Raw genomic sequence first — 72089 nt, 5'->3', positions numbered from 1 at the left:
TGGTTTTGACCTAGAAAAAATCACAATAATACTTTTGGGATGGAACGCCGCCGCCTCGAGGCGGAACTTGGGCAGGAGCACTTTTGCCCTCCGGCGGAGCGATTCTGCCGGGGAACTTCCCTCCGGGAAGGGGAAATCATCGTCATCATCATCACCAACAACTCTCCCATTTGGGGGGAGGGCAATCTCCATCAACATCTTCACCAGCACCATCTCATCTCAAACCCTAGTTCATCTCGTATATTCAATCTTGTTACCAGAACTATACATTGTTGCTAGGGGTGACTAGTAGTGTTGATTACATCTTGTAGTTGATTACTATATGGTTTATTTGGTGGAACATTATATTTTCAGATCCATTATGCATATTAATACCCCTCTGATCTTAAGCATTATTATTATTTGTAAGTAGTTACCTTTGTTCTTGAGGTCATGGGATAAACCATGTTACAAGTAATCGTGTGAATTTGATATTTGTTCGATATTTTGATAGTATGTATGTTGTGATTCCCTTAGTGGTGTCATGTGAATGTCGACTATATGACACTTCACCATATTTGGGCCTAAGGGAATGCATCGTGGAGTAGTAAATAGATGGTGGGTTGCGAGAGTGACAGTAACTTAAACCCCAGTTTATGCACTATTCCGTAAGGGACTGATTGGATCCTAGAATTTAATGTTATGGTTAGGATTTATCCTTAATACTTTTCTCGTAGTTGCGGATGCTTGCGGGAGGGTTAATCATAAGTAGGAGGTTTGTTCAAGTAAGAATAGCACCTAAGCACCAGTCCACCCACATATCAAATTATCAAAGTAGCGAACACAAATCAAACCAACATGATGAAAGTGACTAGATGAAATTCCCGTGTACCCTCAAGAACGCTTTGCTCATTATAAGAAACCGTTTTGGCATGACCTTTGCCTCAAAAGGATTGGGCTACTTTGCTGCATACTTGTTACTATTATCGTTACTTGCTTGTTACAAACTATCTTGCTATCAAACTACTCGCTACTTACAATTTCAGCACTTGCAGACACTACCTTACTGAAAACTACTTGTCATTTCCTTCTGCTTCTCGTTGGGTTCGACACTCTTACTTATCGAAAAGAGCTACAATTGATCCCGTATACCTGTGGGTCATCAAGAACCTCTAATATTACCATGAAGTCCGAGTTGAAGGGTATGTAAGTAAGCCACTTGCGTAGATTATATCAGGGACATGTAATGGGCTTCGACACGCCAAACTATCCCCCTTGGACATTTACTCATTGCAAAAAATTCTGAACAAACTATGAAGATGCTTGTAATGAGTACTTGTCTTTTTTATGACTAATGCGAGTTCCAGATCTTATATGCATTTCCACCGTACCATATCCATATTGCTAGCCTCTTAGGTATCGAGCATTGCACAGTCTCATATCGAGACGCGGTGTATCCTTCGCTGATACATCCAAACCCCATGGGAGGACTTCCTCTTGTTCTCCTACACATGAAGCATCCATCTTCCTCAAAACAGGAAGCATACCTCCTATTATGTCATTTTCATAATCATTCTGAGATATTTTACATTGTTATTATTTTTGCATGATCATATAGTGCTGGCACGATATTATTGTGGCAAAGCCACCATTCATGATTGAGTACATCATTTGCTTAGTTGAGTTGTAAGTAAATTTAAAGTGTATTCTTCATCATTACAGAGTGTTGCCCCTACCCGTGAGGATATATGAAAAAGAGCACAAAAGTGCAAAAGAGAAAAAATAGAAAGGGAGCAACACTACCTTTCCCTATTAGTATACACATGTTCTTCAAAGTACCACCTGGTTTTAGTAGATATTATAGAGTACTTCAAATTAAATAGAACCGTTGCAGTTCATATAGAGAGTTTTCATGTGCGTAATGCTTTGCATAGAAGTTGGGAATTTTGACATTATAGAACTTGACTTGTATATTCCAATAATGAGCTTCCTCAAATTCTCTAGGTCTTCGTGAGAAATCAATTTGGATGCACACCCCGCTAGTCCATTAGGAGAGCTATACACTTATAGCTTTAGTGCATCTGTTGCATTGCAATCCCCACCTTGCATTAACATTTATTATAAGGCTTCTCCATTACCTAATGATCAGCCGCATTGATATGAACGACCTATTCCCGTTTTGACTTCTCACAAATGTTTGACATAATATATTTTCCCATTAAGTGCAAAGATCAAGGCTTGCACTCAAGTATTGCATGAGTTCTAATTAGTTGAAACATGAAGATTATGTGATCAATGTTCTTGGTTGATCTCTTGTTGGTTATGATAAGATTTCAACTATACAATGAAGACCGAGCTATACAATGTTTTCAATATATACATGACATTTTTCTTAACCTTTGGCTTCGAGAACATTGGTTGAAAGCGTTGATTCATGAAAAGCAATGGTACATTTATATGCATATTATAATGTTAATGGCTTGCTATCAACTATAGACCATTGCATTGCAGCGTTATTCTTGTGAGTTACACTTATATTACATAAGACTGACTATGTTCATAAAAGGTAGCATTCGTCACAAATTATTTGGTTATCATCTACCTACTCAAGGACGAGAAGAGACAAAACTTGGGATACAAATACGTCCTAGTTGCATCTGTAATTTTTTATTGTTTCATGCAAAAAAATTGGCCTAGTTTTGGCACAAGTTTTTATTATTTTTCTAGACTAACTTATTAATTTAGTGCCTAGTGCCAGTTGTTGTTTTTGGACTTTGAAGAAAATCAATTTTATGAAGCTTAAAAATCAAGAAAATTTACAGAAAAAAGTTTCGAGATGAGAAGCTTCCGGAGGCACCTATCCCACCTAGGAGGGAGCTGTGTAGGTCCTATGGATCTAGGGGGTGGCCACATGGTGGACCCACACGGGAACATCCCACCGCCTTTCCACCCCCTCTCGGCACCCACACCTTTATGTTTTCCGAAAAGTATAGAGGCATTTTTTTCACCATCGCGCCTTCGTGTTCCGCCATGATTCAATTTGGAGGCCTTTTCTAGTACTCAATCGGAGAAGGAAATCATCATAGTGGCTATCTACATTAACCTTGTTGCCGCCATGATCGCCCGTGAGTAATTTTCTTTGAACTATGGTTCCATGGCACTAGCTAGATGGAAACCTCTCCCTTGTTCTTCAATACAATGATCACATGAGCTACCCTACATGATTGTGATCCATCTGATGTAATCTCTATGGTGTGTTTGTTGTGGTGGGATGAATTGTCACTTTATGATCTGATTTAGACATGATTTATGCTTGGATCCATATGTGTTTTTGCTACATAATTTGTAGACATATATGTTCTTTGATCTATTAGGATTTCATTAGCCATGTTTAGATGAATAATCTCTGAGAGAGAGTGGTATATGTTAGTTGGCTTTAGTCTTGCAAGTAATCTACCTAGTGATAGAAAATGAAAACAACTTTTATTATGTTGTTGCCACTAAGGATAGAAAGGTAGTTTTGTAGTTGTCCTTTAAATGTAGAATGAAGACAATATACTATCTACACATGGCATTATACTTAATGCAATACGCTTTTTTACTTAATACTTCGATATGCATTCTAGATAGCAGTCTTGGGGTAGAGTGTTAGGTATAGATGTTGGTGGATTAATTGTCTATACATGTCCTTAAGCGATGCCCATATGCAATTGTTCCATGTATGATACTCATAAAAACTTCAATTTAATAGTTACAAAACTATAATTTGTTCACCATGCCATTGCCATGTTATCTTCTTTGGAGAAATCTCACTACTGAAACTATGGATCCCATTCCGTTCATCCCTATTTTTTCACCTTTGATCAACATTCTTTTAATTCCGTTTACAATCTCAACTTTTTTTGTCGCAATCAATACTTCCAAACACGAGTTGCATTAATCCTTGTAACTAGTAGAGCTACTAGGACCAACAATCTTACTAGTTTCATTGGGGGCCAAGGCAATTTCTGTATTTGTGTGTGTAGGTACTGATCATTAGTCGTTTTGCAAGACTCCTATTGCTTTGATAAACCTTAAAGTCATCCACTTGAGAAAAATTTCTACTTGATACAAACCTCTACACTGGGGGGGCATCTTCCTAGATTGGAGGAAGTAGACTACGATGGCCGCATCATCCGCTTGCTCGGCGGCACGCTGCACCTCCCATGGTTGGAGGGGCAAGGTTAGACCACCGACATGGGGAGGCTCCACCTCTCCCTCTTCCTCTTTTGACAGCAAAGACGAAGAGGAGGAGGTGCTCCAGTCAAAGATCTCTTCTATGTCCTCCTCCTCATCCTCGTCCGAGCTTCGGTAATCATCCCACAAGATGACATCCGGGAGGTGCTGGAATGACTATGCAAACCGGTGGGTCGGGAGTAGCCTCACCATGGAGAATTTCGGACTGATTTCTCGCTATTCGGAAAAAATGGGTGAAGTTGGGAAGAACTATGGTTTGTGGGATTGCCATGGGAATTTATGGTGACGAGGAGGTGAATTGGCAACACACTGGATGGTAAGCCAATTTATGAGGGAGAGGAGCTGAAGCGGTGAGAAATGAATTTAGGATGTTTTTTAAGTTCGGAGTGGTACACAGTAAACAATAATCATTGGCTAGCCAAAAAATTGTCACTGATGAACGTATACTAGTGACGAGTCATTGTTAGTGATAGCCCCATGATAAGTTACAGTCAGATATGACCCAACTCTGCTGGAAGAAGAAATTATCACTAACTAACCAGTTTTAGGCCGGTCAGTGATGACTTGCTAGCATAGCTCTGGGAAGGTCATCATCATTAGTGACCCTTGGTCATAGGTTAGTCAGTGGTGAGTGGCCAATACTATTTGCGCCTATAATAGTGTTACACGTGGAAGAGGAGCCACCAAATAACACTTCAAAAAACGACGGAAACCCTCTAGACACCGAGCCAACTTTCAAAACTTGAAGCAAAACCGTGATCCAAAAGCCCACGTAAGAAAGCACCCTATGCGATAAACAAAACCACAATGAGAGCACTCTGAGACTCGTGACAAGATCCAATGATCGAGAATTGGGACATGCTTGTATACGTCAAGCCGGTCGAAAGCTGCGCCAGTCGTGCGCGAAGTGTGATCCTGTGCGCTCCAACGGCTCGCGTCGCGCTCATGTAAGTTGACAGTCACCTGGGCCTGCCACCACCCCTTGCCCTTTTATTTTCCTTTTTTCTCTCGCGATGGCACTTTTGTCTCTTTCCTCTGGTTCTCTTTCTTCTTCTCGTTCCTTCTTCTCTGTCCTGCGTAGGAGCACGGCGAGGCGCACCACCGTTGTCACACACTTCTGTCTCCATTGGCATGGGAGGTCACATCACTACAAATTTGAGCGCTCACCGCTCCTGCGAGAGGAGGCGGGTGTTGTTTGTGGGGGTGGGTAAGCGAGCTACAACCAACGGCAAAAAGAGCTGCGACCGGCGTCCATTTTGCTGGAATCAGCTTCTGGCGGATCTGGAACCTCGGGAGGACTAAGCCGCAACCACAGGTGCCCCGAGCTACATCTGTTGCCATAAAAAGCTACATCCAGTAGATAAAGAAGCTTCAACTAAACATTGGCAAACTGGAAAAGTTGGAACCGTTGAAAGAAAAGCTTCAACGTAGATGGAAAAAGGTTCAACCAAATATTCGAGAAATATTCGGTCACCACTACATAATCGGGGGGGGGGGGGGGGGGGATGTTTCGCAGCCAACATCCTTTTTTGTTGGAACTTGCTTTTTTTTCTATGATCAACTTACTAAAGTTTTTGCTAGTTTAGAGATTTTTTGCTCGAATAGGCATTAAATTTGGTTGGAACCAACTTTTTTTGCTTCAACCGGTTAATGGAGGTTTTGTCTGCTCAAACACGACCATGGGTGATGGAATCGTTGTTAGTGACATGATGGGATGTTGCAACCAGCAGTGGGGATTGCTGGAACCGGGGTCCACGTTTGCTGGAATCGGCTTTCTTCCTCGATGATTATCATGGAGGTGCATCGGGTTCTAGATCAGGGAGGGTGATGGCAAACGGCCGACAAATGTTGACAAGGAGCTAAGCGACAAGCGAGCGACGACGGCGGAGCTGCAATCATCGATGGGGCGGGAACTACATCTGGTGGCGCAGGAACTGCAGCCCTTTTTTTAAGATACAGTGACCTGAGCTTTTGCGGTTGTTGGGGGCGAGACCGGGATGCTGCCGAAGGTCCTTCATCGGTCGGCAAGGTTACCGCTCACGCCTCGCGAGCAGGAGCTGCACGTCACCCGCTGATGGAGGCGGAGCTTGACTTGGCGTCATTTTTAGAAGAAAGATTTTCTGGCTGGGGGCAGATCGAACGGTTTCTTTTACGCCAATGAGGCGATGCAGGTTCGACAGGCCCAAAGTTTAGGCCGACGCTTTGGCGCCTAGTAATAGCCTCCAGAATTTGACTGAGCACGAAATAAAAGTCAGTCCACTGATTTAACGAAAATTAACAATAACCATATGTGGGCTATGGGCCAAAAAAGAGTTAAACTCTTTAAGTTGTGGGTAGGCCACGGTTGGTTATGTTTTTTGATAATAATTTCGTCAGTTCAAATGTTACATCATGATCTCTTGCCAAAAAAAACAAATGTTACATCATGATATTAAAAATAGATTTTAATTTTAAAATACCAATATTGGTACCGTGCATGTGCACACATGTTTAGAATTGCTTTCCTCGAAAAACTCCGGCAAAAGAAATTGCATGTGCCGCAGAATCTGACAGTCTATAGTTGGGGACAAACCCTACGACCTACTAGCAGGCACCGTGGCATGATGATGTTGCTCACATCTCGCTGGCGCATTCTACTCCCTCCGTTTTTAAATATATCTTTATGAAAATTCTAATACGGGTTACATACCAAGCAAAATGAGTAAATTTACGCTCTAAAATATATCTATATACATTTATACGTAGTTTTTATTAAAATCTCTAAAAAATATATATTTAAAACGGAGGGAGAAACAACAAGTCAAAAGGAGACCTCCTATTCACGTCAAGAAAAAGAGACCTTCTATTGGACACTCTCGAGAGCTCCTGTGACGCGGGAGCTCCTACATGCCGCATGTCGCGTCCGATTCGTGCGCACCGCACAAGGATAGCCTCCGAGTGGCTGTCCCGTAGTCAAGAGGAAAGAGTGAAAAATTCACCCATACGGACTCATGAGTTTCCATGTCTAACAAGGAAATGCGGGTAATCATAACTATCAGCCACTACAGATCTTTAAATTTTAAAATGTGATTCTTTTCTGTTTGTTTAGAAAGAGTGAAAAATTCACCCATACGGACTCATGAGTTTCCATGTCTAACAAGGAAATGCGGGTAATCATAACTATCAGCCACTACAGATCTTTAAATTTTAAAATGTGATTCTTTTCTGTTTGTTTATTTGCTGTTTTTTTTATTTTTCTTTCCTGTTTCTTTTTAAAAATCAGAAATTTAAAAATGTTCGACTATTAAAAAAATGTTAGCACTATGGAAAAATGTTCAAAATTCAAAACTTTGTTTGGGAATTAAAAAATTGCTCGTGTTTTTCATTTTAATCCAATTTACAAAAAATATGTGCATTTAAAAAAATCAGCTTCAAAAACTTGTTCAGTTCTGAGATAAAGAGAAAACTTTAAAAGGGAAACATTTTTTTATGTTCTGATCAATTTTTAAGAAACAATTTTTTAAACATAATATTTAGAAAAAAACACGAACAGTTTTCTAAAACATAAAAATTCAAAAATGAAAATGCAAACAATTTCTGAATTTTTCGACAATTTTTTGTAAACATGATATTTTTAAAAATTTATGAATAATTTTTGGAAACGCAAAAAATGATAAATACATTAAAATTGAAATGAAATAGAGGAAGAAAAAAGAAACAAAAAGAAGAAAAGGAAAAAACAAAGACAAATATATACACAAAAAAGTAATCAAGAAATAATGATGGAAGCCCAAAAGAACCGAAAAAAATAGTAAAAAGAGAAAAATGTTTGCTGGACAGTTTGTCGAAATCATTACTTGAGGTGTACGCGTTGCAAGGATCACTCCAACTCCCCAGATTGTGACAAGTGGCGCACATGTAGCACGCCACTTGTCGCAACCTTGAAATTTTCCTTTTTTTAATACATCCGTTTATTCGAAATGCTTTATCTCTCAAACCGTGGGTCCAAATCTCAAACTGCGTTCACCATTGGATTTCTCTCGACGAGATGTTCAAAACTAAATCCCATGTTGATAGGTTTTGACGGACTTTTTTTCATGAAAAAAATTGGACGAAAAAACTAAACCGAAAGCACTTGTATTTTTCCTTTTCCGAAAAAGGCACGCTCGTGCCTCTCACGAAATCACAATCGTACCTCTTGCGGAAGCAAAACCGTGACTCGCGGAAGGAAAAAAGAAAAGAGAAAATATGTTTTTTTTTTGTTTCCGAGGAGGCATGGCCGTGACTCTCGCGAAAGCACACCCTGCCTCTCGCTCTCGCGGAAGCAAATCCGTAACTCTCGCGAAAGGAAAAAAATCAGAAAACATGTTTTTTTTCGTTTCCGAAAGGCATGGCTGTGACTCTCGCGAAAGCACAACCGTGCCTCTTGCGGAAGCAAAACCGCGACTCTTGCAAAAGGAAAAAATAAATAAATAACACGTTTTTTTCGTTTCCGAGAGACACGTTCATGACTCTCGCGAAAGCACGACCATGCCTCTCGCGAAAGCAAAATCGTGACTCTCGCGAAAGGAAAAAAAATAGAAAAAGCATTTTTTTTGTTTCCGAGAGGCACGGCCGTGACTCTCGCGAAAGCACAACCGTGCCTCCCGCGGAAGCAAAACCGCGACTCTCGTGAAAGAAAAAAAATAGAAACGCGTTTTTTCATTTCCGAGAGGCACGGCCGTGACTCTCACGAAAGCAAAACCGTGTCTCTCGCGAAAGGAATAGAAAAAGAAAATGCGTTTTTCGCACAAAATAATCGAATTTTTTTTTGTCGAAAAGCTAAGAAAGACCGGTGAAAAACCAGGACGTAAAAAAACCCAGAAAAAACCCGTTTAAATAGCCGAAAACACGTGCGGAAAAATAAAAATAAAATAAAATTCGGAGGAAGCGCCCAAAGGGCGGCACGTGGCGAATGACTGAGAGCGCGCCAAATGGCGCTGATCGTTGCGAGGCTTCCGAAGGAGCGCTCGTTAACTAGTGGCTCTCACAGTTTGTTGTAGAGGGGACCTCGTATACGGCGCATAAGGCGCTGGGAACGGAGCGAGCGCGCAACCCCCGCTTCTTCTTCGCGCCAATATGGGCCAGCCCGTGTGCGGGTCGAGACGCTGCCTGTTTTTGTCTTTTCCTTTTGTTTTTTCAATAATTCGGGATATCAAAAAGTTTTAAAATTCAGAAAAAGTTGCTAATTTTGAATAAAACAAGAAAAAAAATCATGATTTAAAAAAATTATTAATAATTTCAAAAACTTATTTGGGAATTCAAAAAATGTTCGTGAATTTTTAAAAAACCATAAATTTGCAATAAATGTTCATGATTTCAGAAAAGTATTCATGAATTAAATAATTGTCCATGATTCAAAAAATGTTCATGATTTAAAAAATGTTCTCAAATTCAAAAACATGTTCATGATTTAAAAGACTGTTAAAAATTTGTAAAACTGTTCAATATTTTGAAAAAATGTTCATGAATTTTAAAAATGTTTAAAATTTCAAAAAACTGTTCATGAATGCTCACAATTCCAGAAAACATGTTCGTGATTTTAGAAAAAGTTCATGATATAGAAAAAATGTTCACGGTTTTGAAAAAATGTTCAAAATTTCGAAAATTTGTTCGTTAGTTTAAAAAAAATGTTCACAGTTTCGATAAAATCTTCATGATTAAATAGATATGTTTGTGAATTTGTAAAAGCAAAACCTCAATTCAAAAAAATCACATATTGAAAAATGTTCATCATTAAAAAAATCACGAATTTAAAAGATTTTCGCAAATTTAAGAACAAGAATAAAAATGTTAACAAAAAAAGAAGGAAAAAGAAAAACTTAAAGAAAACAGAAAAAGGATTAAAAAGAAAAAGAGAAATTCGAGACAAGGAAAAAAGAAGAAGAAATAAAACAAAAACAGAAAACCCAGTCCAGGGAAGGTTCTAGAACCTTCTGAAAACCGGTTGTGGTGAAACCCGAATGTGCCGGCCCATAGAAACAGCGGCGGGGGGCGAGGTGGGGGGGAGGGGAGGTACGCGCTATGTCGCATGGCAGCAACCTATGTGCTATATAGGAAGCGCCGTTGTAGAGAGCATCAAAAAGGATTTCTCCTTTGGCGCTTAGCCGTTCGGGTGCTCAAAGGTGAAGGCAAGCGGGCTGACCGAGCAAACGTAAGGTTGCGCTCGCTCACATCTCACGGGCGCATCGCTCACTCGCTCGCATTCGTTGGTTGGTTGGTTGGTTGACCAGTTGATCGTTGACTTATTAGAAAGTTTATAAAATTTGAAAAAAAAATTATATCAATAAAGATTTCACAAAACTATTGAAAAAATTACGAATTTAAGAAAAGTTCACAGAAAAGGTTCACGAAATTTTTAAAAAGTTAACGAATTTGAGAAATCTTCACAGATTTAAAAAATAAAATGGAAAAGGTTCATGAAAATTGAAAAAAATCCATGAATTTTGGGGGATAAAGTTTGCATATTTCAAAAAATTGAGAAAATTGAAAACAAATCATGACGTTTGATGAAAGTCCTCAAATTTGAAAAGAAGTCTACGAGCTACAAGTTCACACATTCTAAAAAGTTCATGAATTTAAAAAAAGTTCACGAATTTTTTAAAAAGGTGATAATAATTGAAATTAAAAAAAGAAAAAACCAAACAGAACACGGGCCAAAAAACACACTGAAACAAAAACAGACAAAACCGGTCGGAAAAACGCTAGAGAAAACACACTACAGCTATAGTCCTAAAATGGGTCGGTCTGCTCGGACGGAGGGGTGTGCCCCGATTAGCACGACATGCTGCGGGTCGGCCCAGCAAACGCAAAACTCGTTTGGTTCTTGCTCGAATCTCATACAACTTGGGTCGCTTGTTCCGCTTGCGCTCTGGCTCACCCATCGCTCGCTGCTTGGATCTCTTCACCAGTTGATGGGCTCACTCGTTGGGCGTTGATTTTTGAAGAAAAGTTCATATAGTTTTTAAATAAATTCGAAAAGAGTTTACAAAATAGAAAGAAACTGAGAAGAGGTTCACGAATTTAAAAGGTTCATAAAAATTTGAAAAGGGCTCGTAAATTTGAAAAACGAAATGTGATTCCTAAAATAGGTCACGAATTTGAGATATAGTTCGCAAAATTTAAAATATAAAGTTCAAAAAAATTGAAAATGTTCACATATTTGTAAATTAACGAATTTGAAAGAACAACATAGAGTTAGAAGAAAAACCGTGAATTTAAGAAAAGCTCACGAATTTACGAAAACATTCATGAATTTAGAAAATGTTCATTAATTTGGAAAAAGTTCATGGATTTTATTTTTCTGTGAATTAAGAAAAAGGAACAAGAAAGAAGAGAAGAAAAAATGTAAAAGAAAAAAGAAAAAACCCAATTGTTTCTAATAAAACCCGGTGGAAATCCAGAAAACTAAAAAAACACCCTAAAAGCTTCCCAAACCAGGCCGTGTATGGAGAATGCCGGTTAGGCCGGATGTTTGGGCCAGATTCCTGAAGTCAGGTTGGGTGGCTTTTTATGGTCGACAGTGATCGGACAGACCACGCAAATGTTTGTGACGAATATGAGGCTCTGATTTAACCCCTGAAGAAAATAAGGCTCTGATGTTAGATGCTATAATACAGTAGTACTCACTCTATAAAGAAATACTAGCAAAAGGGCCCCTGCGTTGCAACGGAAGAAAAAGAATACCACACACTTTTAATTTACAAAAAAGGTCTATAATCTGAGTATTTGTACTTACGGTCCAAACAAAGATGGTCTTTGTCTACAAAAGCGCAAGTTCAAGATTTCACATGTCTTTTATTTAAACACGACTTGCATGTAGATTTAATACGTACAAAGAAACGGGCAAGTGATCTTCAATTTCGTCTTCAATCCTGATTTTACTGAGATGTTCATCGACAATCCGGATAAGTACAGATATGAAAAAAGACGGATAATGCACTGTTGATTAAGATTGCATCCTAGGTAGTATTTTTTTAAATGGTTAACAAGTAAAATAACATCATATTCAGATTATATATATTTTTCTAATCAAATTCCATATATAACATGTTAAATTTGGAGTTATGGTTTAGAAGATATGAGTATTAAGAAAAATATTTGATATGCAATGCGGGTTTAATGTCAAAAACATCAGGGGGTTTTCTATAAAATATCATGATGGACTAAGAGTACATATTTCCTTTATTAGTAGGTATAGATAAGAGCGTAGGGCTTCGCCTAAGCACTACGATGATATGACCGGAGGCGTAAACTGTGGAGGGGGGCACCGCACATGGCTAACAATTGTTGGTGTGTGTTCTAGGCGCCCCCTCCCCACGTATATATAGGTGGGAGGGGGAGGGGAGCTGCCAAGGGGCGCCCCAAGTAGGAGGAATCCTACTTGGGCCCCTAGTCTAATTCGGCCCCCCTTTCCTTATTACCGGAAGGGGGAAAAGGGAAGAGAGGGGGGAGGAAGGAAAGGGGGGGCGAACCCCCTCCTCCTTCTCCTATTCGGCCTCCTTCCTTTGGGGGGGGGGGTGCGCCACCCCTTGTGGGCTGGTGTGCTCCCCTCCTGTGGCCCATAAGGCCCATTAATTCCCCGGGGGGTTCTGGTAACCCTCTCGTTACTCTGATGCCCCCTCCAAGTAGGACGAAACCTACTTGGGTGCCTCTCAATTCGGCCTCCCCCTCCATATTCATCCGGAGGGGGAAGGAAGGAGGAGGGAGGATGGAAGGAAGGGGGGGCGAATTGCTCCGCTTCCTTTCTCTCTTCCTCTCTTTACTTCCCCCTTATTTCAGCCTACATGGGGTGCACCAGCCCCCCTAGGGGCTGGTGTGTCCCCTTCTTGGCTCATTAGTCCCATGTAGTTGTTGGGGGATGCCCGGAACCCCTTCCGGTGACCTGATATGTATCTGGTACCCCCAGAACACTTCCGGTGTCCAAATACCATGGTCATATATATCAATCTTTACCTCTCGATCATTTCGAGACTCCTTGTCATGTCCGTGATCTCATCCGGGACTCCGAACAACATTCAGTTCACCAAATCACATAACTCATATAATACAAAATCGTCATCGATTGTTAAGCGTGCGGACCCTACGGGTTCGAGAACTATGTAGACATGATCGAGAAAGCTCTCCGGTCAATAACCAACAGCAGAACCTAGATGCTCATATTGGTTCCCACATATTCTACGAGGATCTTTATCGGTCGTACCGTAATGACAACATACGTTATTCCCTTTGTCATCGGTATGTTACTTGCCCGAGATTCGATCGTCAGTATCTTCAAACCTAGTTCAATCTCGTTACTGGCAAGTCTCTTTACTCGTTTCGTAATACATCATCCCGTAACTAACTTATTAGTGACATTGCTTGCAAGGTTTATCATGATGTGTATTACCGAGAGGGCCCAAAGATACCTCTCCGATACTCGGAGTGACAAAGCCTAATCTCGATCTATGCCAACCCAACAAACACCTTCGGAGATACCTGTAGAGCATCTTTATAATCACCCAGTTACGCTGTGACGTTTTATAGCACACAAGGTATTCCATCGGTATCCGGGAGTTGCATAGTCTCATAGTCGAAGGAATATGTATTTTTTATGAAGAAAGCAATAGCAATAAAACTAAACGATCAATATGCTAGCTAACAGATGGGTCTTGTCCATCACATCATTCTCCTAATGATGTGATCTCGTTCATCAAATGACAACACATGTCTATGGTTAGGAAACTTAACCATCTTTGATTAACGAGCTAGTCTAGTAGAGACTTACTAGGGACACAGTGTTTTGTCTATGTATCCGCACATGTATCAAGTTTCCAGTTAATACAATTCTAGCATGAATAATATGTTGGGGAACGTTGCAGAAAACAAAAAATTTCCTACTCGTTTCACCAAGATCCATCTAGGAGTTCATCTAGCAACGAGTCATCGGATGCATCTACATACCTTTGTAGATCGCGTGCGGAAGCGTTCAAAGAACGGTGATGATGTAGTCGAACACGACGTGATCCAAATCACCGATGACCAAGCGCCGAACGGACGGCACCTCCGCGTTCAACACACGTACGGGACGGGAGACGTCTCCTCCTTCTTGATCCAGCAAAGGGGAAGGAGAGGTTGATGAAGATTCAGCAGCACGACGGCGTGGTGGTGGATGCAGGGCGTCACAGTAGCAGGGCTTCGCCTATACTACGAGAGAGAGACGTAACGGGGAGAGAGGGAGGCGCCAGGGGCTGGGGTATGAAGTCCCTCCTCTCCCCCACTATATATAGGGGTGCTAGGGGGGCGGCGGCCCTAGTAGATGGAATCTACTAGGGGGGCGGCGGCCTAGGGTGGGGGGCTTGCCCCCCAAGCAAGGGGGCGCCCCCTCTAGGGTTTCCCCTCAACCCTAGCCGCATGGGCCCTAGGGGAGTGGCGCCCCAGCCCACTTTGGGCTGGGTTCCCTCCCATGTCAGCCCATGGGGCCCCCCGGGATAGGTGGCCCCACCCGGTGGACCCCCGGGACCCTTCCGGTGGTCCCGGTACAATACCGGTGACCCCGAAACTTGTCCCGATGGCCGAAACAGCACTTCCTATATATAATTCTTTACCTCCGGACCATTCCGGAACTCCTCGTGACGTCCGGGATCTCATCCGGGACTCCGAACAATATTCGGGTTACTGCATATTCATATCTTCACAACCCTAGCGTCACCGAACCTTAAGTGTGTAGACCCTACGGGTTCGGGAGACAAGCAGACATGACCGAGACGACTCTCCGGTCAATAACCAACAGCGGGATCTGGATACCCATGTTGGCTCCCACATGCTCCACGATGATCTCATCGGATGAACCACGATGTCGAGGATTCAATCAACCCCGTATGCAATTCCCTTTGTCAATCGATATGTTACTTGCCCGAGATTCGATCGTCGGTATCCCAATACCTCGTTCAATCTCGTTACCGGCAAGTCACTTTACTCGTACCGTAATGCATGATCCCGTGACCAGACACTTGGTCACTTTGAGCTCATTATGATGATGCATTACCGAGTGGGCCCAGTGATACCTCTCCGTCACACGGAGTGACAAATCCCAGTCTTGAATCCATGTCAACCCAACAGACACTTTTCGGAGATACCCGTAGTCTACCTTTATAGTCACCCAGTTACGTTGTGACGTTTGGTATACCCAAAGCACTCCTACGGTATCCGGGAGTTACACGATCTCATGGTCTAAGGAAAGTATACTTGACATTGGAAAACTCTAGCAAACGAACTATACGGTCTTGTGCTATGTTTAGGATTGGGTCTTGTCCATCACATCATTCTCCTAATGATGTGATCTCGTTATCAATGACATCCAATGTCCATAGTCAGGAAACCATGACTATCTGTTGATCAACGAGCTAGTCAACTAGAGGCTTACTAGGGACATGTTGGTGTCTGTTATTCACACATGTATTACGATTTCCGGATAACACAATTACAGCATGAATAAAGACAATTATCATGAATAAGGAAATATAATAATAATGCTTTTATTATTGCCTCTAGGGCATATTTCCAACAGTCTCCCACTTGCACTAGAGTCAATAATCTAGTTACATTGTGATGAATCGAACACCCATGGAATTCTGGTGTTGATCATGTTTTGCTCTAGGGAGAGGTTTAGTCAACGGATCCGCTACATTCAGGTCCGTGTGTACTTTACAAATCTCTATGTCTCCATCTTGAACATTTTCACGAATGGAGTTGAAGCGACGCTTGATGTGCCTTGTCTTCTTGTGAAACCTAGGCTCCTTGGCAAGAGCAATAGCTCCAGTGTTGTCACAGAAGAGCTTGATCGGCCCCGACGCATTGGGTATGACTCCTAGGTCGGTGATGAACTCCTTCACCCAAATTGCTTCATGTGCTGCCTCCGAGGCTGCCATGTACTCCGCTTCACATGTAGATCCCGCCACGACGCTTTTCTTGCAACTGCACCAGCTTACTGCCCCACCATTCAAAATATACACGTATCCGGTTTGTGACTTAGAGTCATCCAGATCTGTGTCGAAGCTAGCGTCGACGTAACCCTTTACGACGAGCTCTTCGTCACCTCCATAAACGAGAAACATTTCCTTAGTCCTTTTCAGGTACTTCAGGATATTCTTGACCGCTGTCCAGTGTTCCTTGCCGGGATTACTTTGGTACCTTCCTACCAAACTTACGGCAAGGTTTACATCAGGTCTGGTACACAGCATGGCATACATAATAGAACCTATGGCTGACGCATAGGGGATGACGCTCATCTCTTCTATATCTTCTGCCGTGGTCGGACATTGAGCTGAGCTCAATTTCATACCTTGTAACACAGGCAAGAACCCCTTCTTAGATTGATCCATATTGAACTTCTTCAATATCTTATCAAGGTATGTGCTTTGTGAAAGACCTATGAGGCGTCTCGATCTATCTCTATAGATTTTGATGCCTAATATATAAGCAGCTTCTCCAAGGTCCTTCATTGAAAAACTCTTATTCAAGTAGGCCTTGATGCTGTCCAAGAGTTCTATATCATTACCCATCAATAGTATGTCATCTACATATAATATGATAAATGCTACAGAGCTCCCACTCACTTTCTTGTAAACGCAGGCTTCTTCATAAGTTTGCGTAAACCCAAACGCTTTGATCATCTCATCAAAGCGAATGTTCCAACTCCAAGATGCTTGCACCAGCCCATAAATCGAGCGTTGGAGCTTGCACACCTTGTCAGCATTCTTAGGATCGACAAAACCTTCCGGCTGCATCATATACAATTCTTCCTTAAGGAAACCATTAAGGAATGCCGTTTTGACGTCCATTTGCCATATCTCATAATCGTAGAATGCGGCAATTGCTAACATGATTCGGACGGACTTTAGCTTCGCTACCGGTGAGAAAGTCTCATCGTAGTCAACCCCTTGAACTTGTCGATAACCCTTAGCGACAAGTCGAGCTTTATAGATGGTCACATTACCATCCGCGTCAGTCTTCCTCTTAAAGATCCATTTATTTTCTATGGCTCGCCGTTCAACGGGCAAGTCAGTCAAAGTCCATACTTCGTTTTCATACATGGATCCTATCTCGGATTTCATGGCTTCTAGCCATTTGTCGGAATCCGGGCCTGCCATCGCTTCTTCATAGTTCGAAGGTTCACCGTTGTCTAACAACATGATTTCCAAGACAGGGTTGCCGTACCACTCTGGTGCGGAACGTGTCCTTGTGGACCTTCGAATTTCAGTAGGAGCTTGATCAGAAGTATCTTGATCATTATCATTAACTTCCTCTCTAGTCGGTGCAGGCACCTCAGGAACATTTTCTTGAGTTGTGCCATTTTCCGGTTCAAGAGGTAATACTTCATCAAGCTCTACTTTCCTCCCACTTACTTCTTTCGAGAGAAACTCTTTCTCTAGAAAGGACCCATTCTTGGCAACAAAGATCTTGCCTTCGGATCTGAGGTAGAAGGCGTACCCAATAGTTTCTTTTGGGTATCCTATGAAGACGCATTTTTCCGACTTGGGTTCGAGCTTTTCAGGTTGAAGTTTCTTGACATAAGCATCGCATCCCCAAACTTTTAGAAACGACAGCTTAGGTTTCTTCCCAAACCATAATTCATACGGTGTCGTCTCAACGGATTTCGACGGAGCCCTATTTAAAGTGAATGCGGCAGTCTCTAAAGCATAGCCCCAAAAAGATAGCGGTAAATCGGTAAGAGACATCATAGATCGCACCATATCTAATAGAGTGCGATTACGACGTTCGGACACACCATTACGCTGAGGTGTTCCAGGCGGCGTGAGTTGTGAAACTATTCCACATTTTCTTAAGTGTGTGCCAAATTCGTGACTCAAGTATTCTCCTCCACGATCTGATCGTAGAAACTTGATTTTCCTGTCACGTTGATTCTCAACCTCACTCTGAAATTCCTTGAACTTTTCAAAGGTTTCAGACTTGTGTTTCATTAAGTAGATATACCCATATCTACTCAAATCATCAGTGAGGGTGAGAACATAACGATAGCCACCGCGAGCCTCAACACTCATTGGACCGCACACATCAGTATGTATGATTTCCAATAAGTTGGTTGCTCGCTCCATTGTTCCTGAGAATGGAGTCTTGGTCATTTTACCCATGAGGCATGGTTCACACGTGTCAAATGATTCATAATCAAGAGACTCTAAAAGTCCATCTGCATGGAGCTTCTTCATGCGTTTGACACCTATGTGACCAAGGCGGCAGTGCCACAAATATGTGGGACTATCATTATCAACCTTACATCTTTTGGTACTTACACTATGAATATGTGTAGCATTACGCTCGAGATTCATTAAGAATAAACCATTCACCATAGGAGCATGACCATAAAACATATCTCTCATATAAATAGAACAACCATTATTCTCGGATTTAAATGAGTAGCCATCTCGAATTAAACGAGATCCCGATACAATGTTCATGCTCAAAGCTGGCACTAAATAACAATTATTAAGGTTTAAAACTAATCCCGAAGGTAGATATAGAGGTAGCGTGCCGACGGCGATCACATTGACCTTGGAACCATTCCCGACTCGCATCGTCACCTCGTCCTTTGCCAGTTTCCGCTTATTCCGTAGCCCCTGCTTTGAGTTACAAATGTGAGCAACTGCACCGGTATCAAATACCCAGGAGCTACTACGGACACTAGTAAGGTACACATCAATTACATGTATATCACATATACCTTTTGTTTTGCCGGCCTTCTTGTCTGCTAAGTATTTAGGGCAGTTCCGCTTCCAGTGACCGCTTCCCTTGCAATAAAAGCACTCAGTCTCGGGCTTGGGTCCATTCTTTGGCTTCTTCCCGGCAGCTTGCTTGCCGGGCGCGGCAACCTCCTTGCCGTCCTTCTTGAAGTTCTTTTTACCCTTGCCTTTCTTGAACTTAGTGGTTTTATTGACCATCAACACTTGATGTTCCTTCTTTACTTCTACCTCCGCTGATTTCAGCATTGAGAACAACTCAGGAATGGTCTTTTGCATCCCCTGCATGTTGAAGTTCATCACAAAGCTCTTGTAGCTTGGTGGAAGCGACTGGAAGATTCTGTCAATGACCGCATCATCCGGGAGATTAACTCCCAGCTGAGACAAGCGGTTATGTAACCCAGACATAGTGAGTATGTGCTCACTAACAGAACTATTTTCCTCCATCTTACAGCTGAAGAACTTATCGGAGACTTCATATCTCTCGATCCGGGCATGAGCTTGAAAAAACATTTTCAGCTCTTCGAACATCTCATATGCTCCATGTCTCTCAAAACGCTTTTGGAGCCCCGGCTCTAAGCTGTAAAGCATGCCGCACTGAACGAGGGAGTAGTCGTCAACACGTGTCTGCCAAGCGTTCATAACGTCTTGGTTCTGTGGGACGGGAGCTTCACCTAGCGGTGCTTGTAGGACATACTCTTTCTTGGCAGCTATGAGGATGATCCTCAGGTTCCGGACCCAGTCCGTATAGTTGCTGCCATCATCTTTCAGCTTGGTTTTCTCTAGGAACGCGTTGAAGTTGAGGACTACGTTGGCCATTTGATCTACAAGACATATTGTAAAATATTTTAGACTAAGTTCATGATAATTAAGTTCATCTAATCAAATTATTGAATGAACTCCCACTTAGATAGACATCCCTGTTTCAGTCATCTAAGCATAACATGATCCGAGTTAACTAGGCCGTGTCCGATCATCACGTGAGACGGACCAGTCAACATCGGTGAACATCTTCATGTTGATCGTATCTTCTATACGACTCATGCTCGACCTTTCGGTCTTTTGTGTTCCGAGGCCATGTCTGTACATGCTAGGCTCGTCAAGTCAACCTAAGTGTTTGCACGTGTAAATCTGTCTTACACCCGTTGTATGTGAACGTCTGAATAAAACACCCGATAATCACGTGATGTTTTGAAACAGCGAACTGTCGCAACGGTGCACAGTTAGGGGGAACACTTCTTGAAATTATTATGAGGGATCATCTTATTTACTACCGTCGTTCTAAGTAAACAAGATGCAAAACATGATAAACATCACATGCAATCAAATAATAAACGTGACATGATATGGCCAATATCACATAGCTCCTTTGATCTCCATCTTGGGGCTCCATGATCATCTTGTCACCGGCTTGACACCATGATCTCCATCATCGTGTCTCCATGAAGTTGCTCGCCAACTATTACTTCTACTACTATGGCTAACGCGTTTAGCAATAAAGTAAAGTAATTTACATGGAGTTTCTCAATGACTCGCAGGTCATACAAAAGAATAAAGACAACTCCTATGGCTCCTGCCGGTTGTCATACTCATCGACATGCAAGTCGTGATTCCTATTACAATAGCATGAACATCTCATACATCACATATAGATCATTCATCATTCATCACAACTTTGGCCAAATCATATCACAAACCACTTGCTGCAAAAACAAGTTAGACGTCCTCTAATTGTTGTTGCAAGTTTTACGTGGCTGAATAAGGGTTCTAGCAAGAACGTCTTCTTACCTACATTAAAGCCACAACGTGATTTGTCAACTTCTATTTACCCTTCATAAGGACCCTGTTCATCGAATCCGCTCCAACTAAAGTGGGAGAGACAGACACTCGCCAGCCACCTTATGCAACTAGTGCATGTTAGTCGGTGGAACCGGTCTCACGTAAGCGTACGTGTAAGGTTGGTCCGGGCCGCTTCATCCCACAATACTGCTGAAGCAAGATAAGACTAGTAGCGGCAAGAAAATTGACAAATCTACGCCCACAACAAATTGTGTTCTACTCGCGCAAGAAGAACTACGCATAGACCTAGCTCATGATGCCACTGTTGGGGAACGTTGCAGAAAACAAAAATTTTCCTACTCGTTTCACCAAGATCCATCTAGGAGTTCATCTAGCAACGAGTCATCGGATGCATCTACATACCTTTGTAGATCGCGTGCGGAAGCGTTCAAAGAACGGTGATGATGTAGTCGAACACGACGTGATCCAAATCACCGATGACCAAGCGCCGAACGGACGGCACCTCCGCGTTCAACACACGTACGGGACGGGAGACGTCTCCTCCTTCTTGATCCAGCAAAGGGGAAGGAGAGGTTGATGAAGATTCAGCAGCACGACGGCGTGGTGGTGGATGCAGGGCGTCACAGTAGCAGGGCTTCGCCTATACTACGAGAGAGAGACGTAACGGGGAGAGAGGGAGGCGCCAGGGGCTGGGGTATGAAGTCCCTCCTCTCCCCCACTATATATAGGGGTGCTAGGGGGGCGCCGGCCCTAGTAGATGGAATCTACTAGGGGGGCGGCGGCCTAGGGTGGGGGGCTTGCCCCCCAAGCAAGGGGGCGCCCCCTCTAGGGTTTCCCCTCAACCCTGGCCGCATGGGCCCTAGGGGAGTGGCGCCCCAGCCCACTTTGGGCTGGGTTCCCTCCCATGTCAGCCCATGGGGCCCCCCGGGATAGGTGGCCCCACCCGGTGGACCCCCGGGACCCTTCCGGTGGTCCCGGTACAATACCGGTGACCCCGAAACTTGTCCCGATGGCCGAAACAGCACTTCCTATATATAATTATTTACCTCCGGACCATTCCGAAACTCCTCGTGACGTCCGGGATCTCATACGGGACTCCGAACAACATTCGGGTTAGTGCATATTCATATCTTCACAACCCTAGCGTCACCGAACCTTAAGTGTGTAGACCCTACGGGTTCGGGAGACAAGCAGACATGACCGAGACGACTCTCCGGTCAATAACCAACAGCGGGATCTGGATACCCATGTTGGCTCCCACATGCTCCACGATGATCTCATCGGATGAACCACGATGTCGAGGATTCAATCAACCCCGTATGCAATTCCCTTTGTCAATCGATATGTTACTTGCCCGAGATTCGATCGTCGGTATCCCAATACCTCATTCAATCTCGTTACCGGAAAGTCACTTTACTCGTACCATAATGCATGATCCCGTGACCAGACACTTGGTCACTTTGAGCTCATTATGATGATGCATTACTGATTGGGCCCAGTGATACCTCTCTGTCATATGGAGTGACAAATCCCAGTCTTGATCCATGTCAACCCAACAGACACTTTTCGGAGATACCCGTAGTCTACCTTTATAGTCACCCAGTTACGTTGTGACGTTTGGTATACCCAAAGCACTCCTAAGGTATCCGGGAGTTACACGATCTCATGGTCTAAGGAAAGGATACTTGACATTGGAAAACTCTAGCAAACGAACTATACGATCTTGTGCTATGTTTAGGATTGGGTCTTGTCCATCACATCATTCTCCTAATGATGTGATCTCGTTATCAATGACATCCAATGTCCATAGTCAGGAAACCATGACTATCTGTTGATCAACGAGCTAGTCAACTAGAGGCTTACTAGGGACATGTTGGTGTCTGTTATTCACACATGTATTACGATTTCCGGATAACACAATTACAGCATGAATAAAGACAATTATCATGAATAAGGAAATATAATAATAATGCTTTTATTATTACCTCTAGGGCATATTTCCAACATAATAAACATTTATCATGATATAAGGAAATATAAAATAACTGTAGGATCCAGAAGAGGTGTCTAGAGGGGGGTGATTAGACCCTCACCAAGGAAAAGTAGCAGTTTTTAATTTCTTTAAGTTAAGGTGGAGTTTTAGCACAAGTTTAAACATTCACAATACATTTCAAGCAAACATGGCAAGATTATATGAGCAGCGGAAAGTAAATCATGCAACTTGCAAGAAATTAAAGGGATGGGATTGGAGTGTGCAAATGCAATTAGAGACACAGAGATTTTTGGCGTGGTTCCGATAGGTGGTGCTATCGTACATCCACGTTGATGGAGACTACAATCCATGAAGGGTAACGGTTGCGCGAGTCCACGGAGGGCTCCACCCACGAAGGGTCCACGAAGAAGCAACCTTGTCTATCCCACCATGGCCATCGCCCACGAAGGACTTGCCTCACTAGGGTAGATCTTTACGAAGTAGGCGATCTCCTTGCCTTACAAACTCCTTGGTTCAACTCCACAATCTTGACGGAGGCTCCCAAGTGACACCTAACCAATCTAGGAGACACCACTCTTCAAAAGGTAATAGATGGTGTGTTGATGATGAACTCCTTGCTCTCGTGCTTCAAATGATAGTCTCCCCAACACTCAACTCTCTCACACAGATTTGGATTTGGTGGAAAGATGATTTGAGTGGAAAGCAACTTGGGGAAGGCTAGAGATCAAGATTCTTGTGGTTGGAATGGAATATCTTGGTCTCAACACTTGAGTAGGTGGTTCTCTCTCAGAAAATGAATGCTGGAGGTGTAGGCACGTTCTGATGGCTTTCTCCATGAGTGGAGGAAGGGTGGAGGGGTATATATAGCCTCCACACAAAATCTAGCCATTACACACAATTCACCAAACTCGGTGGGACCGAATCGAGAAACTCGATCAGACCGATTTAGTTCAAAATGTGAACGTTAAGATTTTCGGTGGGACCGATATGATTAACTCAGTGGCACCGATGTGCTAGGGTTAGGGTAAACCTCAACTCGGTTTGACCAATTACACAAACTCGGTGGGACCGATTTTGGTAATAAGCAAAATAGAGAGTTGGTCAAGCAAACTCAGTGGGACCGATTTCATTTCTTGGTGTGACCGAAATAATTGCAATAGACAACAGAGAGTTTGCAAGCCCATCTCGGTGAGACCGAGATCCCATCAGTGAGATCGAACTGATTAGGGTTTCTGACAGTGGCTATGTCAAGTGAACTCGGTGGCGTAGGATAGTTCAAATCGATGGGGCCGAGTTTGACTTTAGGTTTAGGACATATGTGGATATGAGAAAGTGGTTGAGGGCTTTGGAGCATATCACTAAGCACTTTGAGCAAGCAAGCCATTAAGCAACACCTCATCCCCTTTTAATAGTATTGGCTTTTCCTATGGACTCAATGTGATCTTGGATCACTAAAGTGAAAATGTAGAGTCTTGAGCTTTTGAGCTTTTGCCAATCTTTGTCCTTAGCTTCTTGAAGGGGTTCCACATCCTCTTGTCCATGCCACGCCTTTTTTGAACTTTCTGAAATATACTAGATGAAAGTATTAGTCCAACAAGAGATATGTTGACATTAATTACCAAAATCACCCGGGGAGCACTTGTGCTTTCAATCTCCCCCTTTTTGGTAATTGATGACAACATACATCAAAGCTTTAGATAAAGATATGAAGAATAACAAGCAAAGCTTTGGAAAGACATGTAACATGCATAAGCTCCCCCTACATGTATGTAAACATGTGAATATGTAATATAAGAGCATGTGAATACATAATCATGACAAGGTAAGCAATGAGTTACATGTATCTTGGCTATATGCATCAGAGCAAATGATATGAATATAGGAATTGGACCTTCATGTTCATGAGTCCTTCTTGCAAACAATATGTACATCAGCAAGAGATCTTCATGCACATGAGTGTGATGCATATGCCTACCTTGTGGTCTTGAGCTAGCTATGGAAGAGATGAACCTGAGTAAACAAGGTTAGATAACACAGAAACATCCACTAAACAGAGCAAAAACAGCAAACCACAAGAGTACCAAAGATTGGGATGACATGTAGTGAGTGAGTACTAGGTACTCTATTTGATGTAGACATGTCCCCAAAGAGTAAATATATGCAATGAATTCGACGATTTCCGTCGAATTTCTCCCCTTGAATCTGATATGGATAATGGGAGAAGATAGGGAAAGGAAAATCAGAGCACGACAGAAAAAACAGAACAACATAGTCGTAACACATACTAACATCTCTTTCCCTTCTTAAAGACATGTGACTTCTCTCCTCTTGAATACCAAGCATCTGGGGTCTCTCTCCCTTTGATGTGATTAAGTACTCTCCCCCTTTGATGTGATTAAGCTTTGATGTGATCTCTCTCCCCCTTTGACATAAATTTCCAAGAAGGGTCTTCTGGAATGTGAGTCCAAAGGGTTTGGTCCTTGAGTCACAAAACATAGCAGCATATAGAATGTGATGCAGGTACAGGACAAGAATCATTGAGTGGAGCTGGAAAAAATATGCAGGATGCAAATGGCCAAATGTTTTTCTCAGCATTGAAATTGGTAACACCGAGTTGTTCTCTTCGGTGGAACCGAGGTAGTTCGGTTAGACCAAAAAAGAAAAACCGGTGAGCCCAAGTTCAATACAGAGAGAAAACGGGTGTCATCTCAGCTCACTAGGCAAATAAGATCTCACAAAGATTTGCAAGGAATTAACTGAAGGATTTGCAATGAATTGGATGTGGAGAATGCAGAAAAAACAGAGAAAAAGAAAGAAATCTAGATGAAGTTTTCTTTGATTAAAGGGAGAAGGGAAACAACCATGTAAGAGACAAATACAGAAACTCAGAAAAACACTAGAGAACTTCATCTAGAATTGGTCGGCGACAAAGTCACCTATGTTAGAGTATGTTGGCTGAGGAGTCAAGTGAGAACACTTGATCGTAGGTCATACTCATCGTTTAAGCTCAAAATGGGGTTGCCATTTTTCATTTAAGCATTTTGATGTATTCACATCTTGTGAAGCTGCTTTGACCCGTGACTTGGGGTAAAGCTTCTCTAAGATGGAATTACATACCTTAGGTGGTGGTGTTGGTCTTGATCATGTAGTTGAACTTGTGTAGGATGCTCAAGGTTGATGTAGCTCATCAAGAGTTGGGAGCACCGCTTGTAGTTTTGAGTTCATCTACCTACATGGGTTAGTTTTGCAAGGAAGAGCACTTGTGTATCCAAAGTGACAATCGTGAATTTTGATATCAAATGAAATTTGATATAAAGAAATTGTCAAAGGATATGTCGAAAGGTTTCATGCTTCCTTGTCTTGAACCACCATATTGTAGAGACTTGGTGATGTAGAGATTGCTCAAGCTGTGAGTGAGTGGGAATCTCATAGAATTAGATTCATCCAAGTACCTACAAGGGTTAGATAGCATGCAAGGGTGCAAGTATATATACAACACATATGATCATCATCATAAGAGAAATATCAAGGATTAGTCAAAGGCTCATGGCTTGCATGTATCCAAATGGAGTTTCTACTCCAAGTTTGAAGCATCAATGATGTTCAATTCTCCTCTCAGACGGTAAAATACTTTCTCATCAAGCGATTTGGTGAATATATTCGCCAATTGCTTATCGGTACGGACATGCTTAAGATCAATATCCCCTTTAGTAACATGATCTCGAATGAAATTATGACGAACTTCAATATGCTTAGTTCGAGAATGTTGCACGGGATTGTGAGCAATCTTAATAGCACTTTCATTGTCACAAAGCAATGGAACATGTTTCACATAGATCCCATAATCTTTAAGAGTTTGGGTCATCCAAAGTAATTGAGCACAACATGAACCGACGGCAATGTATTCTGCTTCGGCGGTGGATAATGATATCAAGTTTTGCTTCTTGGAGGACCAAGACACAAGAGATCTACCAAGAAATTGACACGTACCCGAAGTGGACTTTCTATCAACCTTGTCTCCGGCATAGTCCAAATCGGAGTAGACAACAAGATCAAAAGAAGACCTCTTAGGATACCAAATGCCAATATTTGGTGTATGAATTAAGTATCTCACTATCCTTTTCACAGCCTTAAGATGACATTATTTGGGGGCCGCTTGATATCGTGCACACATGCACACACTTAGCATAATATCAGGACGGGAGGCACATAGATATAACAATGAACCAATCATAGAGCGATAAACCTTTTGGTTAACCAATTTTCCATCCTTGGTCAAGTCAAGATGTCCACTAGTAGGCATGGATGTATTCATACCTTTGCATTCTTGCATGTTGAACTTCTTGAATAAGTCCTTGGTATACTTTGTTTGGGAAACAAAGGTACCCTCCTTAGTTTGCTTGATTTGCAAACCAAGAAAGAAGTTGAGTTCACTCATCATAGACATCTCAAACTTCTCCGACATTAGCTTTTCAAACTTTTCACTAAAATGAGGGTTAGTTGAACCAAATATGATATCATCAACATAAATTTGGCACACAAATAATTCACCATTAACCCTTTTAGTAAAAATAGTAGAACCTATCTTTCCAATCTCAAATCCTTTTTCAATAAGGAACTTGGTCAAGCATTTATACCAGGCTCTAGGAGCTTGTTTAAGACCATAAAGAGCTTTGTGAACTTTGTAAAAACGATCGGGTTTCTTAGGATTAACAAGCCGGGAGGTTGTTTGACATAAACTTCCTCCTCAATTTCACCATTTAGAAAAGCACTTTTAATGCCCATTTGGTACAAGGTAATATCATGGTGATTAGCATACACAAGTAAGATGCAGATAGACTCAACTCTAGCAACAGTGCCATATGTCTCACCATAGTCCATACCTTCGACTTGAGTCTAGCCTTGGGCGATGAGACATGCTTTGTTGCGAATGACTTGTCCATATTCGTCTTGCTTGTTGCGAAACACCCATTTGGTACCGATAATTTTGTGGTTGTTGTCGGGCTTCTCGACCAATGTCCACACTTGGTTCCTCTTTGTAACACCCTGGATGTAACTTGCCATAATTGTAACTCCGACTCTGCCATTTTACGCTGTAAGTTATGAGATCCACTTCGTGGTTGGGTTTTTGTCTTCGTTTTGCATTTTGTTCATGTCATGCATTTCATATCATGTCATCATGTGCATCTCATTTGCATACGTGTTCGTCTCATGCATCCGAGCATTTTCCCCGTTGTCCGTTTTGCAATCCGACACTCCTACGTGCACCGGCGTACCCCTTTTGTATTTTTTCGTGAGCGGGTGTTAAACATTCTCGGAATGGACCGAGACTTTCCAAGTGGCCTTGGTACACCACCGGTAGACCGCCTGTCAAATTTTGTGTCATTTGGAGTCCGTTTGATGCCCTAACGGTTAACCGGGTAACCGCAAAGGCCTCTTGTGTGCTGCAGCCCAACACCCCTCCAAAACGGCTCAATAACCCATCTAAACCACTCCCATGTCCTCCGTCGTCGGATCACGATCGTGTGGGCGAAAACTACACTCCATTTGGACACTTCTACCTCACCCTACTTATAAATATGTGCACTCCTCCGAAAATTTGGGTCCCAAACCCTAGCTCTCCCTCTCCTCGCGCCGCCGGACACGTGCGGCGAAGCTGGACACGTCCGCCGCCATCCCCTCGTCCAACCGCGCGCCGCCACGTGGGGAACCCCGCGCCCACATCACCGTCGGTCGCCCGGGGCCCAGATCCGGCCCGCCCTGGGCCGAACAGGGCCACGCCTGGCCGCGTCCCCGCGTGAGAGCGCCACCGCCCCGCACCGCTCCGTGCACCGGCCGCCGCCCAGCTCCTCTCCTCGCCGGACTTCGCCCCGCCGCCATTCAAGCTCGCCGCCGACCACCACCGCGCCGCGCGCAGCTCCGCCGCCGACCTCCGCCGCCCGCGCACCGTGCCAGATCCGGGGGCCCCCGTCCCGGATCCGGTGCTCCGGTGATCCCCCCCAGCTCCGGCGCCGCCACCCTCTTCTTCCTCTCCGGCGAGCGTCTCTGACCGCCTCGATTCACGTGCATTCGAAGAACCCTAGATCTAAGATTTCGGGAGGTCGTTTTTTTCCTCTAAGTCTTTTCCCCCTCATGTTTTATGCCCCTATTCATTGCATCATAACTTCGTGACCATACCTCTGTTTCATGCGCATGATATAGCAAAATGTTCATTGGGAGATGCTCTTCATTTCGTTCCATTGTGGAATTCTTGTTTGAGTTCATCTTGATGCCCTAATCATTGATGCAAGAGTGCTATAAAATGTTTACTCCTGTTACTTAGCAGATTATGATGTTTTGTCATTTTTGTCACATTTGATGTGTGCTTCATATGGGCATGAGCTCTACATGTGTTTTGAGCTATGTCATGCCATATTTACAAAGGTGCTTTCCATGTAATTTTGTGATCAATGTGGTGACTAGCACAAGCATGCAAAGTAGCCTTCGTGATATTGCTGTATTCAGAGACTTAGGATTTTGCTAAGTCTTCTGCCTGCTGTTATTTTTATGCAATGTAAACATGATGCTACAGTGAGATCCATGCTTGTTTTGAGTATCTTTCAGTAAGGGTGTTTGGAACATATGGTTATGCTCTATCCATCCATGCCCCTGTTTGCAATTATGGCGTGCCCTAGCATGTCTTAATCTTGCTCTACTTTTGCTATAAAATATTCCTGGCAGATTGTTTACATGTTAATCAATTTTGCCATGGTTGTTGCTATTGATCCTTGCATGATATGAACTTGTTCTTGCCATGGTTAGCTTCATGAACATGGCATCTTGCATTTGGTATGCTTATGTTGTCATTCAATGCTTTGTGGTGAGTGGCATGAGCTCGCAAAGTTGCAATCGTAAATCTGTTTATGCCATGCTCTATTTTCTGCTAAGTTTGAAACTGTTAATAAAACTTGCTATGTTTACATGGGTGCCATCATATCTTCTATGCCTTTTTGTCTCATGACCAGTAAGGGACTTTTGTTCTATGCATTTACTAGAATCATGCCATGCATTTGTTTGCTATGATATGTTCTGGTAGCATGTTGTTTGCTTGCTCTAAACATGGCTTCCTGATATTATTTCTGGCATGTTAGTAATTTCTCTAAGACTGAGGAGCTGATATCTTTTGCACTTTTGACATGCTTATTTGAACCTGCTCTTGTGTGATTTAGCCATAGATCAGTGTTCATGTTTTGTCAAGAATCTTGAGTACACCACTGACATATGCTTTGTTGCTATGTTGGAGTGCAGTAGCTTAGTTTCTCATTGCATTCTATATGGCATCATGCTATTAATCGCAAAATTGTGCCTTTCTTGTTTTGCATGCCATTTGCAAACCGTGCATCCGTTTCTGGCGATCCTTATTTTGGTTTCGACCGAAATCATCCCATCTTTCCAGCGGCACACTTGGTTTGCCAAGTTGATGCCTTATTCATTCTTTCCCTTCTGAAGCACGCATATGCATTGCATATCATGTCTTGCGTATCATGCCATGTTTTGCATCATGTTGCTTGTGCATTGCACCATGGTTGATTGTTGTTCCTTTGCTTGTGTACTTGCTTTGGGTAGAGCCGGGAGACGAGTACGTGATTGAGGAACCTATTGAGTGTGCTAACGAGGATCAAGCTTTTGACAACTCTGAGAACTTTGCAGGCAAGATGACCATACCCTCGAAATCACGTCTATCTTTGCTTGTTAGTTGTTCGCTCTATTGCTATGACGCTCTACCTACCACTTTCTATATCATGCCTCCCATATTGCCATGTCAAGCCTCTAACCCACCTTTCCTAGCAAACCGTTGTTTGGCTATGTTACCGCTTTGCTCAGCCCCTCTTATAGCGTTGCTAGTTGCAGGTGAAGTTGAAGTTTGTTCCATGTTGGAACATGGATTTTGTTGGGATATCATTATTATCTCTTATTTACTTTAATGCATCTATATACTTGGTAAAGGGTGGAAGGCTCGACCTTATGCCTGGTGAGGGAGTCCTGGATTAGGGGGTGTCCGGATAACCGGACTATACCTTCGGCCCGACTCCTGGACTATGAAGATACAAGATTGAAGACTTCGTCCCGTGTCCGGAAGGGACTTTCCTTGGCGTGGAAGGAAAGCTTGGCGATACGGATATCTAGATCTCCTACCATTGTAACCGACTCTGTGTAACCCTAGCCCTCTCCAGTGTCTATATAAACCGGAGGGTTTTAGTCCGTAGGAACAACAATCATACCATAGGCTAGCTTCTAGGGTTTAGCCTCCTTGATCTCATGGTAGATCTACTCTTGTACTACCCATATCATCAATATTAATCAAGCAGGACGTAGGGTTTTACCTCCATCAAGAGGGACCGAACCTGGGTAAAACATCGTGTCCCCTGCCTCCTGTTACCATCCGCCTAGACGCACAGTTCGGGACCCCCTACCCGAGATCTGCCGGTTTTGACACCGACATTGGTGCTTTCATTGAGAGTTCCTCTGTGTCGTCACTTTTAGGCCCGATGGCTCCTCCGATCATCAACGATGATGCGATCCAGGGTGAGTCTTTTCTCCCCGGACAGATCTTCGTATTTGGCGGCTTTGCACTGCGGGCCAATTCGCTTGGCCATCTGGAGCAGATCGAAGGCTACGCCCCTGGCCGTCAGGTCAGATTTGGAAGTTTAAACTACACAGCGGACGACCGCGGAGACTTGATCTTCGACGGATCTGAGCCGCAGCCGAGCGTGCCACACTGTCCCGGTGGGCATGATCTAGCTCTGCCGCCGAACAGTCCCCTGGAGGCCGCACCTGTGTCCGCTCCGACCCTTGGCTCAGAGCCGACCACACCAATCGAGGATGGGTGGTTAGACACCGCCTCGGGGGATGCAATCTCTACGGGGATCAAGCCGAACACCAGCCTTGTCCTCTGCGAAGCCCGTGACTCCAAGATGCCGGACTCCTCTCCGGACTCCGAGCCCTCCGCGCCCCTACCGATCGAATCCGATTGGGCGCCGATCATGGAGTTCACCACCGCAGACATCTTTCAGCACTCGCCCTTCGGCGACATTCTGAATTCACTCAGGTCTCTCTCTTTGTCAGGAGAGTCCTGGTCGGACTATGACCGACAGGATTGGGATGTGGACGACGAAGAAATTCGATGCCCACCCACCACCCACTTCGTAGCCACTGTCGATAATTTAAACGACGTGCTCGACTTCGAATCCGAAGACATCGACAGTATGGACGATGATGTAGGAGATGAACATGAACCAACGCCTAAAAGGAACTGGACAGCCACCTCATCTCATGATGTATACATGGTGGACACACCCAAAGGAAGCGACGACGAGGAACACAGGGATGCAACAAGGGATCGTTCACTCGAAAAGCAATCAAAGCAGCGACGTAAGCGCCGCTCCAAGCCCCGCCTCGACAAAGACAGCAGCCATACAGACCCAGCCATAGAGCAGGACGAGCCGGCGGATGATGAACATGCCTTCGAGCAACCGTCCGAACAGGGCAACTTGGATAAACAAACCGAACACCCCATCCCCGGCGAAAACAACAGTCCGTACGACCTTGCGCCGGATAGGCTCATGGAGCAGAAGAACCTCCACAAAAGGCTCGTCGCCACTGCGCGTAGCCTGAAAAAGCAGAAGCGGAAGCTCAAAACTGCGGAAGATGCACTCAGAATCAGATGGAGCAAAGTACGCAACACCGCAGACAAATATGGCGGCAGTCGCCGCACAAAAAGCTATCCAAAGTGAAAGCTACTGCCTGAATTTGATGAGGAGGCCTTAAGCCCCCGCAGTCAAAAAATAGGAAAGCCACCCGGTCGGATAGACGACCGCATGGCCAGCATGGAGCGGCAAGCGGTGCCGCACACAAGCCGGCACGCGATCCACCAAAGGATCTGCATCAAAAAGATGGCCCAGCCAGATCTATCTACGGGCCAAGAAAGCAAGCTCTAGTAAGCAATGCAACACAACAAATATCCGAACATCACGGCACACCCAAATACAGGGGTGCCGCACACCCCCTATGTTTCACCGATGAGGTGCTGGACCATGAATTTCCAGCGGGATTCAAGCCCGTAAACATAGAGGCGTACGACGGAACAACAGACCCTGGGGTCTGGATTGAGGATTATATCCTCCACATACACATGGCCAGAGGAGATGACCTCCACGCCATAAAATACTTACCCCTCAAGCTTAAAGGGCCATCCCGGCATTGGCTCAAAAGCCTTCCCGAAAACACCATTGGAAGTTGGGAAGAGCTTGAGGATTCTTTCCGGGCAAATTTTCAAGGGACCTATGTCCGCCCTCCGGATGCAGATGATCTTAGTCACATAACTCAACAGCCCGGAGAGTCAGCCCAAAATTCTGGAACAGATTTCTTACTAAAAAGAATCAGATAGTTGACTGTCCAGACGCCGAAGCCCTACCAGCTTTTAAGCATAACGTTGGAGACGAATGGCTCGCCAGACACCTCGGCCAAGAAAAGCCAAGAACAATGGCCGCATTAACAAGCCTCATGACCCGCTTTTGCGCAGGAGAGGACAGCTGGTTGGCAAGATGTAGCACCAGCGACCCAAGTACATCCGAAGTTAGGGATGGAAACGAAAAACCCCGACGCAGCAAGGACCAGCGCCGAAATAAGGGAAACAGCCCAAAGAGCACGGCGGTCAACACCAGATTCAAAAGCTCGCGACAAAATCAGAGAAAGCCGCCCCTCAAGGATAACAAGGATGAGCTATCCAACTTAAACAAAATCTTGGACAAGATATGTCAAATACACAGTACTCCCGGGAAGCCTGCGGACCATACCCACAGAGATTGTTGGGTTTTCAAGCAATCCGGCAAACTCAAGCCGAACACAAGGGGCTCGACACACCAAGTGAGGACGACGACGAACCCCACAAGCAAAGCACCAGGAAACAAAAGGATTTCCCACAAGAAGTCAAAACAGTAAACTTACTTCACGTGACGAATAGAATGGTGCCAACAGAGATACGCGCCATACGGCCTATCCCAAAGGAGTCTCGCCAATGGTTGTTAAAACCGATCACCTTCGACCATCAGGATTACTCTAGAAGTATCCGGAACGCAGGCTGGACTGCCTTGGTATTAGATCCAATAACCGGCGGACTCCACTTTACAAATGTCCTGATGGACGGCGGCAGTGGTCTAAACCTGTTATACTAGGACACAATCCGCAACATGGGGATAGACCCAACAAAAATTCACCATAGCAAAACCTCCTTTCAAGGGGTAACGCCAGGCCCGGATGCCCGTTGCATGGGTTCTCTCCGGCTAGAAGTTATGTTCGGCTCCCCCGATAACTTCCATCACGAACAGCTAACTTTCCACATCGCCCCATTCTCAAGTAGCTATCAAGCACTGCTGGGACATGAAGCTTTCGCCCACTTTAACGCAATACCGCATTATGCATCTCTTACGCTTAAGATGCCCGGTCCACGAGGCATCATCTCATTAAAGGGAAAACATTGAGTGTTCCTCCCGCGCGGAAGACAGTGCGGCTGCCTTGACAGCCCCACAATAAAGCGGCTTCACCAGCCAAAGCACCTAAACAGGTCGTCAAGACCACGGACACGACTAGACGAGTCCGGCATAAACATACAATTGATAAAGGCTTAATAGCCGTATACCCCTGTACTAGGGGCTCCGCACATATAAAACAAGAGACAATAAAGCTCAATTTTACCCATTTCGATTTATACTTTGTTTATTTAGTATAACTCATGTTCGGCACGATCTTTCTTCAAATAAGTTCCTCTCTTTTACAGATGAACACCGTGCTACGCCCGTCCAGGATACGGCACAACAGAGACACAGGCGCAGACGTGCAGCAGGGACCCGTTCCAAGGATTCTTTTCAGATTAAGACCTTGCGTAAACCTTTTTTACTGTCTCTTGTTGATACACATCCCCTGGTTTCTTGGTATAACCAAGGAGGAGGCTGGCGTTTTGGCATGTGGCCACGTTAGAGTTTTGTGCGTACCTGAACACTAGGGGCTTATTACTAAGGGCGTTATCCCGCCCGCCCTCATAAAGACCGAATACCTTAGGGAGTGTTCGGCGTCGCGAGTTTGGCCTTATATGCATCAGCTCCGAATCATGTCTTTGGTCAAATGTTGGGTTTTACCAGCTCCTGTGTTTTGCTACCTTACATTCCTCTCTATCGGCTAAGGCGGCACCAGGAGAACTACTGCGATTGTGCCCCGGTTCGGCCAGGCGAGCACCTCAGTAAAGAAAGCCGAAAACTGACTGTCATGATATAGCGTGAGACTGGTCAACCACTCTATGACTTACCAGAATCTTTAGGATTCCTCCGCATTAACGAAGGGCCGCTTCCCGGCCAGGCACATACGCGCCCCGAGTTCGGGCGAGCGTAGGCGCCACCAGGGGCTATATAAGTAGCCTCACTGTCAAACTCCTATGGCTAAGTGAAAGTGATAAAGCATCATAGTCCGATTGCCTAGTTCGCTGCGCTATCACCTCCTTTGTAGGACTAATACGTTGGATCAAGTGTGAAAATGCGCCTTCTGCGAACACCCTCCGCATTATGTGCGTGGGGGCTGAAGCCGACGATTGCCATCTTTCAGATTATATATACATATATGTTAACGACCGCAAAGGAGGTATTATAATACTTGCAGGCACACGTATAAAAAGCTTCTACAATTTATAAAAATATTGTTTTACAATAATATATGCTATTCGAATATAGTATCCTTCGAGCACTGCGTCTCTATTAAACGAGCGCCTTGCAGAACTTCCTGAAAATAGTGCTCGGCAGGTACTCGGTTTCCATCCGAGTCTGGGGATGCAACAGCGGTGGCCTCCATTTCCGCCCAGTATGTCTTGACATGGGCAAGAGCCATCCACGCACCCTCTATGCACGCTGACCTCTTCATCGCATTGATATGCAGCGCCGCACCAAGGAACTGCTGCACCAAGTTGAAATAACTTTTCGGCTCTGGCCTCTCTGGCCACAGATGACTCATGACATACTTCATGGCGAGTCCGGACAACCTATTTAGCTCGGCCCATTCGGCCAAACGATCGGCTAATGATAGTGGACGCTCCGGATTGTGGAACTGCGACCAAAAGAGCTTTTCCACTTCGCGATCTTCTTGATCTCGGAAGTGTTCGGCCGCATCTGCGGCACTCGCTGCCAAATCCAGATAGGTGTCCGCCGTACTCCACATCCGGTCTAACGGAGCATGTTTAGGATCACAGAACTTCCTCCGCAGCATAAAGGGCTTTCCAGCCGCGATCTCTCCGGCCTGACGCAGCTCCTCCTTCATAGCTCTCATCGCAGAGCGAGCATCCTTGGCATCGGCAACGGCCTTCTCCAGGTCCGTCTGTTCCGCCTGATCTTCTTTTTCAAGAAGCTTGCAACGGTCAGCAGCGCTCTTCAGCTTCACAAGCATCTCGGCCATTTCCTTCTTGCTTCGGCAGTGAGCAGCCTGTTCGGCTTTCAGCTCTTCAATTGCCTTTCCGGCAGCCGCATCACTTTTCCTGGCTTGCTCCTTGGCTCGGGCAAGTTCCGCCCAAAGATTCTCCATGGCAGCAGCACCATCTGCATCAAGCGCACACATTGTATGATACTGGCATAAAGCTCCTCTTACCAGGTGCCGCTGGAGTAATTATATACCTTGTGCCTCGTCAAGCCGCTTGTTGACAAGCGCGATGTCGGCATCTGCCACGTCAAGTTGCCGCCTTAGCTCGGCAAATTCATCAGTCCGGCTGGCCACGCGACACTTCGCCACCTACGTATGAAGGCGGCATATTAGACCTAGGATTATGATCCTCTGCGCGCTGTCACTTTTGACAACGCACAGAGTCTCAGGGGCTACTATCTACACAGGGCGCATCTTATTTATGCGCAACTGTCCAAAAAGGGTACATTATTTCGCGTACCTCAAAACCTGTCAGTAAACTCCTAACGGCCTCGTGCAATCCGCTCTCCGCGGATGAAATCCTCTCAATCACCATACCCATCAATACACGGTGCTCCTCTAAGATAGATGCTCGCCCTAGCAGATCCTTCAGCTCCTCCGACCGCGCACCAGACGGTGCCGGACTCGTCCGATGGCCCTTTTAGAAGGCCGGACACGTAGGGCTTTGGGGGGCCATATGACTACCTTCCGGCCCCTCCGGATTCGGCGAAACCCTCCGCGACGATACCTCAGGATCGCCCGCCTCGCAAGGCGGTACGGTAGGGGGAGGTGTTCCGCTCTCCATCATCTCCGGAAGAAGATCCCCCGAAGACGAGCTCTGCTGAGAAGGGCTAAGGTCCGAGCTACAAGGTAAATTTTCGGTTACTCTTCTCAGATATAACGCAAGGATTTCTCTCATTTCTTAAAAAGAAAAACTCCTCTCTACTTACGGCTCGGTGGAGGGCTGATCCCCTTGAGGGCATAATTCGGCCGAAGTATCCCCCGGCGCAGGACCCTCTGACGAAGATTTTTCCCCCCGCTTTGAGGCCATGGTCTTCGGGTCGTCAGAGGCGGTCCTCTTCTTCCCCTGAGGAGAGGAATTTTCGATTCCTCCCTTCCGGACAACCTTCTTTGAGGAGGGTTTAGCTTCCTTGTCCCCTCCCTCGCTTTCCTCCGAAGGCACAACCTCCAACATCCTGACTAGCACGGGATCCGGCGTGGTCTCAGGGAGGGGGGCCGGACACCTGATTAGCTTTGCTTTCGCTATCCACTCCTGTTTAAAGGACAGCTCTTTTAGGGGCCATTTTATGATAAATATACGGATAGCGAGTCCGGGCACAAGGCTACTTACTTGAGTATCCGGATGATTGCAGCTCAGACCTGCGTCCTCCATAGAATCCGGACACACTACTTGTGGTCCGAAGAACAATTTGTACATCTCCACGGGCGTCATGCCAAGAAAATATTGGAGAACTCGTGGTCCCTCCGGGTTGAACTCCCACAGGCGGAGGGGGCGACGTTTGCAGGGCAGAACTCGGCGAATTAACATAACCTGCATCACCACGACCAGACTGATGTCTCTTTCAAGGAGATCTCGGATGCGGCCCTGCAACAGGGGCACGTCCTTTGCTGACCCCCGGTCCAGCCCCTTATTGACCCATGACGCCAGTCGTGGCGAGGGACCCGAGCGGAAAGCAGGCAGCGCCACCCACTTGGTGCTCCTGGGAGCAGTGATATAAAACCACTCTCGTTGCCATAAGCTGGACTCCCCTTCAAAAGAGCCCTCGGGCCATGGAGCACCAGCATTCTTGCTTATAAAAGCACCTCCGCACTCCCCGTGCCGTCCCTCGATCATCTTAGGCTCTACTTTGAAGGTCTTGAGCCATAGTCCGAAGTGAGGAGTAATACGGAGGAAGGCTTCACACACGACGATGAATGAGGAAATATGGAGGATGGACTCCGGAGCTAAGTCATGAAATTCCAGCCCATAATAAAACATGAGCCCCCCACGAAGGGATCCATCGGGAAGCCTAGCCCCCGAAGGAAGTGAGACATGAACACCACACTCTCACCAGGCTTGGGAGTGGGAATGACCTGCCCTTGAGCAGGCAGCCTATGCGAGATTTCGCCGGTCAAGAACCTGGCCTCTCTTAACTTCAGCACGTCCTCCTCCGTGACAGAGGAGGGCATCCATCGGCCTCGAAGGTCGGAACCGGACATTGTCGAAGGTCCGAAGCGCCTGAAATCTGGAGCCTTGGGTGTTGGAACTCGAGGCGGAGGGCGAACTCGTTTGAGATTGAAAGAAAGGAGTAAGGCCTTGGTCTCTTTATAAGAGGTTGAATACCAAGGGCCCTCCCCGTGACCATTTGGGGCTCGCCTTTCATCGAGAAAACATACCAACGAGTACGACTGGGTTACCCACGCCCGTATTGATGAGAATCCCGGAATAAGGGGACACGATCTCTGCTTTAACAAGACGTGCCAAGGAAACCGCCTCACTAAACGCACTGAGGTGGGACAGTAAAACGATTCGAATAAAGACTTGGGCATGGTGTGATGTCACGCTACGGAATACGTCAGCAGATTAGATTTGTGTAAATATTATTCTCTCTATGGCAATATGTGGAAACTTATTTTGCAGAGCCGGACACTACCTTTGTGTTCAAAATCTTCTATGAAGTACTTGGAGGAGGAACCCGCCTTGCAATGCCGAAGACAATCTGCGCGCCGGACTCATCGTCATTGAAGCCTGGTTCAGGGGCTACTGAGGGAGTCCTGGATTAGGGGGTGTCCGGATAGCCGGACTATACCTTCGGCCGGACTCCTGGACTATGAAGATACAAGATTGAAGACTTCGTCCCGCGTCCGGAAGGGAGTTTCCTTGGCATGGAAGGCAAGCTTGGCGATACGGATATGTAGATCTCCTACCATTGTAAACGACTCTGTGTAACCCTAGCCCTCTCCGGTGTCTATATAAACCGGAGGGTTTTAGTCCGTAGGAACAACAATCATACCATAGGCTAGCTTCTAGGGTTTAGCCTCCTTGATCTCGTGGTAGATCTACTCTTGTACTACCCATATCATCAATATTAATCAAGCAGGACGTAGGGTTTTACCTCCATCAAGAGGTCCCGAACCTGGGTAAAACATCGTGTCCCCTGCCTCCTGTTACCATCCGCCTAGACGCACAGTTCGGGACCCCCTACCCGAGATCCGCCGGTTTTGACACCGACACCTGGTGTTTTGTTCCACTCTTGCCGCCCTAGTTTCTGTCATACCGGTGTTATGTTCCTTGATTTTGCGTTCCTTACGCGGTTGGGTGATAATGGGAACCCCTTGACAGTTCGCCTTGAATAAAACTCCTCCAGCAAGGCCCAACCTTGGTTTTACCATTTGCCACCTAAGCCTTTTCCCTTGGGTTCCGCGGACTCAAGGGTCATCTTTATTTTAAACCCCCGGGCCAGTGCTCCTTTGAGTGTTGGTCCAAACTAGAGCACCATGCGGGACCGTCCCTTGGCAACTTGGGTTATGTCGGTACTTGTACACTTAGCTTATCCGGTGTGCCCTGAGAACGAGATATGTGCAGCTCCTATCAGGATTTGTCGGCACAGTCGGGTGGTCTTGCTGGTCTTGTTTTACCATTGTCGAAATGTCTTGTAACCGGGATTCCGAGTCTGATCGGGTCTTCCTAGGAGAAGGAATATCCTTCGTTGACCGTGAGAGCTTGTGATGGGCTAAGTTGGGACACTCCTGCAGGGTTTTGAACTTTCGAAAATCGTGTCCGCGGTTATGGGCAGATGGGAATTTGTTAATATCCGGTTGTAGAGAACTTGACACTTAACTTAATTAAAATGAACCAACCGCGTGTGTAGCCGTGATGGTCTCTTTTCGGCAGAGTCCGGGAAGAGAACATGGTTTTGTGTTATGCTTGAACGTAAGTAGTTTCAGGATCACTTCTTGATCACTTATAGCTTCTCGTCCGTGCTTTGCTTCTCTTCTCGCTCTCTTTTGCGTATGTTAGCCACCATATATGCTTAGTGCTTTGTTGCAGCTCCACCTCACTACCTTTTCCTACCCTTAAGCTTAAATAGTCTTGATCTCGCGGGTGTGAGATTGCTGAGTCCCCGTGACTCACAGATACTTATAAACAGATGCAGGTGCCGATGATGACAGTGCAGGGGACGCTACCGAACTCAAGTGGGAGTTCGACGAAGACTTGGGTCGCTATTATGTTTCTTTGCCGGATGATCAGTAGAGGAGCCCAGTTGGGACAATCGGGGATCTAGCATTTGGGGTTGTCTTTCTTTATTTTGGTTCCGTAGTCAGACCTTGTTTGTGTTCTGGATGATGTATGGATTATTTATGTATTGTGTGAAGTGGCGATTGTAAGCCGACTCTTTATCCCTTTCTTATTCAGTACATGGGATGTGTAAAGATTACCCCTCTTGCGACATGCCTACCATGCGACTATGCCTCTAAGTCGTGCCCCGACACGTGGGAGATATAGCCGCATTGTGGGTGTTACACTCTCAAAGTTGTGTAGCTCTTCATGCATGGCATTTATCCAATTCGGATCTTCCAATGCTTTTTCAACCTTCATAGGTTCAATGCTAGAGATGAATGAATAGTGTTCACAAAAATTTGACAAACAAGTTTTAGAGCGAGTGATTCTCCTAGTTTGGATACCATTGAAGATTTGCTCGACGGGATGGTCTCTTGTGACTCTTGCTCTAACTCGTGAGAGCTTTTGTTTGGGTCGGGGTGGAACCTCTTTTTCATCATCTTGTTCTTCCTCTTGGCCGTCTTCATTGTTGACGTTGTCATTCTCTTGTCGAGGTGGAGAAGGAGGTTGATGAGGTTCATCTTGGTGTACTTCCTCGTTTTCTTCATCTTGGCGTGTCCCACTTGTGGATGCCTCCGTGTCAACTCTTGGTTCACCTTGTCGTGAGGTAGAAGCTTCGACTTGGACGGACGAGGTACTCTCCTTCACCTCCATTGGGCGTATCTTGCCGATAGACAAGTCTTGGATTGCTTCCGGAGGATCTTTGTCTCCTACATCAATTGGCAATCGCTCTACTTGCGAGATGTTAGATTCATCAAACTTCACATCTACCGTCTCTTCAACCTTTCGGGTGAAATTGTTGTAGACACGGTAAGTGTGAGAGTTTGAGCCATAACCAAGTAGGAAACCCTCATGAGATTTAGGAGCAAATTTAGAACGATGATGCTTATCAAGAATGTAAGACTTTGAGTCGAATACTCGAAAGTATCCAACTTAGGGTTTGTTACCGGTGAGGAGTTTGTATGTCGTCTTGCCGAGTAGCTTGTGAAGATACAAGCGATTTGTTGCATGACAAGCTGTCTCAACCGCTTCCGCCCAAAAGTGTTTTGGCATCTTGTACTCATCAAGCATTGTTCTTGCCATCTCAATAAGAGTCCGATTCTTCCTCTCAACAACTCCATTTTGTTGAGGCGTGTACATAGACGAGAACTCGTGTGAAATCCCTTCTTCGTCAAGAAAGGTATCCACATTTGCGTTCTTGAACTCCGTTCTGTTGTCGCTGGGAACCTTCTTGATCTTCACTTTAAATTGATTTTGGGCCTTCCTAGCGAAGTTCTTGAAGATCTTTTGGGCCTGTGATTTATCATCAAGATAGAACACCCACGTATATCTTGAAAAATCATCGACTATGACTAGACCAAATGAGTTTCCACCGAGACTTTTATAGGCATTGGGACCAAAGAGATCCATATGAAGTAGCTCAAGCGGTCTTCTCGTGGTCATGATGTTCTTCACGGGGTGACTTCCTCCAACTTGTTTTCCTGCTTGACAAGCACTGCACAATCTATCCTTGTCAAATATAACATCTTTTACTCCAGGGATATGATTACCTTTAATAAGCTTATCAAGCCCACATGACCTAACCTTCTATGCCACAACCAACCTTTATAAGATTTAGCAATTAAGAAAGTTCTAGGTTGAGCCTTTTTAGTGAAATCAACAATGTATAGATCACCTCTACGTATATCGATAAAGACCATTTTATGATTATCTCTACGAAACACTTGGCAATCTACTTCAGTAAATAGGACATTGAAGACAAAGTCAGCAAGTCTAGATACGGAAAGTAAATTATAGCCAAGGGATTCAGCGAGCATAACATTTTGTATGGAGCTATCATGTGAGATGGCCACCTTGCCAAGGCCAACCACCTTACCCTTTGAGTTGTCACCAAAAGTGACATACTTTCGAGGGCCGTTGTTTTCAGCAAGCTCACGAAACATATCCTTGTCTTCGGTCATGCGATCGGTACACCCACTATCAAGAACTCATTCCTTTCCTCCAACCATGTAGCCGCGAAGATTAGCCATAAGGCCAAAGTGTCTCATAGACTCATCGAGATCAAAGTCACTATCATCATCTTCATCATAGTATCCATGTTCAACATCGTCTTGTGATTGATCAATTCCTAGAGAGAGTGATTCATTAGATAGGTGATCATCACAATGTTCATCTTTATGAATTCTAATGGCTTCGAAGATGATGTTGCTAATGATTCCAACATCTCCGTTGGCACGCATGAGGTTGGTAAGCTCAAATAAACAATCACCAAACTTAGGATCATTGGAATTCATCTTAATCAAAGCAATAGACTTGTGAAGAATCTCATCTAAGTTTTGCAAGGAATAATTTGGAAATCGTTCCTCAAAAAATCTCCATATGGTGTAAGCACAATCAAGAGCAGGCAAGCTAGCAATCAAGTTTCTAGGTAATCCTCTAGTGATTAAATTGACAGTTTTAAGATTATAGATCATGTCAATAGACTGATCAAGGGTAGGATGCAAGGGGTCAACAAGGCGCGCACAAGGAGTAGTAATGTACTTATTCAAGTGATATTCATTGAAAATATCAAGCATCTCAATTTTCCACTCATGAAAGAACTCTCCATCAAGTATAGGCACTCTATGTCTAAGACTCCCCAACGTAGACTCTTCCATCTTCCTCCAATGGTGATTAAAGCAAAGCAATGGAGACCAATGCTCTGATAACAATTGTAGGATCGAGAAGAGGTGTCTAAAGGGGGGTGATTAGACCATCACCGAGGAAAAGTAGTAGTTTTTAATTTCTTTAAGTTAAGGTGGAGTTTTAGCATAATTTTAAACATTCACAGTACATTTCAAGCAAGCATCGCAAGAGTATATGAGCAGCGGAAAGTAAAGCATGCAACTTGCAAGAAAGTAAAGGGATGGGATTTGAGTGTGTAAACGCGATTGGAGACACGAAGATTTTTGGCGTGGTTCCGATAGGTGATGCTATCGTACATTCATGTTGATGGAGACTTCAACCCACGAAGGGTAACGGTTGCGCGAGTCCACAAAGGGCTCCACCCACGAAGGGTCCACGAAGAAGCAACTTTGTCTATCCCACCATGGCCATCGCCCATGAAGGACTTGCCTCGCTAGGGTAGATCTTCACGAAGTAGGCGATCTCCTTGCCCTTACAAACTCCTTGGTTCAACTCCACAATCTTGACGGAGGCTCCCACATGACACCTAACCAATCTAGGAGACACCACTCTCCAAAACGTAATAGATGGTGTGTTGATGATGATCTCCATGGTCTTGTGCTTCAAATGATAGTCTCCCCAACACTCAACTCTCTCTCACAGATTTGGATTTGGTGGATAGATGATTTTAGTGGAAAGCAACTTGGGGAAGGCTAGAGATCGAGATTCTTGTGGTTGGAATGGAATATCTTGGTCTCAACACTTGAGTAGGTGGTTCTCTTTCAGAAAATGAATGATGGAAGTGTAGGCACGTTTTGATGGCTTTCTCCACGAGTGGAGAAAGGGTGGAGGGGTATATATAGCCTCCACACAAAATCTAGCCGTTACACACAATTCACCAAACTCGGTGGTACCGAATCGAGAAACTTGGTTAGACCGATTTAGTTCAAAACATGAACGTTAGGATTTTCGGAGGGACCGATATGATTAACTCGGTGAGACCGATGTGCTAGGGTTAGGGTAAAACCTCAACTCGGTTTGACTGATTACACAAACTCGGTGGGACCGATTTTGGTAATAAGCAAAACAGAGATTTGGTCAAGCAAACTCGGTGGGACCAATTTCATATCTCGGTGTGACCGAAATAATTGCAGTAGACAACAGAGAGTTTGCAAGCCCATCTCGGTGAGACCGAGATCCCATTGGTGAGACCGAACTGATTAGGGTTTCTGACAGTGGCTATGTCAAGTGAACTTGGTGGCGCCGGATAGTTCAAATCGGTGAGGCCGAGTTTGACTTTATGTTTAGGACATATGTGGATATGAGAAAGTGGTTGAGGGCTTTGGAATATATCACTAAGCACTTTGAGCAAGCAAGTCATTAAGCAACACCTCATCCCCTTTTAATAGTATTGGCTTTTTCTATGGACTCAATGTGATCTTGGATTACTAAAGTGAAAATGTAGAGTCTTGAGCTTTTGAGCTTTTGCCAATCTTTGTCCTTAGCTTCTTGAAGGGGTTCCACATCCTCTTGTCCATGCCACGCCTTTTTTGAACTTTCTGAAATATACTAGATGAAAGTATTAGTCCAACAAGAGATATGTTGACATTAATTACCAAAATCACCCGGGGAGCACTTGTGCTTTCAATAACAACTTTATTATTGCCTCTAGGGCATATTCCTTCAGTCTCCCACTTGCACTAGAGTCAATAATCTAGTTCACATCGTCATGTGATTTAACACCAATAGTTCACATCTTTATGTGATTAACACTCACATCACCATATGACCAACACCCAAAGGGTTTACTAGAGTGCAGCCGAATTGGACTAGGGGGCCAAGTAGGATTCCTCCTACTTGGGGCGCCCCTTGGCAGCTCCCCTCCCCCTCCCACCTATATATATGTGGGGAGGGGGCGCCTAGAACACATACCAATAATTGTTAGCCGTGTGCGGCGCCCCCCTTCGTAGTTTACGCATCCAGTCATATCATCGTAGTGCTTAGGCGAAGCCCTTAAGCGATGGAAATTTGGTCAGAACTTGGCCTTGAAGACGACATTTGTTGAGCTATTTTTGAAGATCGGTCAGGATTTGTAACTATGGAGATTCTATGCAGGGCTCAAGGTGCTTCAGACAAGCTCCCAAAGACAGAGTTGATCGCGGTCTCGGCATGGTATATTTGGTGGCAACGTCGTCAGTTTGTGAGGGGGGTAAGCATACAATCCCCTGATCGTACAGCCACCTCGATCAAAGTACTTTGTACTAATTTTATCCGAGCACCATCGCCCAAATTTCCGGTGCGTAAGAGGGAGCATATGTGGCGGAAACCAGCAGCGGGTACGGTCAAGATAAATGTGGATGCATCCTTTTGCTCTGAAAACATGTCAGGGGCTACGGGAGCTATTGCTCGAGACGATAAAGGTGATGTTGTTATTGTTGTTTGCTAGTTCATTCCTCATGTTAGCAGTGTGGACTCGGCAGAAATTCATGCAGTATACAACGATATAACCCTTGCACTTTGGATTGGCTGCAGCTCAGTGATTATTGAGTCTGATAGTACAAATGCACTTCAGATTTTCAACCAAAGTAATGAGTTCTTTGGATCAGATGTAGCCATAGTACTGAAATGCAAACAATTAACAGCAGATCTTACAAATGTGGAGTGTATCCACTACTTCCCAGAGGCCGAAGTAGTACCAGATAGCTAAGCAAAATTCTCTTTCGAAATAGATTTTCAGCTTTTTGGGAAAGTTCTATCCCTGACTTTGTTTCTCATCTTATTGTAAATGATTTGGCTATCATCTGAGAAATAAAGTTTTAAGTTATCAAAAAAGGTATAATTAAGAGCGTTTATATCACTACTCTTATGTTTCTTTATGAAGGGAGCACAAGCCAGCGTACCCCGAGAAAGGAGGAAGTGTTTGGGATTTCGACCTGAACTCCGGAGGTGCGCACAGTAACACAATGACGGTCGACAGCAACATGCACAGCGGTATGACGGATCAGCGCGACCCTTCAAATGAGACGACGCCGCCCTTCGTCCGTTACGGCCACAACGCGACCAGATCAGGTGATGATGGCTGAGGAAGGGATGGACGCGGCGGCACAGCCGCACCGGCCGTGACCTGCAAGCTAGTCTGCACCCATAGTTCGTAGCTGCACTGCAGGGTTAGGCGGAGCTGTCGTATTACAGTGCACCACTGTTGTGCAACATGTCCGTTCCTCGAGCAGTGCAGCACTGCATCAATACCCCTTTCTAGCGAGCCGTTATCATGGAGCACTACAGTACCGTGGAGTTGGCATCTCATAAATACGGAATCGCCGAAGAAAAAATAACCATGGAAAAGAAAATTGATATAATTGTAAGTAAAAGAAATCCAAGCCACTCAGTCTCTTCTCTCCCCAACTCTTTCCCGAGCTGGAAATGATGTTTCCCGGGAAACCAACTTCTAGTACAAAAGTACTTTTTAGTCCCGAGCTCATGAAACCAACTTCCCGTATAAAAGTATTTTTTTAGTCCCAAGCTCAAATGAGCAGCTGATTTTTCTTAGTAACAAACATTGACAAAAGTTTTCGAAGCTTGCAAAATTTCATCGTGAAACGACATTTGTAGAAGCAGTGGCAAAAAGAAAATCATCACTTAAAATGCTTTTGGAAATTAGATTTGTGGAGCATCAATTTTGTTTTTTTACTCACAGCTTTTCCAAATGTCATTGCATGGTGAAATTTCATAAGCGCTGAAAACTTCTGTTAATGTTTATTACTAAAGTTTTTTAGAATTTTTTGAACTTTTTCCATTTTTTTCTTCTGATTTTACTATTCACCCAAGCTCGTATGAGCTCGGGCTAAGAAACTCCATTTCCCCTTGCGAAAGTACTCTTCTATAGGTTATGTTTTCATTTCATTTTATTTTATTTTTGAACACGGTATAGATGCAGACACTCATATATACATGCATACACTTATCCCTATGAACACACACGCACACCATATCATCTTGCTCAAATTAGACTTTGGAAAGGCGTACGACCGGGTCAATTGGGATTTCCTGTGTCATGTCCTTCTAAGTCGCGGTTTCTCGGCCGTGTGGGTTCATAGAGTGGTGCAGTTGGTCTCGGGAGGCCAAACTGCAATCTCTGTTAACGAGGAAGTAGGGCACTTCTTCCGAAATAGGTGCGAACTCCGTCAGGGTAACTCTGTGTCCTCGCTCTTATTCAACTTCGTGGCCGATGCCCTGGCTGCAATGCTGCACAAAGCCACTGTCGCCGGCCACATAAAAGGTGTGGTGGGACACCTTATCCAGGGGGGGGGGGGGTATCTCACCTTCAGTATGCAGACGATACGCTGCTGCTGTTCCAGCCCGATGCCCACAACATAGCTACGGTAAAAGCACACCTGCTTAGCTTCGAGCTTATGTTCGGGCTGAAAATTAACTTCCACAAGTGTGAAGTTTTATCCATGGGGATGGATATCGATGAGGGTCGTCGCATTGCGGAATTGCTCAACTGTAAGTTGGGGAAGTTCCCTTTCTCTTACTTAGGACTACCTTTAGCCACCAGAAAGCTCACAATTGACGACTGGGAGCCTCTCTGTACTAAGGTAGGGGGCCGGCTGTGCCCGTGGCGTGGTAAGTTCATGTCCTCCGCGACAAGACTTGTTCTTACGAACTCGAGCCTCTCCTCCATTCCCACGTTTGCAATAGGCCTCTTCCTCCTAGCTGAAGGGGTCCATGCAAAGATGGACACGTCGCGCTCTCGATTCTTTTGGAAAGGAACGGGTCTCAAGCACAAATACCATATGGTTAAATGGGAAGACGTTTGCCGGCCCAAGTCCTTGAGGGGGCTTGGGATTACGAACACCGGACTTATGAATATCTCCCTCATGTGCAAGTGGATCTGGAAACTATCGCAAGGGGCGACGGGTTTGTGGGTGGACCTTCTTAGAGTAAAGTATTTCCCTAACGGAAATATTTTTGAAGGGGCCACGAGAGGGTCTCCCTTCTGGAACGCAATCCAATCCATCATGCCGGACTTTGCCTTGGGGCAAAGTTTGCCGTCCGCATTGGCCGACCCACTCGTTTCTGGGTGGGATCCCAGCTGCTCTGGTCGAAATTCTGGGACCTGTACGCCGTGGCAGTCGACCCAAACCTCATAGTGGCCGACGCATTAAGTGGCCCCTCTATTGCCGTACACTTTCACCGCGAGCTAAATGGTCAGGAGCGGGCTAGTTTTGTTTCCTCGTCGGCCCTCGTGGCCACGGTCTCTCTGTCCCACGGGTCGGACACAATGACATGGCACCTTAATGCTTCTAGACAGTTTTCGGTTAAGTCGCTATACCACAAACTATGCCAAGGGTCGGCCCAGCTTGCGGCCAAGGGCCCGTGGAAGGCGCGAATCCCACTAAAGGTGAAAATCTTTATGTGGCAGATGTTCTGGAATAGATTGACAACATCCGTTAACGTAGCTAGACGGCATGGCCCGGCTGATGGCCCGTGTGCGGTGTGTGGGGTACCTTAACACGCAAATCATGTATTCTCCAACTGCCCTATGGCTAGATTCTCCTGGAGTGCAGTGCATGAGGCATCTGGTGTCCAGTGGGACCCACGGTCTACCACCGAACTCGTAGAACTCATCGATTTGGTCCAGGGTCAGGGAAAGTGCATGATGTGGAGTTGAGCGGGGCACTTCTCTGGGCCTTATGGCACATTAGGAACAAATTAACAATTGAAGGCATATTCCCGTCGCATCTACCTAATGTTATCTTCAAATGCAACCTTTTTTACAGCTGTGGAGTACATTGGGGAGGCGAAAGGATGCTGAGCTGACGAAGCGTGCCCAAGAAAGACTACAACAAGTTTATGTGTCGGCTAGGAAGCCGGCTATTACTTAGGGTGGGTGCCCAATTTTTTCACCGCGAGCCTGTGTGCTTTGTTTCGGGCATGAGAACCTTGTATTGCTCACTGCCTTAACGGCTTAGAACTCACTTGTCTCATGCTTGGCCCGAGGGGCTTTTGGTCCGTGAACCTATGCTTGTTACTTTGCCTTGTTGTTTTTTGACTGGGAACTGTAGGGCAAAGCCCCCACAACATATCAAAATCTTTATTAAAAAGATGGAACAATTACAAAGGAAGGATTACAAGGGGTAATAAAACTAACCTACAGAAGTAAGAAACAAAAGGTTACAAAAAGGGGGCCTCAAGGGGGCATAAAAGAAACCCATCTTAGGAGCTCATCCTTGTAGGCAGCTTTCACTCTGTATTGCATAAGAATGATATCATAAATGAAAGCACATCTCCACTTATTAAACCTAGCTCTCATGCCTGAATACTTTAGCATTTCTGACGATCCAGATTTTCCAACAGGCAATAAAAACCACTTCAGTGAAGAAGGGCTTCCCAAAACTCCTTCTAGCATGAATAACCAAATCAGCCATGGAATCACCAGACGACCAATCAATTTGCAAATAATTCCATACTCTGACACTGAAATTGCAATTGAAAAATAGATGGTCCCTGGTTTCCCTAGCCTGCAACGGGCAAGGAACACAATTTACTCCATCATCCAGATGCCATTGCCTCCTCTCCACCATATCCTTTGTGTTCAATCTGTCCATAATAAGCATCCAAGCAAACACCTTGATTTTCATGGTACAAGAGGACTTCCAAATCCAAGAGGTCAAGGGGTTAAAAGACTCTAATGCAAAAGTATGGGAGTAAAACATATTTGGTTTGTATCCTTGGAAGTGCCTTGCCAGAACCAAACATCCTTGGACCCGGGGATTCTATTGTGGCCCTCCATCAAAGTCTATAGAAGGACCAGGTCATCAAAAGCTTGGGCAGACAATGGAAGATGGAAGTGCTGAAACACATCTTGGGAGTCAAAAAACTCTTCAACAATGATCCAAGGGTCTTTGGCATAGGAAAAAAGCCTGGGGAATCTGGTTTGAAGAGTAGAAGCCTCTTGACCAAGCTGCCAGTTGTCAAACCACATAAGAGTAGTGTCACCCTCATTTATCTAAACCCAAGAGCAATCTCTGAAGCTTTGCATAACCTTGCATATATATTTCCACCAGAAAGGACCACAATTAGAGGTTCCTTGGGGCACTCTATCATGATAATAAGAATCCCAAATTAAGGACACCTAGGGAAGATCCTTCTTGTTAAGAAAGTTGTTTGCATGCTTGAGCAGAAGAGCCACATTCTGCACACCAAGGTTGAGAATGCCAAGACCTCCCCTATTTTTTGGTCTACAAATAAGATTCCAAGCAGCAAGGGAAGGGGAAAGCTCACCTCTATGTTTCCTCTAGAGGCACTGTCTCTGAATTCTTTCCAATTGCTTTAAAATTCCAGCAGGAACAGCGAGGCTGCAAAGGAAAAAAATGAGCATGGAAGACAAGGCTGAGTTCAGAAATTGCAGTCTTTCTCCTTGGTTTAAGAAGGAGGAGCTAGCAGTCATTCTCATCTCCATGCAGTCCACCAATGGCATAAAATCAACCATTTTTGGCCTTGTAGTTCCCACAGGCAGCCCAAGATAAGTAAAAGGTATTTTCCCAATTTGACATCCAAAAGCAGCAGCTAATTCAATCATCTGAGCAGAGTCCACATTGATTGGTATAATAAAGGATTTGTGATAGTTCACATCAAGACCAGTGGACAGAGAGAAAACCTTCAGCATGTCCTTCAGAGCAACAAGTTGGTCCTTGTCAGCAGGTAAAATGATCAGTGTGTCATCAGCATACTGAATTACAGGGTAATCCTGGTCATGACAAGGAATGGGCAGATGAAGGATGCCTCTTCTAAACATGTTATTAATGACAGTCTGCAAAAGGTCAGCAGCTAAAATAAAAAGAAGAGGGGAGGCAGGATCCCCCTGTCTAACTCCCTTTTTGCAGATGAATTTCCTTCCAGGAACACCATTAAGCAAAATAGATGAGGTGCCAGTAGACAAGAGTGGTTTCATCCAAAGGATCCACTTCTCATTGAAACCTTTATATCTCAAAATTTGAATTATAGCCTCATGCTCCAGGGAATCAAAAGCCTTCTCAAAATACTCAAAAGTTCAGCCAATGCAATCCTGAATTGTTCTGCTTTTTATGAAATCATATTGGTTCTTGTGAACACACTGCATAATCACATCTTGGAACCTACTAGCTGCCATCTTGGAGAGAAATTTGAAACCCATTCCAGTTAAAGAAGTAGGTCTAAAGTCTCCCACCTCTTCAGGTGAGAGATTTTTGGGCACCAGACTGATATATGAGTCATTAATATTTTCTAGCTTAGCAGAACCATCAAAGAAAGCCTGAGCCAGCTCATAAAAATCCTTGGAAATTATGTGCCAACACTTCTTAAAGAACAAACCATTAAAACCATTAGGACCTAGGGCTTTATCCACATGCATATGCTTCACAACATTGTCCATTTCATCCTTCTCAAAAGGCCTAGTTAGATTATCTAGACCCTCCACAGGAGTTATGAGGGAAGAGAGGTCAAATCCCATCATAATTCCCCTTGAAGAACCCATTCTGTTTTTAAAACAATTCCAGATAATACCCTCCATTTGTGAATGCTCAGTCACCACAGTCCCATCAGACAATTTTAAACTTGCAATGGAGTTCCTTCTATGCCTCTCAGTAGCCATGACATGAAAAAAATTGTATTTTCACCCCCACTTTAATGTACCTAATAGTACATCTTTTCATCCAATAAAGGAATTGGAGGTGGAGCAACTTTTCCACATGGGCCTTAACCACTCTTCTGAAATTGGACTCATGTCTGTAGAGGGGCCTGCATTCCTTAAGCTCATCCAAAAGCAGAATAACATAATTGCATTTACAGACCAGGATTTTTAGTTTGGAAATATTCTTTTGCCACCTCTTAAGACACATTCTCAAGGACTTGGATTTATCTGCTATCGTAGCAATGATGTGACCCTTCCAGGATTGTTTTTGCTAAGATGAATCAACACAATCCATAAAACCATCCAACTCTAGCCAATAATTCTCAAACCTAAAGAGGTTAGATTTGGGAATAGAAGTTTTAATGGTAACCACACAAGGGACATGGTCAGATGCAGTTTTTGCAAGAGGGAGCACTTCAGTCATAGGATAGTCAGATATCCAATCAACAGAGGTGAAAAACCAGTCCAGCTGCTCAAGTAGAGGAATATCTTGCATGTTTGACCATGTATAAGATGTACCTTTGATAGGTAATTCCAAGAGGCTCAAGTGCCCAATTATCTCATTGAAGATGAACATGGCATTCAAATCACCACCACGTAAGTTTCTATTATCCAAGGATCTCAAAAAAATTAAAATCCCCTAGCAGCAACCAATTTTCTTCCATAGGAATATTCAGATGATACAACCAGTTGACAAAATTATCCCTAGCCTCCCCCTGGCAAGGTCCATAGACAACCACTAAAGTCCATTTCTCATTGTTTTGTCTGGAGACAAACTCAATCACCACAACAAATTGCTGGACTTCCAATAAAGTCCCAGCAAAGACAGAATAATTCCATACTACAAGAATTCCACCAGAGGCACCCAAAGAAGGGGAGTAGGAAAAATTGTCAAATCTCTTAGGACAGAAACTTTTGATTGTTCTAGAATCAAATGAGGTGCATTTAGTTTCTTGTAAGCAAGCAATGGCACAATGGCTTTCATCATTTTTTTGCCTAACAACTCTTTGCCTATTCTCAGAATTTAATCCCCTGACATTCCAACACATAACATTCCAGTTTCTACATGAAGTACTCATAAATAAAGATCTTTAAAAAGGTTCACAAACCATATGACACACAATGCCATATGTCCAAAAGGCACAGACAAGTCTAACCCAACATTATTACATTGCAGATTACCAGAACATAAAAACCAAAAGCAGAGAGCACATTCAGGGGCTTGCAAAAACCATCTTAACATAAGCACACTAATCATTAGTGGCAACATTTTTAGCATTAGTAGTATCCACCATAAGTGCATCCATAGAGAGCAGCTTGGCATCAATTTCCAACTCCTTCCCAATAGCCTGCAGATGACTAACTGGAGTAGGTGGAGGAACATCTGCATGTGCAGGGTCGTCAGGCATCTCAAAAGAGAGGGGCTTGGCCTTGGGCTTCTTCCTCTTGGGCTGTAGAGAAAGCTCATGGAAAGTGTGCTTAAACCCATCACGCTGGGCCGAGCTTCTGGTGCATCTTTGAACTAAAGTTTCAACAAGAGGAGTTGGCGCCAGAGTCTTGCGGGGCCTCCTTGCTTTGAGTGCACATTGGGAGTGGGAATAGCATCGTGTGCATCCCTCTCAGCATCATCAATGAACATGGCTCGAGCAATAGGTCGGGCTGGCTCCTACTCCTTCCACGTCAGCAGAGGAAGATCATCTTGCCTGAAGGCAAAGTCCCAGTTCCTCTTTGAGAAAATTACAGGAGATAGAGGCTGAGGCAGCAGGGGCTTTGGCACCTCAAAAACAGCAGGTGCATTCAGAAGATATTCAAAAGAACGTCTCCAAATCATCTCAGTGGGCAATGGCGGCCCAAGGGGAACCACAATAACAGATAACCCCACAGCTTCAATCTCAATCATAGGAGGTTGATAAACCACAATTGCCCAGTTGTTAACATCCATCATATCCTACTCACCCACCATAGGATCATCTTGATTTTTGGGCTGGACCTCATCAATGAGAATGATACGAGCAGGATGCACCTGTTGCTGCAAATCAGAACTGGGTTGAGCAGAGAGGTCAACCACCATTGATTCTTGATCTTGGACAGCAGGTTGGTCCTCAGGTTCATTCCAGTTGCCCCAATTGTCATCTTCCCCTTCGTTATGTGCAGGTTCAGGTGGAGGGGTGGCACATCGTTCCAACCTAGAGCAGGGTATGGAGGCAAAATAAACGGTGGCATCTCTAGGAAGGGCACACCAGGAACTGGGTGAGGATTGCCATTGACGGGGATCCAATCCTCATCCTGGGCATTTGCTCTGCAAAATTTGCACCAAGAATATAAAGAGGTGCCGTCCAAGACACCCTAGCCCCTCCCCAAGTAGCAAAATCCATAAACACCACATCCCTGGGCACTAGAATATCCTCTGGAAAGGAAGCAAACACTAAAGTTCGAACAAGATATGGGTCCTCACTATTCCAATGATGAAATTTCCCAACGGTGTTGACAACTGCCCTCTACATTCAGTGTTGCCGAGATCAAGTAGAATCCCCAAGGACATGAGCAGGCCTTGACAGAAACCCTAGGCACCCCGGAAAGATTCGCCCTCATCATGCTTCATGAAACGAACAAAGCGATCGTTGCCAAGGGGTTGGGGTGGCAACTGCAGAAGCGAGAATCTCACTACTGCATCTCGAAGCTCAAAAAGACCAATAGACCGAATCCAAGGCTGAGCAGACCTCACCAAATCCCCATGAGCCAATGGACCACTTCTTCCCTAGCAGCACCGATCTGATCAGGAGGAGGGATGGGAATTACCTCAGCTAACATGAACTCCTCGTGGCGGCGCACAATTGGGGTATGTGGCGTCACAAAGGTCCGAGGCACACGAGCTGGCGCCGGGGTGGAGCAGAGCGGCGCCGGCCCAGGGCGACAAAGGGCGGCGGGGTTCTTCACCGGCGACGAGGTGGCGAGGGTGTGGCGCGGCGGCGCAGATCCGGGCGGCGCGGGCGCGAAGGCGAGCGGCGGCGAACTCGGGCCCTCGGGGGCCCTCCGCGGGCCGGGTGGGCCGCGGCGCGGGAGGTGGCTGGTGTGCCACGTGGCGGGTTCCGGTTGGCGCGGGCGGCGGCAGCGACTTCGTCCGGCGGCGGCCGGACGTGTCCGATGGCGGCGGGGCGATTTTTAGGGTTTTGGAAGGAGGGGATCCGGGAATTTTTGAGGGAGAGACCTTTTTATAGGTAGGAGGAGCTAGGAGGCTCCAAATTGAGCACGGTTTGCGGCCACGCGATCGTGATCGAACGCTCTAGATGATGGAAGGGTTTTTGGTGGGTTTTGGGCCAAATTTGAAGGGTGTTGGGTTGCAACACAAACGAGGCCTTCTCGGTCCCTCGGTTAACTGTTGGAGTATCAAACGAAGTCCAAATGGCACGAAACTTGACAGGCGGTCTACCGGTAGTAAACCAAGGCCGCTTGGCAAGTCTCGGTCCAATCCGGAAATGTTTAACCCCCCCACACGAAAATAAGTAGAAAGGACCACCGGAGGAGATAGGAGTGCCGGAATGCAAAACGGACAATGGGGAAAATGCTCGGATGCATGAGACGAACACGTATGCAAATGCAATGCATATGATGACATGATATGAGATGCATGATGAAGGCAAAAACACACGGAGACAAAAACCCGACACCGAGGAAAATAAAATAACTTAGGCCGAAAACGGCAAGAGTTGGGATACAGATAAGGTAAATTACATCCGGGGTGTTACAACACTCCACCACTACGAAAGGATCTCGTCCCGAGATCTAGGACTGGAAAAATGCCGGGTACTCAGAACGGAGGTGGCCCTCACGTTCCCAGGTGGCTTCACGGTCGGAATGGTGTGACCACTTGACTTTGAGGAATTTGATTAATTTGTTGTGAGTCTTACGCTCAGTTTCTTCAAGGATAGCAACGGGGTGCTCATGATAAGAAAGGTCTTCTTGGAGATCAATGTCTTCGAAGTTGACGGTGCCGTCAGGGGTCTTGAAGCACTTGCGGAGCTGAGAGACATGGAACACGTCGTGCACGTTTGCAAAGTTGGAGGGAAGCTCAAGTTGATAGGCGAGATCGCCTCTCTTGCTGACGATCTTGAAAGGACCCACGTATCTAGGGGCAAGCTTCCCTTTGATACCGAAGCGACGAGTACCTTTCATTGGAGAGACGCGGAGGTAAACATGGTCTCCGATCTCGAAAGACAAATCATGATGCTTACTATCATAGTAGCTCTTCTGGCGCGATTGCGCTGCTTTGAGGTTATCACGAATGACTTTGCACATTTCCTCTGCCTTCGTGATCAAGTCGTTTCCAAGAAGTTGACGTTCACCGGTCTCTGACCAGTTAAGAGGAGTACGACACTTCCTGCCATAGAGAATTTCAAATGGGGCCTTGCCCGAACTCGCTTGAAAGCTGTTGTTGTAGGAGAACTCGGCATATGGAAGACAATCTTACCACTTCATGCCGAAAGAGATAACGCAAGCCCTGAGCATATCTTCAAGAATCTGATTGACACGCTCGACTTGACCGCTAGTCTGAGGATGAAAAGCTGTGCTGAAATGGATGTTGGTGCCCATGACCTTCTGAAAAGAATCCCAAAACTTCGAGGTGAAGATGCTGCCACGATCTGAAGAAATCAACTATGGAATGCCGTGTAGAGAGACAACCCGAGAGGTATAAAGCTCCGCCAATTGAGCTGCTGTGATAGACTCTTTGATAGGCAGGAAATGAGCCACTTTAGTGAGTTTGTCGATGTCAACGAATATAGCATCATTGCCACGCTTGGACTTTGAAAATCCTGTCACGAAGTCCATCTCAATGTGGTCAAACTTCCATTCTGGAATGGCAAGAGGTTGGAGGAGAACAACTGGTCGTTGGTGTTCTGCCTTCACTCTTCTGCAGACATCACATTCATTCACGAACTGAGCAATCTCGCGCTTCATTCGAGTCCACCAATAAACCTGCTTGAGGTCCTGGTACATCTTTGTACTCCCAGGGTGGATGGAGAGGAGTGAATTGTGAGCCTCATTCATAATGACTTTACGAAGGTCACCTTTAGGCACAACAATGCGATCCTCGAAGAAGAGAGTATCCTTGTCATCAAGGCGATAGCATTTGTACTTGGGTTGACTCTTGGCAATCCCAATCTTCACCTTCTTCACCATAGCATCAAGAAGTTGAACCTCGCAGATTTGATCTTCCAAAGTAGGAGAGACTTGAAGGTTGGCGAGGAAACCTTGAGGAACAACTTGCAGATTGAGTTTGCGGAAAGCTTCACAAAGCTCGGGTTGGTAAGGCTTGAGAATCAAACTGTTGCAGTAAGCCTTCCTGCTCAATGCGTCAGCAATTACATTGGCCTTGCCTGGAGTATATTCGATGCTCGGATTATACTCTTGAATCATTTCGACCCAACGAGTCTGCCTGAGGTTGAGATTAGGCTGAGTGAAGATGTACTTGAGACTCTTGTGGTCAGTGAAGATGTCCACTTTTCTTCCCAATAAGAGATGTTTCCAAGTCAAAAGAGCATGCACAACTGCCGCCAACTCGAGGTCATGAGTGGGTTAGTTCTTCTCGTTGGGCTTTAACTGGCGAGAGGTATAAGCAACAACTTTCTTTTCTTGCATCAACAATGCACCAATACCTTGAAGAGAGGCATCACAGAAGACCTCGAACGGTTTGGATTCATCAGGAGGAGTCAGAACTGGAGCAGTGACTTGTGGCGACCCGACCCGAATGGATCAAGTCTACTGTGCTCCGGTGTCATCCCTGGATCAGTAATGCTGACACCACACAGTACATCGAAGGATTTATAGCAGAGTGGCAATCACACACTTATTACATCATTGTCTCAAAGAGAACTTATTACAATAAGAATGGCTTAAGGCCATCTAATAAAGATAACAGTGGAAGACTCAGAAGATAAATGGGTCCATCAACTCCAAGGGCATCACTGAGTATAGAACCACGACCTAAAAACACCTTACTCGTCGTCTGAAAAGTCTGCAACATGAGAAGTTGCAGCCCGAAAACGGGTCAGTACATGGAATATGCTGGCAATGTAACACATAGAGAGTAATGGAATGAAACAGCTATACTACATGCATATATGGCTGGTGGAAAGCTCTATGGTTACAGTTTTGCGTAAAGCCAGTTTTTCCCTACTGCAAAGGAATAAATTTATTTAACTATCATGGTGGTTGTGAAACATCGAGAATGGTTGACAGCATTCCGATCCCAATTAAGTGAACAATTAAAACCCAACAACATTAATTAGAAGTAACATGTTGAGATTCACATGATATTCAAGTACTAGATACTCAAGTTGTCCATAACCGGGGACACGGCTAATCATGATTAGTTTGTACACTCTGCAGAGGTTTGCGCACTTTTCCCCACATGACTCGATCGCCTCCGTTTGTTTTCTCGCACTACATGGTGTTTGAGAAGACGGATGATCGAGACATAGTCTTTCAGAAGCACTAGCACCTTACGTGTGGGGTAGACCGTACCACCTACAACCCCTACATCTGCTAGTCCACCCCATAAGAGTTCGCACAACTTAGTCAACTATGCCAGAGCCCATAGTAGCATGTGGCTGCACACGGAAGTTTCTAGCATGAAAGATCTTATGATCCCTTTGAGCCTGGGTGGCGGTCCGAAAAAAAACAGGCAAGTCCTGATAGACATCACTCACCCTTTGAGCCTCAATCCACCTAGATGTGTGTTTAAGTTGCCACCTTAGATAAACCATTAATTAACAATACTCACATCTGTCATGGATATCACTCACCCAATCCACGTCTACTAGCATAGCATGGCATAATATGCAAACGTAGAAGTAACTCCCAAAGGTTTCATAATAATACAGGTAATAGGTACTACCTCATCTACTTCCTATCCCACAATTTAATTAGATCCTAATCATGCAATGTGAGAGGATTGATCTAATGCAATAAAACATGGGTTGTAGAAAAGGTATGATCAAAGTGTTACTTGCCTTGCTGATGATCCGCGAGTCCTAGGGTTTCGAAGTAACAGGCGGCGCAATCCGGGTAATCTATCGCAGACAAACAACAAGCACACAATAAGTACTCATCTAATGCACAGGTAAAACTCGAACAAGAGAACGAACCAGATAGTTCAACTTAAGAACTCCGGTTGCAAAGAAAGAACGAACCGAACAAACGACGGAAAAACAAACGGCGGAAGAAAACAGCTCGGTTCTAGCAAATTGAAGCTAGGTCAAATTTTACCGGGGCAAAAACTTGTTCAAGTTGATTAGACGGAATGGCGGTTTCGAAATGAAACTCCAGGCGCTTGAATCACCTGATTCCGATAAACGAGCGGGAAGAAAGACTAGAACGAAGATCACGATCGTGAAAAAGACGCGGAATAAATCCGACGAAAAGAAAGAGACGAACGGTTAAACGAACGGACGTTCGCTAACCGAGGAAAGAATCGGTGATCACGTTCGTTGAGACGAACGGTCCGAAAGAAGAACGAAAACCGATCTAGGGTTTTCGGAAAAGAAAAGGAAAAAGAAACGGAAAACCGATCTAGGGTTTTGGAAGAAAACCGAAACAAAAACCGGAAAAGAAACGGAAAAGAATCAGAACGGTTTCAAAAATAAAAACCGAACCGAGGCGAGGAAAAAGAGAGAGGTGCGGCTACCTCGGGAGGCGGGCTCCGGGCGGCGGCGGCTAAGGGCGGCGGCTTGGGGCTACGCGCTGCTGCTTGCTGCGACTTAGGAGGAGAGGGGCTTGGGGTTTTGATGTGAGGAGAGGGGGGGGGGTGTTGGTATTTATATAGGTGAGGGGGGGATTACTTGGGGTAGGGGGCAAGCAAAAGAGGGAAAACAAAACAAGGAAAGGGGGGGGCTAACCGGCCTAGAGTCCTTCTAGGACTCGGCCTGGGGCGAGAGGCGGCGGCTGCCTCGCCTGGCGCCTGGCGCGCGCGCGGCTGGGGCTGGGGCTTGGCCGGCCGGCCTGCTGGCTGGGCCTTGGCCCAAGGCGCTGCGAAGATTTGTTTTTTTAACGGTTCCGCGCAGAAAAACAAAAGGAAAAACTAACTAAACGAACTCCGAAAAATCTAAAGTAAATTTTCCCCGACTCCTAAAAATGAGTCGAACAAATGAACTTTTCTCCGGGCCTAAAATGCAATTTTCGAAAACGCGCATTTTTCCCTATCCAAATAAAATGCGAATAAACACCGGAAAACAAAATTTGATTTATCCATTAGATCTTCATTTTCCTAAATTTTGGGAAAGTCATATTATTCCCTCTCTCATATTTTTGATATCGGAAAAATTATTGAAGATGGAATAAATAAATCAAATGATCCTCTTTTCAAATTTGAGAACTCTCAAATATGAAAATAACAAAATCTCCAACTCTCTCCGTGGGTCCTTGAGTTGCTTGAAATTTCTAGGATCAACCAAAATGCAAGAAAATATGATATGCATGATGATCTAATGTATAACATTCCAAATTGAAAATTTGGGATGTTACATGACTAATTTATCTTTCAAGGTGTTGAAAGCGATGTCACATTCAGGAGACCAAACATACTTCACGTGCTTCTGGAGAAGGTTTGAAAGAGGCTTCGCGATCTTTGAGAAGTTCTCAATGAACCTTCGACAATAGCTTGCGAGACCAATGAAACTGCGGAGTTGCTTCACGTTCTGAGGTGGTTCCCAATTCACAATTGCAGACACCTTCTCAGGATTCACCGCTATGCCCTTGACAGAGATGATATGCCGAAGATAGAGAACCTCATCGAGCCAAAACTCGCACTTTGAAAACTTGGCATAGAACTGATGTTCTCTGAGCTTATCCAGCACCAAACGCAAGTGCTTGGCATGATCTTCCTTGTTCTTGGAAAAGACCAAAATGTCATCGAGGTAGACCAAGACGAAGTCATTTGTGTAGGGGTTGAAGATGAAGTTCATCATGCGAGAGAAAGTCAGAGGAGCGTTGACGAGGCCAAAAGACATGACAGTGTATTCATATGAACCATAGCTTGTTCTGAATGCCGTCTTGGGGATATCTTGCTCACGAATTCGAATATGGTGATAGCCCATAGGGAGATCAATCTTGGAGAATACTTGAGCACTTTTGAGTTGTTCAAACAGCTCGTTGATGTTGGGAAGTGGATACTTGTTCTTTATAGTCTTCTTGTTCAATGGACGGTAGTCAACACAAAGTCGGTCTGTTCCATCCTTCTTCTTCACAAAAAGAACTCCACAACCCCACGGAGAAGAACTAGGTCGGATGAGACCCATACGCTCTTGTTCATCGAGTTGTTTCTTCAGCTCCTTCAACTCTTTGGGTCCCAGCTTGTAAGGACATTTGCAAACAGGTTCCGTGCCCGGCTCAAGATCGATGACGAATTCAACTGGCCGGTGCGGAGGCATTCCTGGAAGCTCTTCTGGAAAGACGTCTTGATATTCGCAAATGACTGGAATTTGAGAGATGGCATCCAGTTCACCCTTCTCATTGAGAGAAAACAGACGGATGGTATTATCCTGAGCGGCAAAGACAATAACATCCTCAGACGAATGAGTCAATTGAATCTGTTTGGCTGCACAATCAAGCTGAGCCTTGTGCTTAGAAAGCCAGTCCATTCCAAGAATAAGATCAATATCCGAGTTACCAAGGACTATTGGGGAAGAAATAAACTTGTAATCGCCCAACGTGATAGTAACATCTGGAACCTCCAAACTTGCACTCAAACGTTTGCCAGAAGAAACGATATCCATTTGTTTGCCCAAATGAGAAGAAACGAATTCATTCTTGGCAAAAAATGGCTTTGACATGAAACAATGCGATGCACCAGTATCAAAAAGTACTTTTGCAGGAACATCGTTAACAGGAAGGTTACCCATGATGACATCTGATGAGTCCTCTGCCTGAGCTGCATTCATCAAGTTGACCTTGGCGTGCTTGGGGTTATGCTTGACCACTGCAGTACTTGCCGATCTCACAGGAGGAGGAGGAGGAGGGAGACATCTCTGATTGAAGCATTTGTTGGCATAGTGACCCTTCTATTGGCACTTGTTGCACGTGACCTCCGAGAGCGGACGGTAATACGGAGCACTTGATCTTGGAGCTTGAGACTAAGTCTTGTTCTGAAAGCCAGGGTTGGGGGGGTGGGAAGATCCACTGCCACCTTTGCTCTTCTGCTGATAAGGCTGACGAAACGGAGGAGGAGGAAGCCAATACTTTTGCTGCTTAGCCACTTGAGTTGAGGAAGGAGTTGCATCTCTGACTCGCTTCTTGGAAGCGTCGCACTTCAGTTGAGCAGTCTCTTGCTTCATTGCCATGTTGTAAAACTCATCATACCTCTTGGGCTCAAAGAGGACGAGAGCTAGCTGGATTTCTTCTCTGAGACCACCCCTGAACTGGTATATCATGCTCTTCTCGTCAGGGACGTCTTGCTTAGCAAAACGAGCGAGCTTCTGAAACATTTTGTTGTACTCGTAAACAGACATAGTGCCTTGCTTCAGGTTGCAGAATTCCTCACGCTTGCTTTCAACCACGCTCTGAGGAATATGATGAGCTTTGAAGTCTTGACGGAATTCATCCCAGGTAATCACACGGCCCCCTCTGCAATCTTTGTACTGCTGAAACCATTCTGTAGCTTGGTCTTTGAGTTGGAAGGAAGCGAACTTGACAAAGTCCTCAGGCCTAACGTTACTGCACTCGAAATGCTTGCATATGTCCACGAGCCAATCATCAGCGTCTGTTGCCTCAACACAATTGTTGAAGGTCTTTGGCTGGTTAGCAAGGAACTGGTTGAGTGTAGCAAACTGATTCTGATTGTTGCCATGACCCTGGTTCCCTTGGTTGCGCTCTTGAAGAAGTTGCATGATCAGCTGCGTGTTTGCATTGGTAGCGGCCATCACAGCTTGCCATGCCTCCAGAGGTGGAGGCGGTGGTGGCGGATCAGGATTCGGAGTCGTGCGCATTGGAGGATCCATCCTGAAGAGGTTGACATCCGTTAGCACATTTACAGACAAATATTGAAGCTGAATCAAACGGGTTGAAATTGCAACATAAAGTCTTCACATCCGAACAAAATGAACGAATGCATTCCAATTGAAATGGTCACATGTCCATAAATTGAGAAGCCACTTAGAATTGAGGTAGAAGAAAAACAATAAGGTACGGAACAAGAACAAATACTTGGTGAGGATTACTCTCAAACCAAATATCCGCGGAAGAAGAACTAGAGCTACAAGAATTCCCACCTATGAAACTCCCGAACCTTTCCGGTTATGCAATCAGGTGTTGGGGATACAGGGGAAGCATAATATCTCACCCAAATCTAGCAAATCCTACATCCAGCTGTATCCATCCTTCAACACATAACCGAGAAACCTTCGGAAATCATTTACCTAAACCTTCAAAAAGCATCCGTTATACAAGTTATGGCAATACTCCCGAACTCCAGTCCCAGTACTGGGTGGCGTCGAGGTTATCTCACCAACAACTGCATAAAAGAGATTTTTGATGTCGGCGAAACTCAGGTATTCCAGAATCTCAACGATAAAATTGTGACGACAACACCTCGGAGCTCAACTCCCCAGGACACTGCCACAACCCCTAAATGACAGGAGGCACCAAGAACAATGTTCTCGTCACAAATCGATCGGAACGATTCCAAGATACCCGCGTGATCCTAAAAAAAATTAGTGAAATTTGAGAAGAGAAGAGTCAAAACTCTACGTCAGGATGCCTTACCAGAGCGATGAAGGGACTGGGGAGTAAAAAGAATTCCTAACTCTCCGATATATAATTCCTAAAAGACTCAAAACATTTTTCTAGACTCAACAACGCCAATGATTCGATCAAGTAGGGGGCTCCTAAGGTCGGGGAAGGATCTGATTACCAACTTGTAACGCCCTCGATGCGGCTATATCTCCTACGTGTCGAAGCACGACTTAGAGGCATAACCGCATTGAAAGCAATGTCGCAAGTAAGGTAATCTTCACAACAACCCATGTAAATAGATAAAAGGGGAAAAGGTGCATAGTTGGCTTACACTCGCCACGTCACACAAATACATGAATAACATTACAATCATCCAATACACTCATGGTCCGACTACGGTACCAAAATAAAGATCAACCCCCACATGCGACAAAGTCCCCGATCGCCCCAACTGGGCACCTCTACTGATCATCTGGGAAAGACACATAGTAACGATGAGAGTCTTCATCGAACTCCCACTTGAGCTCAAGTGCATCGTCTGGAACGGTATCATCGGTCCCTGCATCTGGTTTTGGAAGTAAACTGTGAGTCACGGGGACTCAGCAATCTCGCACCCTCGCGATCAAGACTATTTAAGCTTTTAGGTAAGGCAAGATATGATGTGGAGCTGCAGCAAGCGACTAGCATATTTGGTGGCTAACATACGCAAATGAGAGCGAGAAGAGAAGGAAAATGCATGGTCGAACAACTATGATCAAGAAGTGATCCTAGAACAACCTACGTCAAGCATTACTCCAACACCATGTTCACTTCCCGGACTCCGCCGAGAAGAGACCATCATGGTTACACACGCGGTTGATTCATTTTAATTAAGTTAAGTTTCAAGTTATCCACAACCGGACATTAACAAATTCCCATCTGCCCATAACCGCGGGCACGGCTTTCGAAAGTTCAAATCCCTGCAGGGGAGTCCCAACTTAGCCCATCACAAGCTCTCACGGTCAAAGAAGGATATTCCTTCTCCCGAGACATTCCGATCAGACTCGGCATCCCAGTTACAAGACATCCTCGACAATGGTAAAACAAGTCCAGCAACACCGCCCGAATGTGCCGACAAATCCCGATAGGAGCTGCACATATCTCGTTCTCAGGGCACACTCAGATAGGTCAAGCTACGAGTAAAACCAACCCTCGAGTTTCCCCGAGGTGGCCCCGCAGGCTGCCCAGTTCGGACCAACACTCAGAGGAGCACTGGCCCAGGGGGGTTTAAATAACGATGACCCTTGGGCTCCGGAAACCCAAGGGAAAAAGAGGCTAGGTGGAAAATGGTAATACCAAGGTTGGGCATTGCTGGAGAAGTTTTATTCAAGGCGAACTATCAAGGGGTTCCCATTATAACCCAACCGCGTAAGGAACGCAAAATCCGGGAACATAACACTGATATGACGGAAAACTAGGGCGGCAAGAGTGGAACAAAACACTAGGCAAAAGGCCGAGCCTTCCACCCTTTACCAAGTATATAGGTGCATTAAGATAAACAAGATAATATGGTGATATCCCAACAATAAACAATGTTCCCACAAGGAACGATCTCCAATCTTCATCTGCAACTAGCAACGCTATAAGAGGGGCTGAGCAAAGCGGTAACATAGCTAAACAATGGTTTGCTAGGACATGGTGGGTTAGAGGTTTGACATGGCAATTTGGGAGGCATGATAAGCAAGTGGTAGGTATCGTAGCATAGGCATAGCAAAAGAGCGAGCATCTAGCAAGCAAAGATAGAAGTGATTTCGAGGGCATGATCATCTTGCCTGCAAAGTTGTCAGAGTTGACTTGATCCTCGTAAGCGAACTCAATGGGCTACTCGTTCACGAACTCGTCTCCCGGCTCTACCCAAACAAGAACAACAAGCACACGGAACACAATCAACCACGTGCAATGCTCAAACAACATGATGCAAACATGGTATGATATGCGGGATGCGGTATGCGATGCATATGCATATGCAAGATTTGACAAGGAATGATTGAACCTGGCCTCAACATGGAAATCCAAGAGTTCCACTGGAAAGGTGAGGTGATTTCGGTTGAAATCGATATAAAGATCACCGGAATCGGATGCACGGTTTGGAAATGGCAAGCAAAACAAATATGGCACCGGTCTGCAATAATCAGCAAGTGATCAACTAAATTCATCAAGATAATTATGCTACAGCACTCAAACATGACAACAAAATACATGGCAGGGATCCACTCATGATGCTTGACAAAAGGTGAACACTGAGCTGCGGCTAGTTCATCCAATAACAGGTTCAAACAAGCATGGCAAAAGTGCAAATGATAACAGGTTTCAGACTTAGTGCAATTAACACAAGTCTGGATTTTATCATCAGGAAGCACTCTTTAGAGCATGAAAACTACAAGCTACAGGAATTTAACATGGCAAAGAAAGGCATGGCATGAAGCTACTCAAGGCACTTAACAGAAGTCCCTTAGTGACCTTGAGCCAAAGGGGATCAGAAAATACAATTGCAAGCATGTGAACATGGCAAAAACATAAACAGATCTCAGACTTAGTGAAAAACTGGAGCATGCAAATCAGTTAACGAGTAGGCATGTTTACGAGCTCGATGCACTCACTACAGAGCATGGCATGACAAACTAATCATACACTCATCAGGAATACATGGCATAGAAGCTATACATGGCAAGAACAACAACATAGCATGCACGGATCAATAGCAACATCCTCGGCAAAATCGCTAAACATGTCAACAATCTACCAGGATTCACGATATAGCAAAAGGAGAGCTCGATTGACTCAAGCTAGGGTGCTCCATAAATGCAAACAAATACATGGATAGATAGAGCACCACAATGTTAACAAAACATCCTTACTGATCATCCACAAAAGAGGCATGGATCACTAGGAAACAACATGAACATATGGCATAACGACAAAATCAGGACAAGGACTTGGTGAAATTCTAAGTCCCTAAAATCAGCATTACCGATTATGCTACTTTGCAAGCTTGTGCTAGTCACCAAAAATATCACAAAAATACATGGCAAGCACCTCTGTAAAGATGGCATGGCATATAACAAAACTCATATAGAGCTCAGGATCATATCATGCACACATTAATCATGGCAAAAATGACAAATAGCTATTTGATGAAACAGATCTGACCAATACAACACATAGCCCTCTTCCAACAGCATTTCGGGCATCAAGATAAGCTCAAATGAAAATGATTCAATGAGATGAAATGATGTACTCGTCGAGGCGAACATTTTGATATGTCACACGCACGAATCGGAGCTACGGATGCAGAGTTACGACATGCCAAAGTTTGCAAAAAGTTAACGGGGATTTAGGGTTAGGGTCAACCGAAGAACTCCCAGATCTGGATCGGCCCGATCTACTGTAGCAGCGCGGCGCGGTTCCCGAGGCTCACCGGCCGGAGTTGTGGTCGACGGCGGCCGGAGCTCGGAGGGAGAGGTTGCTGGGGAGCGCCGACGACGGAGAGGAGGACGGCAGCATCGGAGATGGGAGGCGGCGCGGCGACTTCTTGCCGGCGACGAGGCGGGCCGGGGTGGAGCAGAGCGGCGCCGGCCCGGGTCGGCGAAGGGCGGTGGGGTTCTTCGCCGGCGACGAGGTGGCAAGGGTGCGGCGCGGCGGCGCGGGCGCGAAGGCGAGCGGCGGCAAACTCGGGCCCTCGGGGGCCCTCCGCGGGCCGGGCGGGCCGCGACGCGGGAGGTGGCCGGCGTGCCACGTGGCGGGTTCCGATTGGCGTGGGCGGCGGCGGCGACTTCGTCCGGCGGCGGCCGGACGTGTCCGATGGCGGCGGGGCGATTTTTAGGGTTTTGGAAGGAGGGGATCCGGGAATTTTTGAGGGAGAGACCTTTTTATAGGTAGGAGGAGCTAGGAGGCTCCAAATTGAGCACGGTTTGCGGCCACGCGATCGTGATCGAACGCTCTAGATTATGGAAGGGTTTTTGGTGGGTTTTGGGCCAAATTTGAAGGGTGTTGTGCTGCAGCACAAACGAGGCCTTCTCGGTCCCTCGGTTAACTGTTGGAGTATCAAACGAAGTCCAAATGGCACGAAACTTGACAGGCGGTCTACCGGTAGTAAACCAAGGCCGCTTGGCAAGTCTCGGTCCAATCTGGAAATGTTTAACCCCCACACACGAAAAGAAGTAGAAAGGACCACCGGAGGAGATAGGAGCGCCGGAATGCAAAACGGACAACGGGGAAAATGCTTGGATGCATGAGACGAATACGTATGCAAATGCAATGCACATGATGACATGATATGAGATGCATGCCAAAGGCAAAAACACAAGGAGACAAAAACCCGACACCAAGGAAAATAAAATAACTTAGGCCGAAAACGGCAAGAGTTGGAATACAGATAAGGTAAATTACATCCGGGGTGTTACAATACAGATTCAGCTTCACTGACTTCATGAAGCCAAGTTTCACCATAACTTAAGCCCCTCTATTAGCCATCCATTAAAGATCCGACATACCGGATTGACCATATTCCAAATGGAATATTTTAAAGTTTTTAGAAAAATTGAAAAAAAAACGAATAAATCATAAATGTTTCATTTTGTATTATGTGAAAATTTCAATCCATTTGGACGTATCGTTTGTGAATAAACTTTATTTATTTATTTGAGCTTAGAAGGCTATTTAATCACAAAAACATACATCCAAATGGGTTGAAACTTTCCCAAAATATAAAACGAAACATTTATGATTTATTGGATTTTTTTTCAAAAAAAATTGAACGCTTAAAAAAATTCAGTTTCGAAAATGGGTCAATCTGGTACGCCGGATATTTAATGGAGGGCTGATAGAGGAGGCTAAGTTACGGCGAGACTTGGCTTCACAAAGCCAGAAGCTGCGTCCTGCATATACAACCCAGCCTCCTAGGTTCAAGTCATCTCAAATGCGAGTTTGTGTTCTTATAGAAATGGCAGAATTGTAGATCTCTTTTTTCAGCAAAGAGAGCAAAAAAATATGTTTTTTTAGTGTATGCCAATGGCCTACCATAATTTTATAGAAGAAAAGAGAGTTTAATTACAAGAATCCGTCTCTGATGCGAACAATCTAAGACGGGAACCCAACGCCAACGCCGAACTCCAAGACACCTAAAGCTAACTCCTCACAAAACGTTGGAGGCCTCCTACGCCAATCCCCGCAGTTCGCCAAAGTGCCACCTCCAGCACCAAGGTTGGAAGGAGGGGTGCCGGTTTCTACTGGTTCACTCTGTTGAATACCCTGGCGTTTCTTTGCTTCCACAGGTTCCAAGCGACCGCGCTGACAAGGGTGTCAAAACCTCTCCCGTCCGCTTTCGTGAACTTCTTCCTCTCTCTGAGCCACCAAGCGGAAAACACGTCAGTCTGCGTCGTTCCGACCACGTTGATACTGAGGAGGTCAAATGCTCTATGCCACACTTCCTGCGCATAGGTACACTATGCAAGAATGTGGTCAACGTTGTCCTCGCACTACAAGCAGGTGAAGCAAGCCGAAGGTTGGTCCTGTAGACCATGTCTCGCTCTCCTGTCCGAAGTCCATAGCCTATATTGCAGAGCCAACCAAATGAAGATATTGCACTTGAGAGGCGCCCAACTTTGCCAAGTACAGTTTGTCATGGGGGAGCTGGGAAGACTCGAACATAGATACTCATAGATTGATTTAGCTGTGTAGCTCGCGTTAGCCGACGCAGGCCAAGAGAATCTGTCCGGCTCAGTAGGTACTCGATGCACCGTGGCGATCGCATTGCAAAGATGAATTCTTTGCAGCTGGGCCGTGAAAGAGGCAGTGATGTTGCAATCCTCCATCCATCTATCCTCAAGGAGGGCCTGCTGAACCGTACGGCTGTTGATGATTCTAGTTTGTACTGGCGCTACCAACAGGGGGCGATATCCGCAACCCCAAAGCCATGAATCCACTTGTCCCTCCAGAACAGCACTCTGTCGTCGCTGCCCATAGATATGCTGACCATCACATCGAAGACCGCATGCGCGTTGGGGTCTTCAATCATGGGCAGCCCCTGCCATGGCCTGTTGGGGTCAGTTCTCTTCAGCCACTCCCATCGAACGCGGAGGGTTAGCGCTTGTCCTTTCAAGTTTCTGATCCCAAGCCCTCCCAGATTCTTCGGTTGACAGATCTTGTCCCACGCCACAAGGCATTGCCCTCCATTGGTCTTGTCTTTCCCGGCCCATAAGGACGGTCGCATCCATTTGTTCATGTCCTCAAAGACCCAATCCGGAGCATCCGAGATCATTAGGTGGTGGATCGGTCTTGCCGCAATGACAGATTGCACAAGGATAAGCCTTCCTGGTCGCTGAATGAGACCTCGTTGCCAGGCCGGCACACATCGCCGCACCTGGTCCAGCATGGGCATCCAATATGCCCGAGTTAAGCTCCGGATAGCAAGCTGTAATCCAAGGTATTTGCAAGAAAACTCTGCTAGGCCACATTGCAGGATTCCGGCAACCCGAGTTCTTTTTTTTTAGGGTTAACGTCACCGCCTTTATTTAAAACTTAAAACAAGTTCGGAATCTCGCCTGCGATCACTTCCAGAATGCAATCTGGGGGTGATCCAAGCCAAACCTTACAAAGTTCTTCACCAACACCTAACTTAGCTAATCTATGCGCGGCAACATTAGCAGAACGCCTCACCCATGAAACTTTAAAATCCCCAAAGGATCAAAGCATGATCTTGATCTCCTCCACCCATGAACCCGTCGGCGCCAAAATCCTACCTGGGTTGTTAATCATCTGAACTAGAGCTTGGTTGTCCAGCTCTAGTTGTATTTTCTGAACATTAGCCTCCGCTGCCACCAACAAGGCCGTCTTGCATGCCATGATCTCCGCAGCCTCTGCCTCCACTATGTGAGGAAAGAAATGGCTCGCTCCCACCAGAAAGGCACCATGATGATCTCGAAGCACAACTCCTCCTCCACTCTTGCCTCCGAACTTTGACGTGGCTCCATCGGTATTAGCTTTGACCCATCCCTCCTCTGGCACTGTCCACCTTTGCAGAATCGTTTGTTTGGTCTCCCGTCTCAGCTTCTCATGAACCTCTCGCCATTCCTGCATGAAGGAGAAAACCCTCTCCATTATTTCATGTGGTGCATCAATTTTCTTTCCATTCTTCGTCTCATTCTGTGCCAACTACAAAGCATAAACATCATGGATCATCGCCTGCCTCTCATCTTCTTGGGCTTCAGCAAACCACCCAAGCAACCAATTCGCCAGCTCGCTCTAAGAGCATGTGAAAACCGGTGGGGCTGGCACCGAAACTCCCTTTTTCGAGTGTAACTGGTCCCAAAACTGGACAGAGTGTTGGCACGTCCAAAATCTGTGCATGATAGTCTCCTCCCGCCCGCACACTACACAAAATACTCCTGGCTTGATTCTCCATCGAAATAGCTCCGCACCAATAGCCAGACCGTTCCTAATGACCCTCCACATGTGAATTTTAGCTTTATTTGATGCGTTTGTATCCCAAAGACCCAAGTACCCTTGATGTTTGTTAACTGAAGACGCTGCTTCCGGCCGTCCGGTTTTCAGCCTATTAATGGTCATCCTGAGGTGATAAGTGGAACACACTGTGAACATACCGTTCTTTGTGTAGTTCCATGCTAAGCAGTCCTCCATTGCCAGCCCCCCAATAGCAATCTGTTTGATATCTAGCGCATCATCCGGCGAGAACATATCATCGACTATGGCCTGGTTCCAAGCATCTCCGGTCTCAACCATTAGGTCGGCCACCTTAGTTATACCCTGCACAAAGATAGCTCCAAGTGGCTTCATACTACCGCTTCTCGGCAACCCGAGTTCTGTCTTCCTCATCGCCTCTGATAAGAATCGCCGAGGATTTGCGGCAGTTAACCATCAGGCCTGAGGCCGCCCCAAAAGCTTCCAGCATCGCCCGGACAGCAGCCAGGTCCGAGGGCGTTGGCCTGACGAAGAGCGCAAAACGCCGTCCGCGTAGATTGATAGCCTCTGGGTACTGGAGATCCCACTATACAAACTGATCACCCCCATCTCCGTGGCCTTGTTGATCAACGCGGTCAGCACATCCATGGCGATAACAAACAACATTGGCGAAATTAGGTCACCCTGTCTCAGCCCGCAAACTTGAAGAATCTTCTGGCCGGGCACTCCATTCACAACAACCTTTTTTTTTTAGCTTCATTCACAACAACCTTGGTACTAGCAGATTGTAGCAGCGCCATCATCCATGATGTCCATCTTTGGCCAAAGCCCTTGGTATGTTGAAAGTGGAGGATCAAGATCCTTGGATACAAGAAGGTCCCTCAGCATACTATTGGTTGGTCCACAGGGAGTAGTACAAGAAGACCCTTGAATAGTCGCACGCACCCCCACCGGCCACACTGCTGCGTATCTCCGTCCAAGATTTTCGAGCTG

This window comes from Triticum urartu, chromosome 3, assembly GCF_003073215.2.
Source record: "Triticum urartu cultivar G1812 chromosome 3, Tu2.1, whole genome shotgun sequence".
Taxonomy (NCBI): domain Eukaryota; kingdom Viridiplantae; phylum Streptophyta; class Magnoliopsida; order Poales; family Poaceae; genus Triticum; species Triticum urartu.
The sequence above is the reverse complement of the archived record's forward strand: the minus strand, read 5'-3'. Positions refer to the sequence as shown.